This window comes from Pleurodeles waltl, chromosome 9, assembly GCF_031143425.1.
Source record: "Pleurodeles waltl isolate 20211129_DDA chromosome 9, aPleWal1.hap1.20221129, whole genome shotgun sequence".
NCBI lineage: Eukaryota > Metazoa > Chordata > Amphibia > Caudata > Salamandridae > Pleurodeles > Pleurodeles waltl.
Window position 1 is genome coordinate 755,295,946 of NC_090448.1, and position 72,089 is coordinate 755,368,034.

The 72,089-nt window shown below is 43.3% G+C and overlaps 1 protein-coding gene across 3 annotated transcripts; it reads left to right on the forward strand.

The window, feature by feature from the left end:
* The first annotated feature begins 5,903 nt into the window (after nt 1-5,903).
* Nucleotides 5,904-51,928, forward strand: LOC138259926 (glyoxal reductase-like). Of its 3 annotated transcripts, none has more exons than XM_069207910.1 (2): nt 5,904-6,016; nt 37,242-51,928. In XM_069207910.1, the coding sequence occupies exon 2, from the start codon at nt 37,252-37,254 to the stop codon at nt 38,104-38,106; it is 855 nt and encodes a 284-aa protein (XP_069064011.1). In that variant the 5' UTR covers nt 5,904-6,016; nt 37,242-37,251; the 3' UTR covers nt 38,107-51,928. The 3 variants fall into 3 exon arrangements, with proteins under 3 accessions (XP_069064011.1, XP_069064010.1, XP_069064012.1); XM_069207909.1 differs by lacking the exon at nt 5,904-6,016 and adding an exon at nt 19,949-20,033; XM_069207911.1 differs by lacking the exon at nt 5,904-6,016 and adding an exon at nt 20,247-20,310.
* The last annotated feature ends 20,161 nt before the right edge of the window (nt 51,929-72,089 follow it).

Sequence of the window (72,089 nt, forward strand, 5' to 3'; positions counted from 1 at the left end):
ATTAAGGACACGGAGGTGAGGATTATGCTTCTTTTCTTCACTTTTTATTTCTCAGCAGCCAAATAGAAGCAAGTTAAACAAACACTACATATCCCATTAATGAAGTGTATGATGTAACCAACCATAGAAACCCAACCCTATATATCATGCTAACGGTGTTATCATATCCTCTTTTTTCCACAAAGTGAAACAGTTAACAATCCCAATCAGACATGCAAGAATAACCACCAAACAGAAAAACTTGCAAGTCCATAAACATAGAATCCAGAACAGGACTCTTAAGAGTTCTGCACAACCTCATCAGCCGGAAGGCAAACAACTTGCCCGAACACAGGAGCATAACTCTCGGAGACATCACAGACCATGTGACAGAATCATTTGTTCTTGTTTCCTGAGGAGAAACCAAAGGCAGAGCCATAAAAATAGCTCCGAAATAAGAAAAACAATTCACATGCAATCAACAGGGAGGGAAGCACCATATACGTTAACATTAGTTGTTATAATCAGTAAACAACAGCATAATAAACTGACAACAGAAAATCATCTCAGTTATACATACAAACCAATGTGCGGGTGGGATAACCCTCGCCTCCTTGTCCTTAATAGAACTGAAAAATCATTGATGTGAATGCTAGAAAACTTTTTATTCTATGTCAGGGCCGGAGACTCAGATTATGCTTGTTTAAAGCTAATCCACCACAACTGAAACAATGTCTAAAATAGGTTTGCAGTAAAACAAATTAAACGTAGAATCACACCATCAGTCGGCTGCTCATAAAATGTCCTCCAATCAAGAACTTAAAGAAAAAGACTTAGACGTCATGGCTCCATTGCAGAATGGGCACCAAATTTAGAAGTATCAATATCTGCCTCATTCAAGAGCCATTGCATCCACCTAGCTAGAGTAGCTGATGTGACAGGATGGAATGGTTTCTGTAAGGCAATTAGCACTTGACCCCCTATATCAGAACGAACCTCTGCCATACTCACCTCGTACACCTTCAAACATTGCACCATTCAAAGTTTAGGGGTTGTCAGCAAAGCTAGGATAAGAAACTGACTGGAATTGCATTTCGTCCAGTGAGTGATGGAGAATGTCACCCCTTCAGGGGAAAAAACTCTACCCGTTAAGTCTAGCGCTCTTACGTCTGGTACCCACTTACATGAAATCAGGCACAAAAGCATGGTAAGCTTGACTGAGTGCTGCTTGCTGGACAAATATTTGTTTGCTGGCCAAACTTCCCAAAAAACGCAACACCACTCTCACATCCCAGCGGGAGGAGTATTTCAGACGAGGGGGACTGGACATCTGGATGCCTTTTAGGAGTTTGCAAACAATCGGAAGTTCACCCACAGGTGTACCTTCCACTGGTAAAAGACGAGCAGAGATGACGGCCCTCTAATTATTTACAGACTTGTAGGCCAAACCAGAGGAAGCCAAGGAAGACAAGAAAGTCAGGACCAAACTACAAACCGCTGAAGAGGAATTGGCAATCCGTGCACGGCACCAAATACATCATTGTTTCCAAGTGGAAGAATAGCGTTTGGAGGTACCAAAAGGCCAGGCGTTTGTGATGAAGTCACAAGATTCTTGCAAAAGGCCTGGGGGGCACCATCTCTCCCTGAAATTTTCCATACTAAAAGAAAGAGGCGTTCCATTAAGATCAGAGGATGCAGAAGGCCAGCTGGATCCAGAAGCAGGTTCCAGTGGTGAGGAATCAAGATTGGAGCAGTGCAGCTCATTTCCGGAACTACCAGGAACCAAGCTTGAGCTCTCCAAAGAGGAGTCACTAGAATCAGATCTGCTCCCTGATGAAGGATCTGTGCCAATACTCTGGGAATCATCATGAAGGGAGGGACAACATAATCCTGAAACAGAGACCCTTCCAGAAGAAATGCGTTGATCGCTAAGGCCACCGGGTCTGAAAGCCAGTTGAAGAACCTGTCCAGTTGATGGGTGAGATGGGAAGCAAGGAGGACTATGAAGAGGTGGACCCATTGAATTTGAAACGCCTAAAATACTTTCGGTGTAATCTCCAGTTGCTGTAATCCTGTAGATGACACGATTGCCAATCCAGCACTTAGTTGTTCCGAACCGGAAGATACTCTGCCACCACCGAGATCTGCTGCTGGAAGCAAAAGTGCCAAAAATCTTTGGCTATCTCCACCAAAATACAAGACTTCTGCCCAGTTTGTTAACATACCTCACTGCGGAGATGTTGTTCATCTGAAGGAGTATGCAACAATCTGTCTTGATAGGGGAGAGACTCCGGATCGTAAAACAGCCCTCCAGGAGCTCCAGACAACTGATGTGAAGGGCTTAGTTCTGATTTGGACCAGTGATCCCCTGTAGACACTGGGCCACATCAAGCTCCCCATCCCCAATGACTGAGATTGGACTCGATCACGATCTCCGGAGAGGACCCAAAAATATCCCTGCCATTCCAGACTTCCATATGTTCTAGCTACCATGGCATCTTCGTCTGTGCTTCTGCTGACAGGGGAACCTGTTCTGAGTACGAGAGACCTTTCTGGAGGTGAGACATTTTTAGACATTGGGGAGCTCTGTAATGAAGGGGATCTAGGAAAATGGCTTGAATTGATGAGGACAACAGGCCCACCACCCGAGAAATCACCCTCAAGAATATAGTCTGTTTGCACAACATCAATCTCAACTCTCTCTTGATGTTGCTTACCTTCAAAGGGGAAATAATCAATGGGGTCAGGAGAGAGTTTACTTGAAACCCTAGGAACTCCATTCGTTGTGAAGGAGTCAAAACCGATTTCTGGCTGTTGACAATCAAGCTCAGACCCTGGAGGAGAGAGATTGTCCATTCCAGGTGGGTGAGAACTAGTTGGGAATATTGGGCCATGATGATGAGGTCATCGCGATAAATGAATAGATAAACACCCTTGGCTCAAAGATATTCCACTACTGGGCAAATCACCTTTGTGAAGCACCAAGGAGCTGAAGACAGACCAAAAGGAATGACTATGTATTCAAAACATTGTCCTTTCCAAAGAAACTGGAGGCAACGTCAATGATGAGGAAAAATAAGAATGGTCAAATACGCATCTTTCAAGTCTATACAAACCATCCAGTCCCCTTTCTGAAGGATGTCCCTGATCAGAAGGATGCCCTCCATCTTGAAGTGACGATAAACGATCCATTGAATTCCTTTAGGTTCAGAACCAGGCAGAATCTGCCACCCGTCTTGTCCACCAGAAAAATTGGACTGAGGAAACGCAGAGGGTAGGGAAAATACCCCACTATGGCTCCTTTGAGCAAAAGATATGAAACTTCTGCAGATCCCTGATCTCAAAGGAAAAAATACATTGCAGGAGGAGGGGCAATTTGTGATGGGAAATTGTAAAACTCAAGCTTGTAGCCTTGGACTGTCTCCAAAACCCAGGCATCTTGAATTATCCTGTGCCATTTATGATGGAACAGTCCCGCCCCGCCCCCTCAAAGTTACTTTTGAGAAAGGATCCTGGTAAGATGAATGGCTCCTCCTAGACCCTCCTTTTCAGAATCTGCTCCAGCCCACTTGTGGATGGGAGAGGTAGAAGGTAGAGGTGGAGGAGGTGGGGTCCTGCCTTGAAGACAAAAGCCTCGTTGAGGACCTTGGTTAAAGTTGCGGCCGAAGAATCCAGCCCCTTGAAAAAAGTGGACAGAGGACTTTCTTTATCGAACCTGGGCTTTGTCAAGATTTGCGTATGTGGCCGCAAATTTGGAGAGTTCTTTCAGGAATGGGGAACCAAAAAGTAACCCTTGAGCTAAGGGTCCTGATTCTGAGGAGGCAAGGTCAGCTAGTTTAGGATCCATTTAAATGAGGATGAAGTGATGTCACTCACTTGAGATTGCACGATTGGCATTCCCTAAAAAGCAGAGGGTATGCTTAGCCCACCAGACTAAGACCGCGGGGTCAACAGGAATCCCCGATTCCTTGGCATGAAACCCTAACTTGAGGATTTTTGTTATGGGACTAGCAATATCAAGAAGCTTATCCTGACACCCATGCCAAGTCCGATTGATGCCATTCTTGGGGTTTTTAGAAAACGCCTACCGATATGTGACCAACATAGGGTCGATTTTGGGCGTCTCCGTGATCCAGCCAGGGGCATTCAGATCTCAGCCGAGATCTAACCTCCTTTTCAAAACCATGGCAAATATGGGATTCCACGTAATCTGCCACTTCAGCTGGGGAAGTCTAGGGCGAATGATGTTTCAGGTAAATTAGATAAAAGGGGGGGGGAATTGGCTATAGGGTTGGCGCTCACGGAAATCCCCCACAAAGTATTGTGAAACACTTTCTCATATCACGGTGCTCCTGAAAGGGAGGGTCCTCCCAACTCCTCCAGAAGGAACAAATTTTTTGGTGATGGTGAAGGATTAAAACCATCTATCCTGTCAATTGACAGTTTGTTTTTAAATTCATGTTTGTAAATACGGATAATTATATCCCTTACAGCCCTGAGGACGTCGGTGCGATTATCCTCTTGCATGACGAAACACGTGTTGGCTGTTGCTTGTCGATTATTGAAATTGGGAACAATTCCACAATAAACAGAAGTTTGGATTCAAGTTGCTGGCTGTTGATTACACATATGATGTTACAATCCAATGACAAGAAGAAGATGATTTCAGATACAAGACATGGACACTAATGATTTGTTATTTACACGAGTGCCTTGGATCTTTCTTTCAAATTATGTTTCAGGCTTAAAGGTAAGGACCTTTGGGTTTGCAGAGACTCCTGGGAATGATGCATCTTCTTTTCATACTTACGGGGGCGAAATTGCCACCTGGGTCTGAGGCCTGAGCAGAGGATGATGAGTCTGTCATCCTGGGATTTGGATTTAAAGATAGAGGAGGAGGAGGCCCTATAGTCATGGTCTTTCGCCAGCGACCCCTGAGTATCCTGGGGGAATGGGGATTCCTCACTGTTGTGGGGCGCATAGGAGGGGATCCATTCTGGCAAAACCCAGTAAATGTTGTTGAATAGGCCGGATAGCCTTGGCCAAGGCTTCGTTCACCGTATGGCGATCCCACGCATCAAGTGTGTAGACTAAGTCCTGCTCAAAGGACCACCACAGGGTCATCACAGTAATAGGCTTCAGCAGCCTCATTTACATAATCGGCCATATTGACAGATTTAGCAGCCAAAATCTAACTAAAGAGCAAGGATCCAGTAACAATAATAGGTAAGAGTCTCAAGGCAGGAGACAACAACCCTTAATTTACCAGGGTTATAATAAAAACATGTTAAAGCGTGGAGGGAGACCTGCCAAAGTATATATATACATATATATATTTTATATATATATATATATATATCAATTATACATAGGGATCAGACCTATGCAGTAGCGAAACACCTACAAACACATGAGACAAATGATTGGAGATCACTGAGGTATTATATAATTGAACATGTGGTGGATCAGATGGATCATGAAAGGGGAGGAGACAGAACAAAAAGATTAAGTCAACTTGAATCGAAATACATTATTCGGACTCAGATTCCTTCTGGGTTGAATTGAGAGATTATGTGTATCATGAGAGCTAGTCTTCTGAATGACAACTAATCGAATGATGCAAGTACTATACAATTTGAGTTAGAAAAACAAGGGATCGAGAGTGTTAGTATGATTTAAATTAGCAACTATTGCATATATCAATGAAGGTTTGCCAATCACAAGAACATACGTTATATAAGATTGTTTTTGATATCGATCTTATCATATCGATTGTGTGGAATAGACAAAGCTGACTTTTCACTTGTGGTCGAATTTGACTGTGATTTTAGTTTTACAATACAGTTCCCAGAATTCCTCATACTGGGCCATTGGGCCAATCATTATAAAAGGAGAACATAGTGAAAGGACTCACTAACCGTGAAAAAGACTGGTGTGGTTGAAGCACATCAATGCAGTTGCTAAGTTTGCAATAAAGGATATTGAAGTTCACGGAGTGCTGTGCCAATTTCTTTGGAACACTGATCATGATTGAGGGGTAAGTCTCCCCTCCTAGCACGAGCACCAGCCGTTGAGTGCTTCGTCGTGAAGACCGCTTTGTGGATATATATATATATATATATATATATATATATATATATACACACAAAGTCTAAATGCTGGTAATTATTTCAACCCTAAAGCTATAAGGGCATAAAACGGGGGAGTAATGAGGCTCGGAAGGGCAAGAAACTGAAAACACACGTCTCCCCATGTTCGTTGCACTTTGAAAGAGGCCAGGAGATCAGCCGGCACTCGCACAATCTCGATTGGCCTCCGAGTAGATAGAGAGGCAGGCAGAGCTGCGCATCCTCACTCCCCTGCTCCCACTCCACTTTACTGAACAATGTGGTGGAGGGCACCATGCGTGAAGAGAGAACACTCCCAGAAGGAAAGAACAGTAAAAATCAAATGGAGGAAGACCCTAAGGCTTGCACCCTTAGCACAACGGTGAGAGAGGTTAGGAACTTAATCAACTAAACCAACTACCACTATGTCTGAAAGTGAAGCAGGACAGCGAGCACTGGCAGGAAAAGGACCCCAAGGCGTATGCTGGCGCGAGCAAGCAAAAGTTAAGTCAAAGAGCGCTATATAATATAATCAAGATTTGACACACACTAACAACAGCAGTAAATGCTCAAAGAATGATGAGGGTACTTAACTGGCTGCAGAACAGCAACGAAAGAGAATATGATAATGTGGTTAGCATGGTATATGGGGCTGGGGCTCTATGGTTGTCAGATGATAGACTTGATTCATGGGATATGTAGTGTTTGTTTAATTTGCTTCTAATTGGCTGCTGAGAAATAAAAAGTGAAGAAAGAGAAGCATAATCTGGGCCTCCAGTCCTGACATAGAATTATCACCTTTATGGCAAAAACGAAGTGCACTTATTGATGAAATATGAGTTAGTGCTCTAGTTAGATGTACAAATGCAAATGACGCATCATTTTAAAAAAGATGTATTGCAAGTCGGCATTCAATGTTTCTCAACCTTGCTGTTTCCACAAACAACTTCCTGCATCCACTAATTAAGTTACTGGACGTGACAAATTCATCTAAAATTGTTTAATTCCTTTGTTTGGTATCTTTTGTAGCATAATAACTGTGTACCTTCTTAAAACTACACACTATTGTATGGGTATATACATTGAGCTCTCTAGGTGAGTTAGAACTTTGCACAGATAGATCAGATTTTGTTTTACATTTTTTTATATGGACATAATATGTGACATTAATTTATTTTATCAGATTACTCTAAAGGACATCCTACAGGAGTTGTCCAGATGTAAGTAGTTAGTTCTATTCGGCTCTTTGTTGATATCTCATAAAGCTAACAGCTAATAGCGCTCCGCACTATCATGACACCTTGTTGTTGACAAGGTCACTTTGTATGCTTGCTGTTCAGAGTCACCTTTTTAACATCACTGTGTTTGATGCAAGAACACATGCTGTGCAGTAAAACATGTGTTTGCACCAATCACAGGCCCTATCTCAAGGTCTTCCTTCTCCTTGGAGGCTAAGAGGTCAGGCAGAGGTTCACTCTCCTCCTCATCAGCCCCAACAGTCACCAGCAACATGATAACCTCAGACCTCTCAATGTGGAGTTTAAGGTGATTGATAAGAAGCACCCTGTGGGATTGCATAGGGGTCTTAAGGTCTACCACATAGGTGGCCCTCCCCTTCTTTTCGATTACCTTACAGGGCCATTTCCAGTGATCCTGGAGGGCCCTAGGTTCCACAGGTTCTGTCACCCACATTTTCTACCCAGGCTGGAATTCCACAGTAGTAGAATTTTGATCATACCACTCCTTCATTACAGCCTAACTGGCTTCTAAGTTGTCAGAAGCTTGCTTCCACAACTGAGCCATTTGGCTACGGAAGGACAGCATGTAGCTCACTACATCCTGGGGGACTTCCTTGGGAGCTTGCTTCCCACCCTCCTTTACCAAGCTAAGAGGTCCTCTGACAGGGTGTCTGTACAGAACCTCAAAGGGGCTGAAGCCCCCTCCCTTCTGTGGTACCTCCCTGAAGGCAAACAACAAACAGGGCATGGGTATAGCCCACTTTTTACTCAGGCAGGGTTCTGATCAACAAGGCTGCTGATTTGGGGGTGGTAAAGGGCGGAGAAGTTGTAAGTTACTCCACACTCTTTCCACATGGACTGCATCTAAGCAGATGTGAAGTTGGTGCTCCTGTCAGGCACCACTTCCTTCAGGAAACCCACCTGGGTAAAAATCCCCATAAGGGCTCTTGCCACTACAGGTGCAGTGGTGGTCCTCAGAGGTAAGGCCTCTGGGTACCATGTGGCATGATCCACCAGAACCAGGATACACCTGTGACCAGAAGTAATCTGGGAATCCAAAGGCCCAACAATGTTGATGCCCACCCTTTCAAAGGGGGTGCTAATGACTGGAAGTGGCTCCAGGGGAGCTTTCTGCTATTTCCCTGTTTTTTCACTGGCCTGGCATGTCACACAGGTACTGCAGAACGAGTCTAAGGAAGTCCTGATTTTAGGCCCATAAAAGTGGGGCACAAGTCTTGCAAAGGTCTTGTCTTGACCCGAGTATCTTGCCAGTGGTATCTCAGGCGTCAGCCCCAGTAGGACATTCCTGTAGCATTGGGTGACCATCTGGGCCCTTGTTGTCCCATGCACAGGAGCCTTAGGCACACTGTAAAGGAGGTTGTCCTCCCATTAAATGTGATAGCTCCCAGAGACGTCACCTGCTTGGACTCCTTTGTGCCCTACAGAACTCCTGCTTGGTGGGTCCTTCTTTCACATGTCAGTCAGCAGGAGGAGACAGGTCACTAAGGGAAGCAGAGCTCTCCTCAGTGGACTCTGGGGCAGCCACTGCAGGTGCCCCATCTGTCTCCCTAGGGGTACACTCAGGGGCTGGTTTACCATGCTCTCTGCTTCTTTTCTTTGTAGCAGCTGGCTGGGCCATTGTTCCAAGCTCCAGCCCTTCTTGACTCCCCTCCCAGGCAGCCATGGATCTTGTGGTAGCACAGATCCAATTAGGTAACCCCCATAATCTACACATGAGCCTTGAGTTCCACCTCTTTCGAGGCAGAGGACTCTAGGTCATTACCTTACAAACAGTCCACATGCATGGCAGGGCTTACAACAGCCTTCAGAAGACCTGAAACCCCTACCCACTCAAATGGAACCAGGGATACAGCATAGTGATCCTCACCACAACTTGGTGAAATGCACTAGGGATCACCTGCTCTGGTAACACCAGCTGACTCCTTACCATGTCCACACTGGCACACATGACTCTCAGAGCCTCAACACTTTGTCCATGGATTGTGACCCATTGCCTATACTTGGTAGTATTTAATGGCGTATGGATCTTAGAAAACATCTCATTGTCACCCAGGGATACCAGGGTAACTCCACTAAATTCATTCCCATTTGACAGGGACAAACTCCTCCTCCAGCACTATGCAAGCCATCCATGGGTTCTTACATCCAGTGGGTGGCTGTGCTCTTTTTGGACACTTGGGGTCTCCCTTCTAGTGTCCATACTCACGTCACTCATAGCAAATGGGCATTTTGGGCTGCTGACTTTTGTCAGGGTAGTTTAGTTTCTGGTGGTCAGATTGGGATTGTGAACCCAATCCTTTCCCTTGTGAGTTGTTTTGGTGACCTGTAGAGTACTCCTTCTTTTTATCTCCCTCCTCTTTCTTCTGGTGGGGGGGAGGGGACCCTGAGCACCCTTTTGGGAGTCCCCACCAAATACCCTTATGGACACTCTGGTGCAGACCCAGGTACCCACCTCCTCAGAAAGACTCCTAAGATCAGTCTGTTTGCTATCTACCAGGTGTTGGTGCAGCTCTGTAAAACAACTATCAAGCATGTGCCTCTTCAAAAACAAGGTATACAGCCCATCAAAATCATTAACATTGCTGCCCTTCACACAGCCCTTCAGTCCCTTACCAGCATAATCTAGGAAATCTACTGCAATGTTCAATATTGTTCTCACTAGTTGTAATGTAATGCTTATACTCATTAGTTTGTCTATTCTGTAAGTTCTCGTGGTTGTATTGTTAAAGTTCTTTTATTGAAAGGGCAAGATGAAACAAAGGGCAACCGGGACGGAGACGGTTGAGTAGTCCGAGTGCACTGGGGTGACTATTTTAATACGACTTTAATCTTAAATAAAGTCCACACACCTGAACTTGTGTTTGAGTTCAGCTCACTTTATGTGGTGACGAGCTGAATAATCCCAGGAGTGAACCCAATCGGAAGGAACGATCGTCTCGCAGCAGTGAAGTCAAGTTGGAGGGAACGATTGTGTCGCAGGAAACCAGTGAAGCATGAAAGGGGATTGCAGTCACGTATTAAAAAAGTAGGTGCTGCGTTATCCTGCTGTGCATTCAAGGGGCGTACGACGTGTTGATTAAAAAACATTTTTGAAAAAACTTTCGGATTATAACGACAACGCAGCCTCCACAAGACAGAAAAGTACATTTTGCGTCCATTTTAAAGTTTGTGGCGGCCATCTTAAAGCATCGAAGATGCCTGGTGTTTTTCCATGCTGTTGTTAATAGAAGAAAGCGGATGCATGCAGCGGCGCTGGTGTCAGCAGAGGTTTCTCCTCTTGAAAAGCACAAAACACACAGTTCCCAGTGCTGCAGGTTGAGGAAACTGAAGTCTATGGTGTCCCTGAGACTACCAACAGGAGGCAAGCTCCACTCCAAGCCCTTTGAGAACTCTCTCAAGCAGGATACACAGCAAAGTTTACCCTTTGCACTCTTTTCAGGCAGAAGCAGCAACTGCAGGCCAGTCCAGCAAAGCAACACAGCAAAGGGACAGTACTCCTCCTCCAGCTCTTCAGCTCTTTTCCTTGCATAGGTTCATCTTGATTCCAGAAAAGATTCTAAAAGTTTGGGGTTTTGGGTCTTCTTCTTATACCCCTTCTGCCTTTGAAGTTGGCAAACTTCAAAGCAAAGGCTCAAGTGTTTGCAAGATCCTTCCTTGTCTGGGCCAGGCCCCAGATACATACCAGGGGGTCGGAGACTGCATTGTGTGAGGGCAGGCACAGTCCTTTAAGGTGTGAGTGACCACTCCTCCCCTGCCTTCCAGCACAGATGGCTCATCAGGATATGCAGGCTACACCCCAGCCCCCTTTGTGTCTCTGTCTAGAAGAGAGGTGTGAACAGCCCAACTGTCAAACTGAATCAGATGGGGAAACCACAAACAGGCAGAGTCACAGAATGGATTAAGCAAGAAAATGCCTACTTTTTAAAAGTGTAATTTTCAAACTAACAATCTAAAAACCAACTTCACTAAAAGGTGTATTTTTAAATTGTGAGTTCAGAGACCCTAAACTCCACATTTCTATCTGCTCCAAAGGGAATCTGCGCTTTAAAGTTATTTAAAGGCAGCCTCTATGTTAACCTATGAGAGAGAAAGGCATTGCAACAGTGAAAACCGGATTTGGAAGTATTTCAGTGTTAGGACATGTAAAACACACCAGGACATGTCCTCCCTTAAACATACACTGCACCCTGTCCATGGGGCTACCTAGGGCCCACCTTAGGGGTGCCTTACCTGTATGAAAAGGGAAGGTTTAGGCTTGGCAAGTGGGTACACTTGCCAAGTCGAATTGGCAGTTTAAAACTGCACACAGGGACACTGCAGTGGCATGTATGAGCCATGGTTACAGGGATACTAATGTGGGTGGCACAATCAGTGCTGCAGACCCACTAGTAGCATTTGATTTACAGGCCCGGGGCACCTCTAGTGCACTTTACTAGGGACTTACTAGTAAATCAAATATGCCAATCATGGATAAACCAATCAACAGTGCAGCATATATAGGGAGCACTTGCACTTTAACACTGATTAGCAGTGGTGAAGTGCGCAGAGACAATAAACTAGCAAAAACAGACCTGAAAAAATAGGAGGAAGAAGGCAAAAAGTTTGGGGATAACCCTGCAAAAGGGGCCATTGCTAACAGTACCTATCTTTGCTTTCCTCGTATTTTATTTTTTTGTTTTAGAATTGTTTAAAAAAAAAAAAAGAGGAAAACTAAATGTTTTGTTCACTATTGTTCTCACTAGTTGTAATGCAATGCTTATACTTATTGGTGTGTCTACTCTGTAAGTTCTTGTGGTTGTATTGTTAAAGTTCTTTTATGGAACGGGCAAGATGAAACGAGCGGCATCCGGGACGGAGACGGTTGAGTGGTCCAGGTGCGCTGGGGTGATTATTTTAATACGACTTTAATCTTAAATAAAGTCCACATACCTGAACTTGTGTTTGTGTTCAGCTCACTTTATCTACCCATGTTTGTGTGTTGAGTTTGTGACTGGCCCTGAACTTTTGCCCATACTTTTCAGGAGTCAGACTAAACTTCTTGGCTAAGATGGCTTTCATAACAGGGTAGTTGATCTGGTCCTCCACCTCTAAAGTAAGAAGGGTGTTCCTCCCCACCGGAGGCATGTACCAACAAAGACAGCTTCTCAAGAAGTCCTCTGGGACCATGTGGACTCTTAAAGCCAATTTGTAGGCTGCCAACCACTTATCAATGGCATCCCCCCCACTATAAATGGGCACCACATCTTTTGAGATGTGGCGTTTAGACTCACTTGAAGACACTGCAGGTATGCTGCCACCATTTTCAATGCTGGACCCTACTTCCAGGGCTCTTATGTCTAGCCCTCTCAAACTGAGCTCATGGGCCAACTTGTTCTCCTCAAGAGCCAGTTTCTTTTCCTCACAGGCCTACTCCAATCTAGCAAGCTCCATTCTGAGTTTTCTTTCCTCCTTCCTGTCTGCCAGCTCCTCTGGTGACAGGTTCCTGGAAAAGCCACTGCTCCCTGCTCCCTGGTATGGAGACCACTCTTGCTCCTTGCAAACTGTTGAACCTGTGCACAGGTGGTTCCACTCCCTCATGGAAATCCAGAATCAGGCCATCCTCCTCCTCCTCAAGAATTTCCTGCTCCTCTACTGGGTTGCCTTTTCCAGCAACCTGGACCTCCACCCAGGTCCTCAAAGCCTTCTGCAGTTCCACCATCTTGGTCTGACCCCTTGTAGACACTTGAAAGTCCTTGCAAAAATTCTTCAGCTGTTGCACAGTGTAAGACTCCAGCCTGGTCAGCTCAGATTTGACAACTGCAGGTGCAGGTCTGACTTCTCAAGAGCAAGACATAATTTACCAGAAAAATTTATAAAAAGCCAAATAGGGAAAGTTGAAAAATCAAAAATTCCAATAGGTACAGGTGAGGCAAAAAAATTCCCAGTCAGGAGGAAAAGGTTCGAATTGGTTGAAGTATAGAACTGCACAACCTAAATTAACCTGTGCTAACCCTCTTGTAGCTTGGCACAGAGTAGGCAGGCTTAACTTAGAAGAAAATATGTAAAGTATTTATGCAATACGCATACAGAAATCACAATGGAACACCACAAAAGGACTCCACACTGGATTAGAAAAATAGACCATTTTTATCTTTAATAATACTACAAAAATGACAACAATCCAATCAAGATATTTCAGTTTTGAAAGTAATCAAAAAGGAGTACTTTTCAATCTCAAAGATTGGTAGAATAGTATCAGTCGTATGGTGTAAGGAGCCAGTGCGCTTCTCTTACAGTAATTAGGGATCCCCCCGGGGGGAGTAAGAGCAGCACACTCGAGGTGTAAGAATTATGGGGAATCTTGTGGTAAGTTCCTCACGAGGAGCGCCATACCATATGTGAGGATCACTCCGGCCCTTACCCGTGTAAACCTGATGTCGAAGGAAGCGCATGCAGCTGGAGTCGAGCTAAGCCGCTCACACACTCCTGCCCTGGGTTGGTGTTTCTGCATCCCTATGCACAGCTGCATGCCATACTAGAGGTTTCCTGTGGGGTGGCTGTGGGCAGACACTGTTTCTCGCTTGCAGACTGGCAAGGGGGAACACGCTGGAGAACGATTCCCTCCGATGTGCTGGGGCCAGAAGAAAGGATGAGTGCTCTGTAAATGCGTTTTTCATCCTTCCCAGGTATCAAACGCTTCACTGAGGTCAATGGACCTTTTGACCCAGAAAAAGTGTGGTGAACCATACACAAATTTACATTAACACCACGCAAACAATTTAAACACCATGACAATGTGGCCACGGAAGGAGACTCCAATCAATTAAAAGTTTCAAAGCTTTATTTTATAACCACAAAGCTAATGTCATGAAAACTGTGCACAAAATCACATTATAAAGATTTATCAAGGCCATTGGCTGCCCAAAGCAGCGAATGAAATTTAATCAAATTAGCATTAACAAAATTAAGCATTCAAGAAGAACAATACATATGATTAATGAAATAATTTGAAGCATCAAAATATATCTCAGGTCAGAGTATATCAATATTAGTCACGTTCAATTAAGCAGAGTATACAAATTTAGGTTGGATACAGGTTGACACTACAGCTAACCAAATTAGGAAATGCATATGAGGGGACAAACAAATGCGGGCAAAATACAAAAGAAGACAAAAATAATTTTGAAAAATATATCTAAGGCCAAAGATTACTATCTAGAAAGATAAAAAGAGTGAGTGTCAGCATGCTAGCTTATATTCAGGAAAAAGAAAGAAATTTGTTATTGCGAAAGCCACAGGGACAGCATTCAAAGATTCTTCATCAGCAAAGGATTAGATCAGCAGCAAAGTCCAGTCAGGCATAATCAGGAAAGTGCAGAGCGAGAACTGCACAGAGTCAAGAGTTCTCAAGAGCCAAACAAAGACTGACTGAAACGTATGAAGTCCATCTCCATAGAAAAGCACACAAATGGCTCTGATTTGTCAGTTCAGTGGCCTCACATCACGCAAAAGAGACATCATCCAATTAAAAAGTAAATAAAATGTCAGGTTGCAACAGTCCGGTATTTTCGCAGGTTTGGTCTGGGATCATCTCCTCTTTCCGTGTGAATCCAAACAGTTCAGTTACCATTTAGTTTCACTTGCAACAATCCAGGTTATTTCCAGGGTGCACAATGGACTTGTCTCAGTCTCATGTGAATCCACATGTCGATTGAAACAAATTATTTCACATTATGGCCACAAGCCTGGATGTTCTCTTTTCAAGGTTACTAAGCTAACAGTTTCTATGCCATCAATCAAATAACCTACTGCTACTGCAAACAGTCTCATGGGAATAGAACCTAAAGAAAAACTAATGTTTGAAAAAACAATGAGTCATCACTTAATATAATTGCAAATATGAACAGTGCAGGCCTAGTTATGCTACCACAAGAAATATAAATGCATTAATATATTTGTTAATAAAACACAAATAATATGCAGACTTGTAAATTCTGCATTAATAATATATCATCAGAATAAGCAAAACATTTCATTATAAACTAGAAAACTTTGTTAATGCATCACATTAGATAGAACAGAAAAGTCCATTTATTTCTATGCGCCCATCTATTTGGACTCATAAATCACATATTAAACATTAGAAAACCAAATTTGTTTTGATATTCACAGTTAGTCTAGAGTCTAAAATATACTTCAGCATCATTTAATTCTTATTAGCACATTATTAAATCCGGTAGGCGCAAATGTGACCACCAAAAATGAAAACATGAGCACTTTTAAAATATGTGTTAGTGTATCTTTATACGTTAAGTAAGTGGTTCCCAAACATTTTCGACCCACGGCTCCCTTGATCTATTGGCCACTGGCTGCGGCTCCCCATTATGTTACTTTTTGTTGGCGGGTGGGGGATGTAAGCCTGGCCTAGGGAGTACATCCATTTTTCTCCCTGAAAAGAATTGGGATGACGCCAATGAAGGTATTGTAATTCTATATATAACTGTAAAAAATAAAAATGTAACAGTTGTTTAATTACAGCATGCATAGGGTTTTTTAGTAAGGGGAAAATATTGGTTGACGTAACCCTAGTAAAATGGGCAGGTCTCATTTTTATGTAGTTATAACATAACTGTTTAAATATTGTGAAATGTAGAATCCCTTTAGTTGTGTTTAACCACCAGAGGGCGCTCAAGGACAAAATTAAAAAAGAGCTGCTACAACGGAGTAGTTTTATTTTGTACGAACTGGCCCAAGGGCTATAAATAGCTCAGTGGTTCCCAAACTGTGTGCGGCGCCCCTGGCTAGTTTTGATGGCGCACCAGCGAGCCGCGGCGCACAGATTGGGAACCACTGCGTTAAGCTGTCAAACATAAGACAGAATTCGTCACCTTCTGATGACATCTGGGTCACTAAAAGCATTACTAAAGTTTACGCTACAACAGCTCCGACCAGCACGAAGTACAGGAGTGCTGGGAGCTTCGCCTCCTCAGAATAAGTTGGTGAAGACTGATAAAATCGGCAACTCCATGACACGCACACTGTGTTCACTGTCCAGCTGTCAATCTGACACGCTAGCGACAAGCAGAGAGATCGGATACAAGTTGATGTGATGCAGAGAGAGGCAATCAGCCTAATCTTGAGATCTTTGGTGTACCTGACATCTCAGGTAGAACAGGAAGCAAGCCAGCAAGCCCTTGGAGACACTCTGGAGGTAGTTGTTGGTTCTTAGTTTGCGAGGCAAAGATCAGCAGGCAGTAGGGCAGGACAACAAGACAGAGCAGCAGCCCTGAGATCAGTCAGTCCTGGCACACAGCAGTCTTTTCGCCAGGAGAGTTTTCTTGCACCCGGAAGTGTAGTGGATTTAGTGGGCCAGAGACCCAGTACTTTTACTAAAAAGTGCCATTGATGTGGGGGATGACTTCAAAAGGTTTCTGTGAAGTGCACAGGTCCCCTTTTCAGCACAGCCCGAGCTCCAGTCTATCAGTGGGATATAATCAGCCCCTTTGTGTGGACTCTGTTCACTATCTTTTGAAGTGTGTGAGCTCTTCCCACCCTCCTCCCCAGGAAGACCGATCAGTATGCAGATGAATGCAGGTGCAGTTGAGTATCCTGTGCTGTGGGTGTCTAGAGAGAATGCACTAGTGTAGCTGTCACCTAGACCAGGTCAGACGTGCATTAGAGGCAGGCTGTAGGCACGCAAGGCAGTGAAAGCAGAGAAATGCCCACCTTCTAAAAGTGGCATTTCTAAAATAGTAATAATAAATCCGACTTTACCAGTAAACGGGATTTATTGTTACCATTCCAATTATACTAAACATGATCCAGCTACTCCTCTTAGGAATTACAGCATAAAAGTATTTTAAGGAATTCCCAATGCTGGCATATGAGATGGGCAGGCCTCGCAGTAGTGAAAAACGACTTTGGAAGTTTTTTTAATATCGGGACATGAAAAACTTAAAAGTATATGTCCTGCCTTTTACTTTCATGGCACCCTGCCCTATGGGCTACCCAGGGCCTAACTTTAGGGTGACTTATTTGTAAGAAAGGGGGAGTTTAAGGCTTGGAAATAGGTGTTAAATGCCAAGTCAAGGGGAAAGTGAGACTGCACACATAGGCTCTGCAGTGGCAGGCCTGAGACATTTTTACAGGGCTACTTGGGTGGGTGGCACAATCAGTGCTGCAGGCCCACTAGTAGCATTTAATTTTCAGGCCCTGGATATATAGTAAACCACTTTACAAGTGATTTACATGTAAATTAAATGTACCAATTGTGGATACACCAATGATACCAGGTTTAGGGGAAGGGCAAATGCACTTTAGCATTAGTTAGCAGTGGTAAGCAATGCAGCCTCCTCTGTCTCCCGATCTCGAAGATATCCAAGATCAAGCAGGAGCTGAGGAATGTCTTGAGACGCGAAAGAATCTCCCTCAAGCGATTGGCCAGAGTGATGGGACTTCTCTCATCCTCGATCCAGGCCATTTTTCTGGGAACGCTGTATTACAGGGCTCTTCAACGCATAAAATCTGACCATCTCTGGCGCGGACTAACCTATTCCGAATTGTTAACTCTTCCCCAGGAGGCGAGGACGGAGCTCCAGTGGTGGCTGGACCACATGGAAGCGTGGAACGGCACAGCGATCTTCGGATCCTCACCGGACCTCGTGATAGAATCGGATGCCAGCAGTCTCGGCTGGGGAGCCCAGTGTGGAGATATCTCGTTTGGGGGATGTTGGACCCCACGGGAACTCCACCTACACATCAACTTCCTGGAACTCCTGGCGGGATCCTTTGCGATCAGGTCTCTGACTCAGGACAAAGTCTTGTGCTGTATTCTCCTGAGAATGGACAACGTATTTGCGGTGCAGTACATAAATCGCCTAGGAGGCACTCGCTCACGAGTTCTAGCGGAACTGGCAAAGGATTTCTGGCACTTCTGCCTCCAACGCCAAATATCGGTGACGGCAGAGTACCTCCCGGGCTCCCAGAACACACATGTGGACTGGAACTCCAGATTTCTGGAGGATCCCAGCGACTGGCAACTGGACAAAGGTTTATCTGCTGGGGTCCCTGTTCAGTGGATCTTTTTGCATCCAGATGGAACGCCCATCTCCCAAACTATTTCAGCTGGCGTCCAGATCCCGGAGCGACAGCAGTGGATGCGTTCCTGCAGGATTGGGGGTGGGACCAGAGTTACACGTTCCCCCCCCTTTCCTTCTTACTCCAAGAGTGGCAGCCCAAGAGCATCGCCAAGTAGCTACGATGGTCCTGATTGCCCCCTTTGGAGGTCACAAGTGTGGTTCCCATCCCTGTTGGAACTCTCTTGCGACTGTTCGATTCAACTCCCGGTTTTCCCGACGGCTCTCTTGAACCCGGCGGGTCATCTTCATCTGCTGGTCCTCCAAGGCCATCTAATTCTGGCGGCCTGGAAGATTTCCGGATTCGCTGGGAAGACAACCGACTTTCACAACATGCTGAAAAATTCATCAGACAAGCCTGGGCTCCGAGCACATGTAAGAGATATAGATCAGCCTGGAACCGCTGGGTTCGTTGGTGTATGGAAAGGCACAGCGATCTCATGGAGGCCCAGATTACAGATGTAATACAGGGTCCTTAATTGAATTGAAACTTTCCTTCTCGATAGCTAGGAGAAATTTCTCATTAAATGCAACAAATGCCATACCGAGGTCCTTATTAAGTTCCTGGGTTCAAGCCTCTTCAAATGATGAGAATGAACCTAGGGCATTATTTCTAGTTTTGGTGGATGGAGTCCAGACATTCCATCCTCCGTAGGTACCATAGGTTATGCTGGATTTGTAATATGGTTGACAAGTCATCCATATTAACGTTTGAAACGCAGTATTCCATCCACCAAACTCTAAATAGGGACCCTCGACTGTATGCCCAGGTTCACTGAAGTTTTGAACAGTTATTTTTTCCATTGTTTAAATATATTTTAAATGCAAAAGTGCACACACCGAGGCATGGTTAATATGGCACTGGGTAGATCTGGAGTCGTTATATATGGAATATCTTGCACTTTTTCCTTTTCTGTTTTTCCTCTATTTAGTAACACGCCTCTTATTGATTGACTTGGAAACAGACGACGTTTTTTCATTTTATGTAATCTGTTTCTTTGTTTAATAAAGACTCACTTGAATGTTGAAAACAAGTGCTCCATGTACTGTGATTCTTTGACAAGCTAGTTGTTTTTACATTTAGACACAAATTGTTTTTCTGAACATTCTCCTCCCAATACGTCCGCTATGTCGGAATGACACTCTAGCTTTGTAATATTAAGTGGTCCAAGGATTTATATCAATGGCTAGCGTTTCCTACGTAACATGGCGGCCGCCGGTACACAACAGCAGGCAGCTTCAATACTGGGGAGGAGGCTTCAAATGCCGCAGCAGATGCAAGTGATACTGACAAACCCCAGTAACACTTGCATGAAAAAGGGAATCGAGTGCATTCTTGATTCTTAAGCTGCCAATTACCACAAATAGCATATTTCTGCGCAATAAGCAAACCGAATATATCAATTTATACGCGGTCGCCAGTTTAACGCACCGGGACGCTGTGATTAGAAGGGTAGTCCTACGTCAGTTGTGGTGGCTGTGCTGTAGTCCATTTTCAATTTTGGGTGTTAAACTGAACTAAGTTCACTAAACAGACGCGTAGATCCTGGCGCAGATCTGAGAGTACTGCATAGGTGAGAAAATGCTACGGATGTGATAATTAATATACAGATTACTGTAACGGAGACGACACACCAGTAACTATATATCCGAGCGGTCAGACAGCTTATTAGGTCACATGATTAGCAAGTTACTGGTCAGGGATAGGTAGGACAGTCGCTCCGTAAGTTAAAAGTCATAAGGCATTCAACGCCAACCACTTCGTGCACCGCTACGACTGTCAGTCACATGTAAGATAGCAGAGAACAACCACGCTATTGGTGTGAGGAGCTACTGCAGTACAGAGGAAGGGTGAGAGAGTAATGTCCCGTTTCAGTGTCTGTTTTTAACTCAAGTCAGATGAAGGTAGTTTTTTATGTATAAACCTTTATTTGATAGTTGATTAAAATCATTCAAATTAGTAAATACAATTAGTACGATGATCTGTCCATTGATAAAACAGTATAAAAGCATATCTGTGTTAAATTGTGACTTGGGCCAACTGGCCGCAGTACTCGCACCCAAGAGACTTCAACAGCGGCAAAGAGGTCCTGAGTCTAATACAACAAACATCAGTTAACTTAAAAAAAAAGGTTATAAAAAGCCCACTTGACGAGTTAGTGATCAATAAAAGTTAATAAGTAGGCTGCTCAGTCCATATTGTTTGTACTTCAAGGAATGATTGTCTGCTTTCATCCGGTTGGGCTGACTTCTTGCTGTGTAGATGTTAGCCCTGCGACCTTGTCCATGAAGTTGGAAAATCTCACTGTAAGTCTACAGTCTGATCCCTGGAAGCAGTGTATAATGTAGATTTTTCCAAATAATTATGATGGAAAGTCTTAATTTTATTAAAGACACAGAGGCGAGTGTTATGCTTACTTTTCCTGCTTTAATTTCAATAGCAGCTGCAGTCAAGAACAATAACCAATCCCATAAGGATAGCAGAACAAGCTACCAATGGGAAACAAAGAGATACAAGGACCAATCAGAACGCAATACGCATAAAGATATACCAGGCTAGACTGCAAGCAGCCCTCTTTTCTTCTGCAAGAAAGTCATTAAAAGGATTTAAATATTGGAAATATGCAAGCAATTATACAGGCAGCTAAAATTAGAGCAAACAAGTCTTGAAACCAATCCAGAGAAGACACAGTCTTGATGGAATAAAGATGGTGACAATCCAAATGGAACGTTGGCTCAGAGAACGTGTGCTTCGTAATGTTAGATGAATGCAGTGATTTATCCAGAGATAGTTGCTGGAGCGTTGGTAGAGACTAAAGGGAGGGATATAAAAAACGAAGTTAGAATAAATGTGGTGGGATAATACTCGCCTCCGTATCTTTAATAAAATTAAGACTTTCCATCATAATTATTTAGAAAATCTACATTTTATGACAAGGCTGGAAGCTCCTATTATGCTTGTTTAAAGCATATCATTTAACATGTTTAGAATAAAAAGTATGAAATGTAACATAATTTGACCAATCTGCTGATCTCAGATTGTCTTCTAAACGGGAACCAGCCCAGAAGGCTTTGGACGCCATAGCACCCTGAGTAGAATGGGCTCCAAATCTAGAGGTGTCAATACCTGCAAGTGACATAATCCATTTGACCCAACGAGCCAAGGTGGGGGAAGAAACTGGTTTATAGGGTTTCCTGAAGGAAATTAAGAGTTTGGTTGCTGAAGACGTTCTGAGATCAATAGTCTTTTGTTCATACACTTTGAAACAGTTAACCACACATAGCTTTGGATATTTGGGGGAAACAGGATAAAACACAGAGGAGATATTGGTTTTAGTACGTCTAGAAACATTGAAAAGAACACCTGTAGGGGTAAAGTGGCGAGCAGAAACATCAAGAGCCCTGACATCTGAAAGACGTTTGATAGACTAGACACAACAACATTGTTAACTTAGTAGAAAACATTTTTAGAGACAAGAAGTCATTATCTTGTCAAGATAGAAACATTTGTAAAACAAGGTTAACATCCCACAAAACAGTATACTTAGGAAGAGGAGGAATGGAAAATTTACTCCCTTTAATATCCGGCAAATAATAGGATGTTAGCCCACAGGTTTACCATTTGTGAAGGGATGGTGAAGGGAAATAGCTGACCGATACACATTGATAGTCCTATTGGATTTACCAGAGCTAGCTTGGGAAGCAAGAAAGTTAGCTATTAAGCTTAAATGTGCTGAAAAGGGATTACTAGATTTTCCCAGATACCAGCTGGACCAGATTAACCAAGCTGACTTGTAAGCTTTGGATGTACCTGGGGCCCAGGAGTTGTCAATATAGGTTGAAGCTTCAAGTGAAATTCCTGGATAGGAGGAAGAAGACCTGACACTTTCCAGGCTGAGAGAAGAAGGGATTTGTTGAGTATCATCGTGTGGAAGCCCTTGGGGGTTGAGAAGAAGAGATGGGAAGGAGGGAAGAAGGACTGGGAAGTCTATTGATAATTAGAGAAGTGGAGGGAATCAAACTTGGGACTGCCAAAACGGGACTATTAGAACTACAGTGGCTTTCTGATGCCGTACTTTTGCAAGAACCCCGTTGATCATAATGAAAGGAGGAAATGAATAATTTGTTGAGTGTGACCAATCGTGAAGAAAAGCCATCGGTAGCTAGGGCTTGGGGATCCGGCCTCCAACGGAAGAATTGAGGGAGTTGTGAGTTAAGGCGAGACGCAAAGAGATCTGTCTGAAAGGGACCCCATTTGTGATGGATCAAATTGAAGACAGAAGAATGAAGCCTCCAATCGCTGTAATCGGAGAGATTACGCGAGTACCAGTCTGCCACTGGGTTGAGAGAACCTGGCAGATATTCTGCTTGAACAGAGATTTTTTGTTGACGACAAAATTCCCAGAAGCTTTTGGCTAATTCGACCAGAGGTTTGGATCTGGTACCGCCAAGATGATTTATGTATTTGACAGCTGAGAGGTTGTCCATACGGAGAAGGACCGAGCATTGAACTTTGTCTTTGGTAAAACTTCTGATGGCAAAGGAGCCTGCAAGCATCTCTAAACAATTGATGTGCAATAAAGACTCCTGAGAAGACCATGTGCCTCCAGTCGATATTTGACCACACCTTGCGCCCCAACCTGCTAGGCTTGCATCGGATTCTAAGACAAGATCTGGGGCTGATGCAAAGATACTCCTGCCGTTCCAGGTGATCTAGCCACCATTGAAGTTCTGTACAGGATTAGTGATCGAGGAGGATAGAATCTGAATAAGCAAGATCTTTGCGCAGATGCCAAATCTTCAATCTTTGGAGCACTCGATAATGAAGGGGCCCCGGGAAGATCGCTTGAATCGAGGGGGATAGACCAACAATTCTTGCAAGAGACCTTAGGGAGAGAGAAGTCTGCTGTAAAGAGTGGATTATCTCTGATTTGATGGATTTTATTTTTGTATCTGGGAGTTGAAGAGCGCATTCACTAGAAATCCTAGGAATTCCGTGGTTTGGGACAGATTGAGAACAGATTTTTCGTTGTTGATTATGAAACCAAATTCAGGCAGGAGCAAAATGGTGTAAGAGAGTTGAAAGCGAAGAGTGGACATGTTTTGATGCATAAGAAGGATGTCGTCTAGATAAATGATTATTCTGAACCCCTGAGCTCTGAGGTGAGCTACCACTGGTTTCATTAACTTGGTGAAGCGCCAAGGAGCTGAAGAAAGACCGAAAGGTAGGAAAGTGAATTGATAGGTTTGGTGGTACCATTGAAACTGAAGGAATTTCCTGTGAGAGTGATGAATGGGTACTGTTAAATAAGCGTCTTGAAGGTCTAGACGAACCATCCAATTGTTCAAGAGAAGAGAATCCCTGAGATGCAAAATTGTTTCCATTTTGAAATGGTGATAGACAACAAATTGATTGAACTGTATGAGATTTATAATTGGTCTGATCTTCTGTTTCTCCTGACCACAAGAAAAATGGAAGTTAGGAAACCTAAATGATGAGGTTGAACAGGTTGAATGGCTCGTTTGAGAAGAAGGGCCTGGATTTCCGAAGAAACAAGGGCTGCCATGTCTGTTGAGAATTTTAGAGGAGGAGGATGTGACAATTGAAAAAGGGGGCCGTAGAACTCTATTGAGTAACCGTTTACAGTGTCGAGAACCCAGGGATCTGAAGTGATCTCTTTCCACCTGTGGAGAAAACATTTTAGATGACCCCCTATAGAAGGATGGCTAGAAAGTTGGCTTACCTGTGGGAGTATAGGATTTGGAATTACGCTTGTTCCTGCCCCTGAAGCCTCTGGATCGTTGGGGATAGAATTGAGGACGGAAATCTTGTTGTTGCGAATTAAAGGAGCCTCTGTAGCCTTGATATCTGGCATACTGGCCGGTAAACCAACCCCTTCCTCTACTTGCCCTGGCAAAAAACCACGCATTAAAAAAAATTATGAGTGATTGTTGTGCTTTCGCCAAAGAAGCGAAGGTTGTAACAAATCTGCTTAGTTCCTTAATAAAGGAATCTCCAAACAGCAGTCCATCCGCTTTGGGACCTGGATCCATAGCGGTAAGGTTAGTCCGTTTAGGGTCCAATTTAGGAGGAAATCCCTTTTGCCGTTCGTGAGTCATAGCAGAGTTTGCATTGCCAAGAAGACAGAAGGCTCGCTGAATCCAGAGGGAGAGTTCTTCAGGATTGATTGAATCGTTATTCAGTCTAGCGGATTCCTCCATGTAAAAAATACGAGCCAAAGGACCCACTTTATCTAGGACTTTGTCCTAACAGACTGATCAAGCTCTGTCCACTCCTTTACGCGGGTCTTTCCCGAACTTGGAGAAAAAGGTTATCATGGAAGAATCAGTGGAGGGTGTGGAAGTAATGTGGAGAGGAAGAGAAGGTCTAGGACATTCAAAACAAAGTTTGGTGCGCACTTGTTTGTCAATTGGGCGGCATAACGTGGCTGTAATATAGTCTGCGACGTGATCTGAAGGCAGCCACTCAGTGGAGTTAGGAAGATGGATTAATTTGGGATCAAACATAGGGTTCCCTTTAGCATCTAGGAGTGGAGGAGTAGAAAGTTGATCACTTGTCGCTGTTTTAACTTTTTTGGAAGGTGGTCCAATCCAAAAATCAGGATTACTGATATTATCCATGTTTTTATCAGACTAAATATCGTCCATGTCATCATCAGTGTCTTTTATGTTGTCAATCACAATCTTGTGGGTTGCGAGTCAATGTTTTGTTTTTGCCTTACTCTTAGAACACGTTTCTCCTCTGAGATAGGAGGCCTGTGAGGAACGCCATCCTCCATCCTATGTGAGTTAGACTCACTGCTCAACAGCGCAGAAGAGACATTGGACTGATTAATATTAGAAGCCTCCATGGCTTTGGGCTTTCTGCTTTCCCCCGCAGACTGGGTCAATTGAGATTGTGAAAGACAGGATGATACAGTATTTTCAATTTGTTTAGAAAATTTAGATATAGAGGCAGAAACTGCCTTTGCCACTGAAGATTGAATAAACTTATTCAAATTACCTGAAAAAGCCTCTTCAGAATCACTATTCTCATAAAATGAGGAAACATTCATTTTAATGGTCAAACAAGAATAAACTGGTAGAAAAAGGGTTACATTTGAAGAGGGAGGGACCAGGAGGAGGGGAGTGTGACTACAAAGCCCCTGCCAACCAGAAGCTTGCAATTGAGGAAGGCCGTGCCTATAGATGGTTTTCAAAGAAAGGCAGAGAGCTGGCACAATATCTGGAAGTCGAGAGCTGAAAAGCCATAAAGAGAAAAAAGGCTAAAAATAGCTTATCTGAGGAGCACTTTCGATGAGCAGAAGACGCCTGCAGCTGAAGCGTGGCAAACGAGAGGCTGACAGAGCGTCTGGGATAGAACACGGTGAGAAGAGTAGCAGCGCGGTAAGCGCGAGGAGAACGGTTGTGATGACCGATAAAAAGCGAACGAATGGGGGAAAAAGAGCAGCGCTAACAGAATGCAATGAAACAGGACGTGCGCATGAAAGCGCGAAAAGTTACAAATACAACCAGCAAACATAAACACTGTAAATACTAAACATTTTGTAAACAGGTTGAACGCAAAAAGATATACTTATCTTGACTGCGAGCAGCAAGAAAAGATGGGTGCTTGCAGTCAAGCCTGGTATATCTTTAGGTGTATTGAGTTCTGATTGGTCCTTGTATCTCTTTGTTTCCCATTGGTAGCTTGTTCTGCTATCCTTAAGGGATTGGTTATTGTGCTTGACTGCAGCTGCTATTGAAATTAAAGCAGGAAAAGTAAGCATAATAGGAGCCTCCGGTCTTGTCATAAAATTTGGCTCCACGGAGCAAACCCTGCCCCAAAGAGCAGGTCTCCAAAGGTTTTGGTTTAAAAAAAGAAGCAGAAGCTAGGACTTACAATTTCACCTTGGCTTAGACTTGACAAATTCACTTCCCACCCTGTGGAAAATTGCCATTGGGGAGACCCTTACAGAACTTCAAATGACCCCATCATGGTCCCTGAACATCACCTGTGCATGTTTCAAACACATCCTGTGGAGAATTGTCACAAGCCAATCAGTGGAAGTTGATCTGCAAACCCTACAGACAAAAGCTCATAATCAATGTGTAGGGTCATCTTATGTGTAGCTGATACTGCAACTATATCTATCACTGCCTTTTTAAGACTTTCAAATTAAAACATTTTTGGGACTTCGCATTAACTATTTGATGTAAATGATGTCACCCAAGGGTGGAAATATATGAGCATCGGCAAATCGGGTCAGGATAGTCCGTATTAGTGAGATGACAATCACTGTAGAGAGATGTTAGGAGGCCCCTAAATACAGGGCATCCACTGCCCTGTTGGAAGAGACGAGAGATCAAAAGATACAGTGAAGTTAAAAGATCATAGGAGAGTCTCAGTAGGTATGTATAGCTAAGTGTTTATATAGCGTGAATCTAGCTGGAGACTAACAGAGTGCTGAAGAGAGCGCGAGCACAGGATTACTATTGAGGATCGTTTCAATAAAGCATGCCGTTCATTGGTGGTGAATCCTATTGTGTGGAGCGTTGTCCGAAGAGGTGGGTCCTCTGCTCTGTTCTGAAATATAGAAAGGTAGGGGGTATTTTGATTTTTCTAGTGGGATGTTATTCCAGATATTGTCAGCGTAGATAGAGAAGACTTGTCTTTTTTGTGTCTTTGTGTGGGGGGGGAGGTTGAGGGGGTGTTGCATAATGGTGCAGGATTGGAAAGGGAGCCAGTGTATCATGGTGCTATGCAAGCTTCCCAATCTCTAAGTCCTGTAATGGTTACTGCTAGAATTTGCAGAGATGTTGCAGCAGGCCAATCATATTGCAAGGCACTGTGGTATCATCCAGTGTACTGCGGTACCCCATTGGCTGATAGGAGAAAAGGCCTCCTCAGCCAGTGGGGTTCGAGTACTTATGCGGACAATCCTACTGTGCACAGCTGTTGGCCGGCTGAGGTTGTCCACATATAAGGGTTTATTTTAATTTTGTCATATGAGTGAGGTAATATATGCAGTTATAAGCAGTGCATAATTGGGGTGCATGTTATGATTAGTTAACTAAATTAATTGGTGAGGTTCTGTGTTTTCTTTAACTGTTGGTTAATGTCTCTTTCCAGCACCTTACTATGACATCACTTTAACCTTTCAATTTTTTTCTGTAAATTTCAGTGGTTTTTTTTCAACTCAAATTAAGGTCTTAGAACATAACTATATAGCATCAGTTTAGCCTTTGTTTTTTCAGTGATATATTTATTTTGTATGTGGTTAGACCTTATTGAATGTTTGCAATTGGTTTCAAAGTTCGTAATTAACAGAAAAGATTCATAATTGCAAATTATTTCTTATTTTCCACAGTGCTGAATTTATTTGCATGATATTTAGCTTCTCTCAACAAATAAGAAAATGTAAAAATGTATTTGGTCTTTGCTTCATTGTTTCTAAATAATATGATTTCACAATGGCAGTGTTCCCCTTAAATAAAATCAGCACACCTATCTAGCTCACAATTTGCAAGCCCATTCTTGATGCATTGTATAACAGAACCCTGTCAGCAAAAAGTTGCTTTGTCCTGTTGCACAATATTTTCTTTCTTCATATATGTCTTGTTAACCCCTTCGCTGCCAGGCCTTTTCCCCCTCCTGTGCCAGGCCTTTTTTTGGCTATTTGGGGCAGTTCGCGCTTAGGCCCTCATAACTTTTTGTCCACATAAGCTAGCCAAGCCAAATTTGTGTCCTTTTTTTCCAACATCCTAGGGATTCTAGAGGTACCCAGACTTTGTGGGTTCCACTGAAGGAGGCCAAGAAATTAGCCAAAATACAGTGAAAATTTCGTTGTAAAAAAAAAATGGAAAAAGTGGCTGCAGAAGAAGGCTTGTTGTTTTTTCCCTGAAAATGGCATCAACAAAGGGTTTGTGGTGCTAAAATCACCAGCTTCCCAGCTTTCAAGAACAGGCAGACTTGAATCAGAAAACCCAATTTTTCAACACAAATCTGGCATTTTACTGGGCTATACCCCATTTTTATGATTTTTTGTGCTTTTAGCGTCCTTCCAGTCAGTGACAGAAATGGGTGTGAAACCAATGCTGGAACCCAGAAACCTAAACATTTCTGAAAAGTAGACAAAATTCTGAATTCAGCAAGGGGTCATTTGTGTAGATCCTACAAGGGTTTCCTACAGAAAATAACAACTGAAAAAGAAAAATATTGAAATTGAGGTGAAAAAACAGCCACTTTTCTCTACGTTTTACTCTGTAACTTTTTCCTGCAATGTCAGATTTTTTAAAGCAATATACCGTTACGTCTGCTGGACTCTTCTGGTTGCGGGGATATATAGGGCTTGTAGGTTCATCAAGAACCCTAGGTACCCAAAGCCAATAAATGAGCTGCACCCTGCAGTGCGTTTTCATTCTACTGTATACCGGGTGTACAGCAATTCATTTGCTGAAATAATAAAGAGTGAAAAATCGCTATCAAGAAAACCTTTGTATTTCCAAAATGGGCACAAGATAAGGTGTTGTGAAGCAGTGGTTATTTGCACATCTCTGAATTCCGCGGTGACTATACTAGCATGTGAATTACAGGGCATTTCTCAAATAGACGTCTTTTTTACACACTCTCTTATATTTGGAAGGAAAAAAATGTAGAGAAAGACAAGGGGCAATAACACTTGTTTTGCTATTCTATGTTCCCCCAAGTCTCCCGATAAAAATGATACCTCACTTGTGTGGGTAGGCCTAGCGCCCGCGACAGGAAATGCCCCAAAACACAACGTGGACACATCACATTTTTTGACAGAAAACAGAGGTGTTTTTTGCAAAGTGCCTACCTGTAGATTTTGGCCTCTAGCTCAGCCGGCACCAAGGGAAACCTACAAAACCTGTGCATTTTTGAAAACTAGAGACCTAGGGGAATCCAAGTTGGGGTGACGTCTGGGGCTCTGACCAGGTTCTGTTACCCAGAATCCTTTGCAAACCTCAAAATGTGGCTAAAAAAACACATTTTCCTCAAATTTTGGTGACAGAAAGTTCTGGAATCTGAGAGGAGCCACAAATTTCCTTCCACCCAGCGTTCCGCCAAGTCTCCCGATAAAAATGATACCTCACTTGTGTGGGTAGGCCTAGCGCCCGTGACAGGAAATGCCCCAAAACACAACGTGGACACATCAAATTTTTTCACAGAAAACAGAGGTGTTTTTTGCAAAGTGCCTACCTGTGGATTTTGGCCTCTAGCTCAGCCTACCCAAGGGGGCAGAAATGGCCTAAAATAAATTTCCCACCCCACCCCCTCCATGGGAGCGACCCTTGTGTGACATTGGCACAAAAAAAAAATCCCCGGTGCCTAATAATAGGCCGATCTGCCCCCAAGGGGGGGCAGAAATGGCCTAAAATAAATTTACCCCCCCAACCCTCCCCCGGGAGTGACCCTTGCCTACGGAGTCGCTCCCCCTGCGTGACATTGGCACCAAAAAAAAATCTGCGGTGCCTTGTGGTTTCTGCCCCCTTGGGGGCAGATTGACCTAAAATCGGCCGATCTGCCCCCAAGGGGGGGCAGAAATGGTCTAAATACAATTTGCCCCTCAGGGGAGCGACCCTTGTCTAATGGGTCTCTCCCCATCTCTAAAAAAAAAAAACACAAAAAAAAAAAAATGCCCTGGCGCCTAGAGGTTTCTGCCCCCCCTGTGGGCAGATCGGCCTAATAACATTGAATTAGAAGTTTGGAAACTAGTGATGTTGCATATGCAAAGATCAATAGTCTCAACAGGTGCTGGAGAAGCTTGATAAATGGAGATAATTAACTGGGTATCATCTGAATAATTCAGGAAATATGATTGTGATTCAGCTGAGCAAGTGTTCTGAGGTAAATGTTGAATAAAGTAGTCTTAATGGAGAACCCTGTAGTGCCCTTGTTCGATGGTCCTTAAAGTCTGAGCTTGACTTGTAATTTCTAAATAAGACCTACACCAGCTGTGTAGAGTGCCATCATACTGATTTCAGCCAGTCTGTAAATGAAGGTTTTATGAGTGACCATATCGAAGGCAGCCGAGAGAGATCTAATAAAATACCAGGGCCACAAAATGACAGGCCTTGTCTACCATCATTCGGAGCTCTAAAATGAGGGCCGTTTCAGTGCTGTGTAAGCTAAAAATTCAGATTAAGCTGGTTCAAGCAGATGCTGAAGCTCTAAGTAATTTGACAAAATCCTATTATTATAGGATTGTTACAGGAAATAGTAGAAGTGGGGTCGAGAGAAGGTGTTTTATGATTTTTTTTTTTTTGCAGGGAAACTACCATTGCCGTTTTCCAATCTAACGAAACAGTACTAGAGGAGAGTAATAGGATACAGGAGCAGTGTTGGAGCCTTGTGGCAGAGGTTGCCATCTGTTGCCAGATCCTAGGAGGAAGAGGATGAATTTGATTTCCATACAATGCGCTTTGCATTTTAAATATCTCTTACAATAACATACACTGTCGCATAAAACACATTTAACCCCTTCGCTACTAGGTCTTTCTCCCATCCACCTCCCAATACATGCCCCCCCCCAAACATCTAAAGGATTCTTACGGTACCCAGGGTTTGTGGATTCCCTTGCCGGGGACTAAGAAATTATCTAAAATATAGCTAAAGATTGTTTTTTGGGAGGGGGGGAATGGGGAAAATGTGCTGCAAAAGAAAGTGACTGTTTTGGCAATGGCATCAACGAAAGGCTTGCAGTGCTAAAATCACCATTGTGCCGAGTTCTAAATCAGGCCTAAGTGTTGAAATAGAAAAAAATATTGAAAATTAGTAGGACAAAACTGGCATTTGTGACAACCTTTTGATTTGAGACTACTCATCATGGTGGCCGATTTACAATAGCAATATGCCATTACATCTGCTAAACACTTTTTGTGGGGTTATATAAGGTTTGTGGGTTTTCCAAGAACTCAAAGTACCCAGAGCCAGTAACTGAGCTGCACTTTGCAGAGGTTTTTTATTGAGTACCGGGTCTACAGCAATTCATATGGTAAAATTTAAATAGTGAAAAATAGGTATCAAGGAAACCTATGTATTTCCGAAATTGGCACAGGACATGGAGTTTAGAAGCAGTGGCTATTTGCACATCTCTGAATTTGAGGTTACCCATACTAACAAGTGAATTAACGGGCAATGATTTCTTTCTTACACACTGTCATCTTACATTTGGAAGGTACAAATGCAGAGAAATACAATTGGTAATAACACTTATTCTACTATGCTGTGTTCCCCTAAGTCTCCCATAAAAATGTTACCTCAATTGTGTGGGTAGGCCTACTGCCCGCGACAGGAAACTGCCCAAAATGCAACATGTACACATCACATATTTCCACTGAAACAGACCTTTTTTTGCAATGTTCCTTGCTGTGGATTTTGGACCCTACTTCCGGCGGCACCTAGGGAAACCTAGAAATCTGTACATTTTTTAAAACTAGACACCTGGAAGAATCCAGAATGATGTGACTTGTTTGGCTCTCATCAGGTTGTGTTCCCCGGAATCCCTTGCAAACCTCAAAATTGGACTAAAAAAACACATTTTCCTCACATTTCTGTGATGGAAAGTTCTGGAAAATGCAGGGAGCCACATATCTCCTTGCAGCCAGCATTCCCCCCCAAGTCTTCTGATTAAGATGGTACCTCACTTGTGTGGCTCTGCCTAGTGCCTGCAACAGAACAAATAAACCCAGGTCAATGAGGGTTCCTTTGCGGGGACTCCCATTGACGCTAGTTTGATCCGTTCCTGTCGCGGGCACTAGGCCCAGCCACACAAGTGGGGCAGCATTCTTATTGGGACAAGTGGGAAAACACTGAGTGATAGGAATTTTGTGGTTTCCTTCTGATTCTGGAAGAATATGGTACAGACATGCAAGGAAAATGTGTGATTTTGATTTACATTTTGAGGTTTGCTGGGCATTGTGGTTATGAAAACGTGATGGGATCCACTAAACACCACCCTGTACTCCCTTGGGTGTCTAGTTTATGAAAATATGTAGTGTTGGTAGATTTTCTCTAGAGACAAAGTACACCCTGGAAGAGAAAGACAGAAAATGCAGATATTACTGCACAACCATCTATTCCTCAAGTACAAATACATTCTGGTTAGATTTGGCATGAGGGTGAGTCAAAGGTTCAAAATGTAAATTTTAGCAACAAAAGATTCACAAAAATGAAATACTCTCTTAATAATGGAAAGTTAAAAAACGGAACCAATGACTCACAGCTCTTGAGCTGTAAAGCACCAGCCCCTTTACAGGCCATTCACGAACCTTTCATGCGTGAGGCACACAAAATCATTCAATCTCACATCAACAGTCCAGCACATTACTATACTCACATCAATAGACGGCACCATTCATGGGCCCATCATTTTCATATGCCCACATGACTGGCACAACAATCACTCTAGCTGGCGGATGACGGAGTGTGGGGACTGATGTTTGGCTGGCAGTGTGTGTGTAGTGACCAGCAGCAAGTCCTTACACGCACACCGCCAGCCAAATGCTAGTTCTCACACACCGCCAACCAATTGCCAGTATATGCAGACCGCCAGCCAAGTGCTAGTCTACGTACACCGTTAGCCAAGTGCCAGTCCACACACCTCCGGCCAAGCGCCAGTCAAACAACCAGCCAGCCTGTACCGCCAGCCAAGCCAGTCCATGCACGCCGTCAGCCAAGTGCTTGTCCACGCACACGACCAGCCAAGCACAGTCCACACACACACTGCCATCACATTTATTTTAACAAAAATACATACAAGCTCTTTAGGGTAACCTTTACGTTAGGGCGGATTGTGCCACAAGCAACCGCGTCCACTTTGTACAGTACCTTGAACAATTGCACACCAGAGTAGAAGTTATCTACATATAAATGTGGACCTTTGTTAAAATGTCCTTTACCAAGTTCCTACACAATTGACTCAAAATGTGGATGGATTACCAGGGGGGTCAATAAAACAATCCCTACCAGTTTACATCCTGAAATTATATAAACACATCCAGTAGTACTCTCAGACAGCAGTTACATCTTAATTCCATTGTGTGCCCTCTAGCTAGGAATGTACTGCCTAAAAATAAAGAAACTGCCCCTTAACAAGACTAAAGACTCATCCACAGCTGTTTCTTTCCCTGAAACGAACTACAAAATGATCAAGGACAGGCTGAGATGTGACAAAGACAAAAAATAGAAACCACCGGATGGAAGCAAACCTTAGCCCAGAAGCAGATTCCCCACCGCATAATAGCCTTATTACCCGGTGGCTCAAGTGTTACCACCCACCCGGAGGCCCAGTCCACTGAAAAAATAAAAAATAAAAAAAATGTGGGGGGCGCAGAATTGAAAAAAAAAACGCGGGCTCCAGGGGTCACTCCCCTTCAACACAATCCCTTGTGTCTAGTTCCGCTCCCTTCCTTCACCAAGGAGGTCTCTCCCCACAATTAGTTAAATAATCCCTGACGTCTAATGGGTTTTGACCCTCGGATGCAGATTGGCCAAAAAAATGACTGAACTAACCCCCAGGAAGGGCCGAAACATGGATAAATGATTGATCCTGACCGCCCCCAGGGGCGGGGGCAACCGTTGCTGAAGGGGCCTCTCCCCCAGTTAAGAAGAAAGAACTGGTGGTCTAGTGTAATGTATTTCCTGCTCCATGATCACAGTCCCACCTGCAACAGTGGAGCAGGAATCCACTACAGACAGACACAGGTGAAAGGAAAAACTCTTTTCTTTCCCCCTTTTGTCTGTTCTTCTTTAAAAAAAAAAAGAACCCAGAGAAGGACTGACCACATCAGGCAACAAAACATTATTGGCCCCCTATGCAAAATTACCAACAGCGATCATCTCTGTGCATCAGGCAGGGAGGCCAACAGTAACGTAAAAACCCTTTATCAATTTTGAACACCTGTACATGAGTAATACAAAAAGGTTACGGCTGAGGTACGCCATGGCACCAAGATTATAATAGTAATATGTCTCCCGAGCGCCGCCTGATTTATCCTTCTGCTTTAAATATTTTTTGAAACATAACCATTTTTCTCAAATTATCGGCTTATGACTTCTGCAATTTTTGTGTTGAACACACGCTTTTAAATTTTGGTATGCATACATTAATTCAGCCAAAGGTAACACTTCTAAGGCACTTGAGCACTCCAAACGTCGTGTTATTCAGATTCAGCGAAATAGTCCATATGTTTTCTGGTTTATTTACACCACTTTGGATATTGTAGAAAATCTTGATTGGAAAGTGTACTTCACAATTACAAATCAAACAGAATACAGCCGACACGTTTCGTCTCCAAAACGGCTTTTTCAAGTAATTAAAGATGGAGAATAAGTCTATATCTCTCTCATTCATCAAAAATAGAATGACACATCAAGCACAAAGGATTTGTCCTTCTTGTTTAATGGGGTATTGAAGGAGCAGAAGTATTGTCCTAAATTTCCCAACTGTCATTCTTGTCAAAACCAACAGAAATTCTCAATAAGCCAAGTTAAGCTTCAAACTCCAAAGTCAGGTTAGCACGCCTGCCGTACAGCGTACTTCTGCATTCTGTTTTTGGAGATGAAGCGTGTGCTGGCTGTGTGCTGCTTGATTTGCACTTGTCAACCAATCTTAATACCGGGAAGTTAAGGGTGCTACAGTATCTCGTAAGTGTTAAATTGTTTTTGATTGTTTGTTGCAATAACTTTGACACCTTATGGTAGGAAATTGTATGGATACTGTTGTAAGGACCTGGTAGCACATAAAATTGAGTTCTAATTTGTACTGTCTTCGGATTCATTCAACAACACAAAATCATCTAATTTAGTAGGATGTGCTGCACACAGGAGAGCTACATACAGGGAGCTGAAGAATTACTAGTAGCTCACAAGCTCCTCATTGGAGTTAGTGTAAAGGTGAGGTCTCAAAGGGTTGTGAATATTGGTGAGAAATCTCATGCTAGCCATCAGTAAGTGAACTGTCATATGGCAGTTAGCGTACTGGTGACAGTAGTGGTCACATGTTTTATTTTCCTGGGATAGTGAAACGTTCAGAAATGTAAGGTTGGTGGCTTAATCATTAACAGCCTGTAATACTGCTATCACTGTTTTGTTCCCTTTCAAGCGATCAGTGCTTGAAACATGCTCCAGCACATGGTGAGAAGCATCAGTGCTGTCTTCCAGGAAAACAGTGAAGACATTACTGTTTTAAAGAAGTCGGTCGTCTTTTGAGCTCTTAGTTTCCATATTTTTATTTCGTAGTGGCATACAAGTAATCTTGTTTGATTGCTGTTCTCCATTTTACCAACTCTATAAAGGTGGTAACGATAAATTTCAAATCTTCACTCCTAGTGAAATTGTCCTTCTCTGGTGCTGCAAATATCGTCTGAAACGTCCTGCTTCCCTTACTAAGGATCCAGCCGAATTGCCTTTATTTTTGGGAAACGGCTGAAAATTCACCTAATCAGCCTTCACGTGATCTAATTCCAATCTCCTTTTGTTTTGTCTATTTTATGTCTCTACATTTCTTTCTCCATCATTTTCAGTGCTCGTGATTTCGGAATTTTTATATTGTAATGTTAGATTGTTTTCCTATGTTAAAAAAAGTTTTACTCATGACCTAACTTCTGTTTGATGTAAATCGACATACTAATGCCTGATAGTCTTAACAATGTATGCATCAATTGCTCTATGTTCCTGTTTATTGTTTGTTATTTATTACATTTTTGCAGAAATGTGCACTAGACATTAAAAGTGTTAAATAAATAAAATGTAACAATATGCCACCAGGTAAAGGTGGAGTACATATGTTTTGCAAAAAAAGTAGGTAAAAAGAACCTAGTGCAGAAATAAATGTTAAAAACATGATATTAAAGCAGAGATCGGCAGTTGTGCACATGATCAAAAGGCTTTGGGGCCCCCTGGGCAACAGGAACACTGGGCAGCTGTTTGCTCAACTCCGCACTAACAATACAAATATTAAATAGACAAGCAATCATTTATTTCAAACTTAATTGGTGTTAAAGAAAGGGAGTAACAAGGGACTCCTGCGCTTAACTTTTGATACGCCTTCACTTTCAAAGACATCTTGCAGCATAAGTGTAAAACTATGACAGTCTTTTTAAAATTAAAAAAAAAGTGTATTTAGTTAACATGCAGAACCTTTTCACTTTAGTACAATTTATTATATCAGTGCATCGAGATGTATTAATTTAAAAATTATAGTTTTCAAACATAAATTTGGAAACGTTCATTCTTCCCCTTACCCTCACAATAACAGCAATAGTAAATTAAAGAGGCAAGGCACTGGTTAAATGCACTTTATGGGTGGCCTGCGTTCCCATCATACATGAACAACATTATAGTTTATTAAATCAAACACAGAAGCAGGATTTGTGCAGCGCACACCGTGAAATCATGTATTTCGAGGTCCTAGTTTATGTGATAATGGAGAAAAAGGAGGGAAAGTGAAAGTAAACAATTGCCTAGGATCACACAATTTGATAAAGAGGGGAAGCTGGGGTTAATTCCAGGTTTTCTGGTTTCTCATTGTTCATTGCAGCCCCTAGATGTATATCCTTCGCTTCTCCTACACCTACCTTGCAGCCAATTCCCCCAGCCACCTCACCCGACCTCCACTGCCCTGGCTTCAGTGCGGCACATCACAAACCAAACTTTTTGGCCCCTGGGAAAATGTTTGCGTGTACCCATGTGTTAAATAAATATCCTGTTTCTCAATGCTTTTCTCACTTGTCTAAAATGTTTCTTTTCTTTATAGCTGACCTGACATGGACAGTGTCACTCTTAACAATGGCATCCGGATGCCCCTTGTTGGATTGGGCACTTTCCGCATCCAGGGTTACAGCACCATCTACAGCACATTGGATGCGGCCCTACGATGTGGTTACCGCTCCATTGATACAGCAGCCGTCTACGGTAATGAGGCAGACATTGGGAAAGCTTTAAAGGAGCTCCTTCCCCTGCACGGCTTAACCCGCCAGGACATCTTCCTGACCAGTAAACTGGCACCACGAGACCATGGTGAAGAGGCAGAAGGTGCAGCCCGGCGTAGCTTGCAGGCCCTGGACCTAGACTACCTAGACCTTTACTTGATTCACTGGCCAGGTAAACAGGGATGGAAAAGTGATGACCTGCGTAACCCAGAATGCCGGCGCAGATCCTGGGAGGCCCTTGAGAAGATGAACTCAGCTGGTATCCTCCGTAGCATTGGTGTGTCTAACTACACTGAGGAGCACCTCAAGGAGTTACTCGCTGTGTGCCGGGTGCGACCAGCAGTGCTTCAAGTAGAGTACCACCCAGAGCTTGCCCAGCGGGACCTATTGCGCTTCTGCCAGTCAGCCGGCATACACCTACAGGCCTACACTTCTCTGGGAAGTGGGCATCTGATACAGCGGCAAGAGGTACAAGCAGTGGCAGCAAGGTATAACCGGACAGCCTCACAGGTCCTTTTGCGCTGGGCATTGCAGCGGGAGGTTGGGGTGATCCCTAAGTCCACCAACCCTGAACGCATTGTTGAGAACTTCCAACTTTTTGACTTTGAGCTGTCCCCACAAGACCTTGAGAAACTGGATGCCATGCACTGCGACAAGCATTACTGTTGGGATCCCAAGGGCGTGGTCTGATAGAATGATGTTCTAGGCCCTTCCAGACATCATCCAAGGCTTAGCTAAGGTCTCAGTGGTACAGCAGGAAGCATTTACACTTCACGCTGCAAGCATTTACAGCTCCACAGTGGAATAGTACAATGATCTTTTCTTCTTTTATTCAACGTGAAAGACACATTTCTAAAGGTGCCAATTAAATGGGGGGGGGGCTATTTTTTCCATAGGGTCATGGCTCAGTCCATGTTATCAATATTTGTGCTATGTGGGAAATCCTGTATGAACGCTCATCTTGTTTGGAAAAGCCCCCTCACAACCTAAGTATCAGAAATCTCTGAAAATGTGTTTTGAATCCGTGCTTTTGATTGCTGGAATGCTCTCCTTTAAGGCTTCATTTTCGGTGTCTGGTTATCTTCAGTTGGGCTTAACTAGGAGTTTGCCTCTAACTCACACGGTACAGGTACTGTGAACATACTAGATTTGGTCCTTTAAAAGGATACCTGACCAGTCTATGTTTTGTAAGTCAGAACGGAGGAAATCACTCCGTGTAGCTAAATCATCCCCTACTCTGAGGGACAGAAAGAAACAGCACTTGGGAAATACCAAACCCTGAAATGTCAGTATTTATTGAGTGTGTTAGTAGTAACCCAAACGGCAGGCCCTTTGTAGTAAGCCCCTTAAGGAATAGTTGTAGAGAACTGTGCTCATACCTTTTCAACTGAATAGTATTTGCAGTGTACTTGCACCGTTTCCACAGAATATTTCATCCTTAGACAATCTTTACCCACGTTCTAAAAATCCTTTAAATGCAATTGCAGTTCATTTAACCTTCACATCTGCTTGTCTTCCATGTAATTGTTGCTGTCACCCCAAGTGTATTAAATGTACAAGGTTGCAGTTAGTGCTACTCAAAAACTTTAAAAGGTGAAACTCCAAATGGGTATTCCTTGGAATCCAGCAGGATCTCTGCAGTGTCCTTCAGCATCAATAAAATGGTGTCCTAGTGGACGTGTGGAGCGTGGATTATCTTGCTTCATTGTGGTGCAAGATTGAATTTACTTAATGAAATGTCTACAGCACCTCACTGCAGACGTGGATTCTTTGCCATCTGCTCTAAAGAACATTTTGAGTAAAAAGACATGTTTCCATACCCTGCGTTGCGTCCCTTCTGGTGCATTGACGTCCCTTGCATTTCTAGTGACTGTATCCCTGTTATCCACCAGTGTGGAAGTGTTTCAGCACGTGCTTTCTGCTGTTATGGAATTTGCTTCTTATGGTTCTCCAGACATTTGATACATTTTGTTTTCATGTAGGTGACATTTGCAACTTTTATAGGTTCACTTTATTTTTAATTTAAAAACACATGAGTGAATATATACGTATATATTTAATGAATGTCGCTGTGCTCAAAAATATTGCACACAAAAAGCAGCAACACGTTTCTGTTGATGCTTTATTGTGACAGCATTGGGTATGCAGGGTTCTTCCTAGTGGCCCCTTCTCCTGACAGCTTAGCATTCCAATCGACTGACCCATCCAGGGCATACTTTTTTTTTTTTTAAAGTCTCGAATGCTGTATGCTAGCATAAAATTAAATCATCGTTTTCTTTATTACAGTTTTAGTTACTGTTTAATTTAGTGGAGTGAAGCCCATTACTATTTCTAAAATTCTCTGACACAGTTTACAGTACTTGACTTTTGTTTCTGAGACTTTTTGGAGAATCAAAAATGTGTTCAACTAAGTACAATTTTTTTGCCCTTCGGATTGATTCAGTTTTAGAAGTTTATTAGGCCATACAGTACAATAGTAGTTAAAATGATTAGTCGTAAACACTTTATAATAATTTTACAAAATACAGAGCATGTGGGTACCTTGAATGATCCTTTTTTTGTCTTGGCATTTAGGTATTTGGTAAGCTACACCTGGGGTGTATAAGGGGTGGTGGGTAGTGAGGGAGGGCGAGAATGTGTTGTACGTCTCTCTACAGGTTAACCCAAAGAGAGGTCGTTGGTAGCTGATGGTGCATGTCCACTCACTGTGAAACGTAGTGCATCGTATAGGAGATTCTATATGTGGCAATCTAACACCTCCGAAGTCAGTATCATTTTGTAGATTATAAGATCTTTGTTTTTTAATCTCCCCATACAAATAGCAGAATGCCTCAATCTCCTTAGAGAAGCAGTTTCTTTGGGATAAGTAGTTGCAACTTTTTGAGGAGGTAGTTAAGTGGTTGACCCACTGCTATTTTCACCTCCTTTATAATACTCCATAGCAACAGTTGTAGCCATGTCCATCGGGCATATTCTCGTTTTGCTTAACATGCATTCGAGGCTCCTGCTTATTAGTATGCCGAGCTATTTGAGTCCACTTTGCCTCTGTTAGAAATTGAAGCCTCCAGTTCATATTGTGCCAGTGGCGTTGGAAATGGGTTGGGCCTCACTTTTTCTCCAGTTCACATTACCTTCAGTGAAAAGGGAGAATCTGGTGAGTAGGGACATCAGGAAGGCTGGGGAGTTTCCAGATTTCTGAGTGTACGTAGTATTATGCTTGCATGTAATAGTTTGGATTCCCTGACCTAAGTTTGACTGCATCTAATTTAATGTGTTTGCTTTATGGTGACTGCTAGGGTCCAGAGCCAGCATGCACACATTTAGAAGAGGGGACATTCCTGTTGTGCAACTCTGTGGATGGTAAACGTGGGGGAGAGGCATCACCTCTCACTTACCCTGTTTGTCAACCTTCACTTAGAAATATTTTTTTTCGCCCAGTTCTCCTCTCTCAAGTTCGTGAGAAGGTGTCTCCACTCAACCCTAACAAAGGGCTTTTTGTGTACTGGGAGAGGACTATGGTTTTTTGTGGAGATCTTTGGTGAGGCACAGCAAATATAGTAATATCCAAAGATGGTTTCCCAGTGATCTTCCATGGACAAACTCCACCTGGGATAGATGGATGGGATTATCTGAGGATTTTCACTAGTATTTTCATGTCTACATTGCTGAGATCGAGTGGTAGCTTGCTGAATAGACAAAATCTTTTCCCTCTTTGGGAAGTACTGATCTCCATACCTCGTTGGAGGTAAAGGCGAGAGAGCCAGAGATCTTAGCCTTCCTGCTTCAGTGGTTATTAGCTCTTCATTAATAAATATCTTTTTTTTCTAAATGCAGGGGATGTTTCTGGCTATGTGCTGAGGAGGTGTTAATAGAGTACATTTTCATGGCAAACGGCTGGGATCACGGACTGGGTTTCTCTATGATCTGCACTGCAAGCAGTCTTCCTGTGTTCTCACTATGTTCATAGTGATGCCACCATAATCATGCCAAGGCGTATTTGGCCCCGGAGGTTTATGCATAATTGTCCTTGTTTTAGTATGCTGCTGTACTATTTAATGTATGTGTCTGCTAGATCTTTATGACAGCTTTTAGTCTGGTTTGCTCCTTTTGCAGGTCTTTTTGGATATGGCTGTATCTTATCATAATCATCATCGTCATCATGCACCTCATATGTGCTTTGCCAGCTGCACTTAGTATTTGTGGCGAAGCGGCTATCCACTTTTCTCTATAAGGTGTGTCTAAATGTAATCTCGCAGTCTTTATCTTGTAGTATTTTGAATTTGGAAACATTCATCATCATCAAATAAATCTTTATTCGGTATACAAACAGTATGTCCATAAAGATGCAACAACGTTAAAGCAAGATAAAAACAAAGTATAAAAACTTTAAACTAAAACAAGACTGAGCAGAAATGAGTCTATAATACAAACACATCCCATAACCAACTTATTTCCCCACTACTTGTCTTAGACATAATGCTGCAGAAATATACTTATAGATCATCAGAAAAAATGTGCTGTGTTTGTAAAAGCTGTAGGTAAAACAAGGCTGGCCTGTATTGCCGAATTTTAAATACTTCAACAAAGGCAGCAAAAACCGTTTCCTCTGGGATACAAGGTTTACAAAAAAACTAACAATTTAACAAAGTCTGAGTAGTTATCGAGTCACGTGGGCAGGGCTCTAAACAGGAATCATGAAAAGTATGGCTGGGATATGCTACCAAAAAAGTGCAATACCAAATCTTTACCTAATCAGATAAAAACACTGGGTATGAGACTGTGGAAACAAAAGATATGGCTTCATAGTATTAGTAGTAACCATAGGGAGATAGCCCACCACTTTTTGTTTCCCTGTGTGTTTAGCTCGCCTAGTCTGTTCTGTCCTAGCAAACCAATCTTCCCTTAATTGTTTTTTTAGAAATGTTAAAGGGTAGAGAAGGGTTGTGATAGCAATCCTCTCGCCCCAGAAGGGTAAACTGCCTCCTAAGATAGATCAGCCATTTAAGTTTGAAAGCTGCATCTGAAAACTTAGAATCATTAATTATAGATTGGTTGAGCAAAGTTTCCTGCATGACCCAAATTGCTCTCCACAACAACAAACTCGCTAATTTAGCATGATCCTCTAACGAGATAACCCCAATTCAGTATGACATAAGGTAATAGGGATGCTATTAGGAACTGACAGAAGCTTCCTTAAAAAGATGTTTTCAGCCACTTACAGATTGGAAGTATCAGAGTAGACCCCTACTCCACCACCAAATATTGCGATTGAAAGACATTGAGCATGACAGATGTTCACCATTGCATCCAGTAGTTTTCCACCCAATCCCCCAGCAAATCTAAAGAGGGCAGCAGTAACTTGCTCAATTCTTGGCTTTCTACACCTAATCAGATGAGTCCAAGAAATATTTTGATTGTAGGGGATGTCTTGATACGTGAAAGTAGTGACATTTCATAGCTTTTTCCTATTAAGATGTCGGGATTTAGGCATTTTGGATGAGGGCCCAATGACCAAGACTAAACCAACAATGAACAGAAAAAAAACATTTAATATTTTTTGTAAACTATACCTGTTCTGGCTATTAAGACACAATCATCAGCGTACAAAAGAGCGGGTAGTTTCCAATAGCCAACTCCTGGTGGGTCCGCCTCCACTATGTTAAGATGTTTTTCTAGGTCACTTATATAGAAACGGGGCCCTTATGCAGCCTTGTCTAATGCTGCGTTTTATGTCAAAAGCGTCAGTGAGCTCATGTTTTTCCCATACCTTACCCTTGCTGTAACCCCATTGTGCATGTGAGCTAAAAAATGGATCAAGACCAAGTCAAAACCCATATGAAGCATGATGGTCCACAACCTCTCTCTATCCACCCAATTAAAAGCCGCTGATAAATTAATAAAGCCCATATGGATACTCCCACTACTACCCACAGTATACTTTGAAATGAAGAGGTGACGATTAAGGCACTGTTCAACAGTGCCAAGACTTTGCCTGAACCAAAATTGAACGTCTGAGAAACCGCCCTTATCTGCTTCCCACGTCTCTAGTCTATCAAGAAGGATTCTCCCCATAAGTTTACATGCAGCATCTATCAGTGAAATCGCAAAGTAGCTGCAACGGTTTGATCTATTGTCCTTTTTAAAAATGTGTATTATATTTGCACTGTACCACGATTTCAGGGGACCTACTCTAGCCACACATCTCAAAACATTAGCAATCAGTGGGGCCCAAAGATCATAATTATCTAGAAAAAGATCATCTGGGACCCCATCTGGGCCAGGGGCCTTGTTTCTCCTAAACAGACTCAGAGCAGAGGTCACCTCCTTGTAGGTAGGTGGGTCTAACAGCAGTTTTTCTGTGTTACCCCTAAAAATATCCTTAGGCAAAGACTATCCACTTTCTCATTACTACAGTAGCAGTTCGAAAAAAACTCAACCCAATCTTGAGTTAGAATATTAACATCAGTAAGGGTGTTATGGTTGTCTTTGAAAAAAAGGATCATTTACTGTTTTCCAAAACAAATGAGTCTTTGCTCATGCTTGCTCGATGGAGTTTATCCCAGGCTTCTCTCACAGTATCTGTTTCCCTCTTTGATTTAGCCTTTTTGTATTGACGTCTAAGAAGCACCACCATCCCTCTATCCGGCGGAACCTGCTTCAGTGCACCCACAAGGTTTCTGTGGGATCTGGAGCAGATTTTATCAAACCATCACAGGACTTTGGCTCAAGCTGCTTTTCCTTTCGGAGTCAAAAAACTAGTAAGCGATTGACAAACTATTTGAAAAGTGCTTAGAACCACTTGGGGGGGGGGGGTAGAGCATCATTTAAACATACTAGGAGTTGATCCCCGTATTCCTTCAGTAATTCCCTGAGGTCAAGGGAGTAATCAACCACTTCCCAAATTTGAGTGATACCCTGATTTTTAGCATATACTACAGTAGCACAACTGGAGGAGATGAAATGGCCTTACCGGAATCAATAAGCAGAAACAAGGCATAGCCCATTTGAAAGTATTCCAAAACTTATAGCCTTATAAGACTGGGGAAGCACAATAAAATCTATCAAACTCCCTTGCCCTCTACCCAGAAAAGATATATGATCTACAGTAGGTTGTTCAGTAAGGTCGATTGTTAAGAAAAGAAACAACCTACTCAATATTGAATTAAAAAGAGTATGTAGTATGTTCAAAATGGGCAGGGTCATCACAATCCCAAACAGGCACACCACAAACATAGGTATCTCATATGGTGCACAACTTATAATTAAAATTACCCCACACACAAAATAATAAACGAATCAGTTGTAAGTTTGTCCAAAACGGCGCTCAAAGTATTATCAAGAGAAACAGCAAAGTCCACATTTGTCAGAGAAAAGTTATGATAATTAACTATGACAAGAACTAGCTTATCATCAAATAAAATGGTAAAAACTTGAAAGTGGTAGACTCTAAGTAGGTTTTAGGAACCCTTTAGTGTAAGGTGGTAGAAATTAGGGTAAGAAGACCTCCTTTATTATGACCACGTCTTGACATTTCAGCAGGAGTATGAACAGGGTGAAACCCATTAATATAAATAGCCTCTCTGGACCAGGTCTCCTGCAGACATAGCACCCATGCCCTGAGGGCCAAATGAAGCCAGACCTCATTCTTAACCTTATTTGAAACACCAGCCACATTTCAAAATGAACACTTAATATCATAATGTTTTGATGCAACAGACTTTCGAGGGGCCGTAATAGCTACTGATGACTTAACTGAAGCTGCTGCTCTGCTGATATGAGGGCAAGAACCTTTGCTGCAGCTGCTAGAGTTAATGACCAACAGGGTAGAAGGGCGGGGGTCTCGAGCAGCCTCATTAGAGACCTCACGATCACCCAAAGAAGCTGAAAAGCGGCAGGATATGGGGCCAACATGAGCCCCAGAGAACTCCCCCCAAAGATACAGTAGGAGACCCCGGACCATATAATAGAGAAAGATCCTGATTAATGGGCATCAATCAATCAACCTGTTCCAAAGTAGCAAAACGATTGGATGTGTGAACGTTATACATATGGTGACCAAGCATGGTATCACATGAAATTATTGACACCCAAACAGCAGCAGCAGGCCTCAAGAAATCATCAAAATGTTACTAGACCTGCAGGTCGAGTAGCTTGAATAACCTACTCGACCTAACTGTAATGTACTTGACCCGGAAACAAGTTTCAAATTGTGTGATCCTAGGCAAATACTGTATTTTACAGTTGCCTTTTTCTTCATTCTCATATATGAGTGCAACTTCAAATATGTGAGTTCAGCATTTTTGCTGTAAAAAAATCCTCTCATGTTTGATTAAATACACTCAACGTTTGCTCCATGTATAATACATCTTTCCCACATATAGTGTACACATGATCCATGTATGACTTGCCTCTTAGTTTACTAATAGCTTTGCCATCAGGGCAGGAATGTTTCTCAGTTTACGTTTAAACACGCACTTTTAATAAATATATCACTAAAGCATGATGTGGTAGCGCACTGTCATTTACAGACAGTAAATTTCCAAGAAATGTCCAAAAACCTTCCCACTAACTTGCAGCTTTACTTCTAAAACTATATAATGTATTAACACTAATCTGTGAAAATTGGGTTTCAGAAACATTTATTATTTGCACATCACCAAGTAAAGTGTTCTGACTTTTTTTTCATCCTATTAGAATATTTTCTTCATCTCACAGAAGTACAAAAAATGGTCTTTCACAGCTACGGAAATATATTTTGAAATGTTTGTAAAGTTGACTTAGTTATATTAATGTTGTGTGTTAAGAAAAAGCTCATACCAAAAGCCTTTCACTTCACATAGGTCATACAGTTCACCTTACAAAATCCTGGAACTCTACAGTCACAAGGAAATGTATTTGCATTGCAAGAAGACAAACTGACTTTTGACCTCTGACTGTGAACACAGAGGAATGTGACAAGAATAAAATGTAAAGGCTTCTTAATTGCTAATTCAGTTTCTGACTGAACAGAACACCTGTTCTTTGTCCAGCCAGAAGCGTCAGTGGAATCTAAAGATAGCTCAACCTCGTAAAATAAAACTTGTAAATGTGGGTAGAGTAGATTTTTTGAGCCCTGAGGACGTTTTTAAAGTATCCTGTGGGACTGACTGTGCACTTCCCGCTGCAAAGTTGACCCAAACAAAATGCTCCAACAGCGAACCCGCAATCAATTTCTGTGCAACATTTACAACTATACCGCCCTCCCCCTTGTTATTTGGCTGAGGGCCAACCCAGTGCACCCGCACCACATTGATGATGGTATCAAAAAGAAAGTCATAACTATAAAGATCTGAGTTTCTGGTAAGCCAATGTACCACCTTATTTTTCAATTGGTCACGGGTCTCCTGACCTTGTGTGAGCACAGGGACATTTTTCAAAGCCTCTACCAGTGGAGTAGCCCCCGGAGGAAGATGAAGTGCCCTATTAGTGCAGTGTCCTCGAGATGTTCTTATGCTAGGACTGGTTCCCCCCATTAACCGGGGTAGGAGAAGGAATGGATGGACACAAACCCTCAACGACAGGTTGGGCAACTGTCAGCAGAGACAAATTAGGCCCGGATGACTTGGTGATTATGGCAACTTCTGTAGGCGGTAGTGAAAGCTCCATTATAACATACTTCTGCTTGGCCTGGCAAAGGCCAAGGATTTTTCTCACTTCAGCCTCCAGTTTATCCAGCTTTTCTGAGATAGGCGTAAGAAAATCTTCAACTGTAGGTGTCACTTTGTGCAGAGCAGTAGCCCCTAAGGAATCACCAAGAGGAGAGTCTTTAATGCTTAAAGGGCACTGGCTGGAAGAAGCTTTATTTACCCTCCGACTCTTCCTCTTGCGCTTCGCGACAGGGGAGTTTACAAATTAAAGGGGGAGCTGGGAGTAGTAAAGTTTCATTCGACCGGGAGGAGAAGCCCCTGGAGGAGACATATACAAAGCTGTAATGAAACTAATTCTTTCCACATCTACTTGGTCCACAGCCTGACCCACAACCACATTAGCAACCGCGGTTTCTTCTATTCAAGGAACCCCAGCTGCGCCAGCAAGATCCAAGGACAAACGTTGTTCCGCCAAATCAGTTTCTTTTTAAATGACTCCAACCGCAATAGGAAGAAAAGTCAATTGTGGTATGATTAGTGCCCATCACTGGTTTAGCACTCACTCACTATCTGTTTTTGTTTTTGCCCATTCTGCTTAGTAGTGTGCAAACCCTGGAGAGACTGTAGTACTGGTACATTGATGACAACAGGACACAAAGGTAGATACAAAGGTGGGGACGACCAAGATAGTTTAAACAAAAAACAAATTTTCCAGGAGAGGACAAGCCACTTACTTAGGGAGGCAATACAAATCAAAGTGCTATGTGCAGTGAAGGGTCAAACGAGCCCAAAAACCCACCAGGACCAAGAGAACAGGCCTGTCTTGTCTGTCCACGGATCGGCGCAGACGGCCTCGCCTTTGGCCCAGTCATTGCCCGGGTGCATCCCAAGTGCTTTATAGCATCACTGCTTGTGGTGGGAGTGAGGTTTCCCTCCTTGTTGGACCCTACTGTCTTGTTCCCCGATTTTGGGACGAGTCCCTCTAACCTCCGTATGGTGCAGATGCAGGCATCCCACTCCACGGGAAAACAGGCACTTTTTAGCATTGCGGTGGGAAAGAGGCCTTCCCTCCTTGCTGCCCCTCCTCCTTTGCTCCTGGATTATGGGACAACAAGTCCCTCAGATCTCTGTGATGGGCAGATGCAGGTGCCCATCACTGTGGGGAAACAGCAGGCGCTTTATAGTGTCATGGCTCACACTGGAAGAGAGGCTTCCCTCCTTGCCCCTCCTCCCTTGCTCCTGGATTATGGTGAAAGTTCCTCAGACCTCCGTGAGGGGCAGATGCAGATTAATTTACCACAGTTTTTTGCTGGGAGATTAATGCCACACTTGATAGTCATTGTGGTTGTGGAGTGGTCTGAGAGAGCATTTTCCAGGATATAACATCTGTAAGTAGCAAGAATTTAGTCTTCTCAAGAGGGTACCACAGTTACGGGAAAAAAAGAAGTTGTTCTTCTCAATCAAGTCTGTTAACCTCCAAACATATATTCCACGATCTTCAATTAAATTTCACAGAAAACCCTTGTCATTTGCTTTATTGGAGGCAACTGGGTATTTTCTATCCAGCGTAGGGTCAATGGCTAGACCACTTATCTACATAAGGGTGCATCTACATTCCATGATGACTTTGAATAGGCAGGAGAGGAATCATGCCCTATCCATATTTGGACCACCTATTTACCAGCCTGCTCCATGAGCTGCATACTTGGGCCACCTATTTACTGGCCTGCTTCGTGAGCTGCATTGGCTTCCAGTTGAGTGATGAGTTCGATTCAAAGTGCTATGTTATGTACATAAATGTCTTTCAAACTCTGGCCCTCTTTTAAGATCATTGGTGTCACCTACACACACAACTGATCCCTGTGTACAAGTAACCTTGATCTAGCTGTAGTTCCCAGAGTTAGGCAATCCAGGCAAGGAGGCCAAGCCTTTTATTTTTTAGGCCCAAAGCTGTGGAACTCTCTCCCACCTGATCTGAGAGCATGTAGTTTGCTCTCAATTTTCGGTAAGAGGCTTAAAAGCTGGCTGTTTTAACTGTGGACTTCAGGATCAGCTATCAGGATGTCTCTGGGCATCTATGCCATGTCGTAGGGCTGGGAAACCCCTAGTTGGGTAGCCATTTGCTATATAAATCTGGTTAATAATAACAATTTAGTATCCAGTATGGCAGTGATTTTTTTTGTTGTAAACTTATAAATCCATCCTTCTGGGAAACAGTGGGGGCTGTCTCCAGATATCCTCGATCAGATGCCAGTTGGCTGTTGTATAAAACAGTGCCTACCCAGTCTTTCTTCAGTTTGTCTGCTTCTGTTGGGGATAGGTGCATCTCTTGCAATAGTAGTATGTGAGTGTGCTTTGATTCTAGATATCTTGTTTCTTTTGACATAATGAGACACCCCGGTTGACACTGCAAGAAGACTTTGAAAAAATGCTGGAGGGCACCCCTTGATGACTTTAAAGCACACCGACGCAATTCGACCACTGTTAAAAATGATATATTGCAAATATTGTCAGTACTGAAAGTGTATGCGTGTTTGGGAGAGTGGCCTCCATCAGCAGAGCAATTTCGATATCTAATGAAGTGTCTGGGTTGAGAGTTTCTTTGGGGCGGGGTGCTGGAAAATAGATGGTTGACGGGCTGATTTATTGGTCCTGAGTGTGTGTGTAAATACGTTCCCTTCATAGTGGGACCAGTCACAAGGTTATTCCGGATCAGGATTTAGGTGCTCGGTAGTGATACCTAGTCTACAGATAGCAGACGCTCAGTAAATTGGGAAATGGGATTATACACAGAAGAATGTCACTCTGCTTACTTGGGACTGGATCCTGGTCCCTCCGTATCTAGAAGTCTGCCCTGTGCCATGCAGTACTGCTGGATAATGAGAATTAAGATCCACTGGTGCTGTTTTTCTGCACTGGTTCTGGTGATGATTTGTGGAGACTTCTGTATCTGTGGTTTCCAGTCTGTTCAAAAAAACCTTTTAGTTCTTTCGGGTCAGAGTATTCAGAGAAACTGCCGTCTCTAGTGATCCACATTATTTCCCGTTCAAGCAGTCCATATTTGATGTCCAATTTTTGGCGGTTTGGATGAAATGGTATGAAGTAATTTCTCCTTGGGGATAGTCAAAGTGTGGCTTTCTGTTGTGAATAGGCCATTCTTGTTTATTGTCTATATTACTTGTCAGGCTTGTTCATGTCTTATAAGCAGCGATGGGTTTTGAGCATGCTTCTTATGCAGTGAATCTTGCCTAATTCTGTTCTTTGCAAGAGCATGAGGACTGACAGTTCGGGTAGGAGAACTTATAGGAATCCTTTTACATCATCCTCTCTGGACCCTCAGAAAGCATATTTTGTCCCATTATGACCAATCTTCTAAATGCATGGTCTTTTTTTTCCGACCTGCCAGAGCTTCTGACTCCAGTCCAGCACAGTTTTTAGGCAATCTTCAAAATGGTTGCTGTGAAATGAGAATGTGTATGCCCTAACTGCTCTGATCTCTGATGTCAGTTCTGAGATGTTATTATCCAGAGACCACATCTTTGAGCCAGAAGTGGTAAATGTTTGCATGCCTGCTTCTACGGTAAAGACTAGAGTTTTAGATGTTAAAACATTTGCATCACCTGCCGCTCCTACCCCCTCCTAGAATAGCAGTTGCCTTAAAGGATTTGTGGAGGACATGGCTGTTTCATGAATGACTGTCAAGGTGGTGACAGAAGAAGGGTCTGCTGTGTGGTAATGGCCTTTTAACTCAGGGTAGAAGGGGAGACCACAGTAGGAGGTCTCACCTCCTTTACATCTTACCCTGGAGTTATGCACTCCAGATTGTGTAGCTATTTCCGGGAGTGACTTCCTAGAATTAAAAAAGAGACTAGAGAGTTTAATCTCATTGTAGCCTCCAATTCCCTATAAGGGAGAAGGAGCTTGGCGGTCTTGGCAGGTGAGCTGTTGCACTGATCCAGCAGTTGCTGTTGAGTATTCAAGAACTCTCTGGGTTAAGATGATATACAGTAGGACTAATCTTCTCTTAGGTCAGGGTCTGCCTGGTTGTTTCCCTGTGTATCTTCTTATTGCAGCTAAGGGGATGTATCTTTGTATGAACGTGTTAAGGACAATCAAGCTATAGTCTTATGGGAGAGTTAACAACAGTAATGAAGATTACCAGTAAGTAGTTAGGCCAGTACTTCTATGTTTCTGTGTCTCTTGTCCTCATTCCAGCCAAAAAGTCAGGATATTATAATATATATATAGATATTCAGGGATGTGGAATTCCTATCGCCCGACGGCCGGGACATATTGTTTGGGGTCAAGGGCAACAAGTTTTTATGTTTATTTTGTCCTTGGGACAAGTAGGCCCATCCCCCTGCAGCACAAACCTTTTTGCTGTCATTTTACAGAGAAGGGAACTGTCTGCAGTTGAGGTAATATGTGTGTCCATAAGTTAATGCTGTTCAAACTCGTATTTACGGTCCATTAATGAAAAGCCTTCATTTTTAGGATGAGCGGTGTAAATAAAGGTTTTAAGGTCGCACTGCACTACTGGCAGTGGTTCCAGTAAAAAAAAGGAAAATGTGTACACACATGTTTGAAAGGGTAAACAATATGAGGCTACGTATAATGCTTCCAGAATGCTCTCTTATTAGATGCAGATGTTTGCAGAAGCTTGTAAGCAAAAGTGATGATGCTTTGCTTTCAAAATAAAATGTTTAAAAAAATGCAAGTAAGAAAAACAACTTGCTACTATGAAATTTTAAGTGCTATTTCTTTGAAGCATCATTTTGTAAAATGTGTTGATGCATGCTAGTATTTCCAAAAAATATTCCTAATGGAAAACCAAGAATATGGGATACATGAAAATAAACAAGCACTGGCAAAGCCAACTGATCCAACATTTTTTGTAAGTCTCTTTGTTTCGTCAATGCATGTCTGATTTTGACATAGCATTTCTAACACTTTTTTGTTGTGGAAAATGCTTTGTAGTGGATAACAGTCCCTCAATATGTGTCTCTGTCACTTTCTCTGAAATTTTACCGAAGTTGGCACAGGAGATTAACATCTATTGTCAGGGCCTCACCATTGTAACAAACACTGGCAAAAGGAAAAATAATAGTTTTTGGTCTCAAAAAGCACACATTGCTACAGTGGCGTCACAAAGGCCAAGCAGCCCCTCTCCAGGGCCCCCCTAAGCACTGCACCTGCCCTGAGTGAGTCTGGAAGGGGGACCTCTATGTCTTTTGCAGGGGAATGCCCTCCAGTTTCATTATGCCACTGATCGCCACAATAGTCCCTAGCACAGAACAAAAACTACTTTGTGTGCCAATATGCTCCTTGTGGAAGAGCAGAATGCCACCACTCACAGTAAAGCCACACAATAGATAGAGAGAGAAATAGAAGTTTAATAAAAACAAAATCTCTCTGTTAACGCCAGACCTAATTAGGGACCCAGTTACTAAAGAAAGTCACAAACATACACCCACAGTATATGCCTTTGAATTAGTGCCTTTCATTAATTCACAAGAACATACAGAAGTAGACCAGGAAATTGTACTCCTACAAAATATTTGTGAACTGCATTTTAGCACGAGCAAATCTGCACGTGTAGATTTGCTCATGTAAAAATCTGTTGAGCATTTACAACTTCACTTTACCTCCAACCACTTTTTTCTCAACCCTGGAAGAAATTCTACTTCTGTCATTGTCAAGAGTAAATTTCCAACCTTTCTTATTATGGGAAAAGATCAGAGAAGAGCTGGTGAAAATCCTTAAAACATGCCAGTAAGTAGGTTTGTAGACTCAAAGGCATTCCTGCCCTGGAACTATTGTTTACTGCTTCCTCCAACCCCAGTACATAGATCTGCAGGAAGTTAGCAAGATAAGGAAATTGCTATAGTAGGGATTGAAATTGCAAGTATTCAACCCGTACTATAGTAAGTAGCCCTAGCATAATCAGAGATGCTAATATCAGAGCTCTTATATAATTAGATTACTGCCATAATTTGTCAACGCACTACATGGCACCAAAGGAGCAAGTAGATTTATTTTGCAGGACAAGTAGATTTAAGAAGCAACCTGTCCCATGGACTAGTAGATATTTTATTAAATTGCACACACCCCTTTGTATGTGTGTGTGTGTGTGTGTGTATATATATATCTCCTGGAATTTACTTTAGGGTGAAAAAGGGATTTCAGGATTACTGCATCATCCATGAATCTTAAGAAGTGAGGGCAACGGAGCCGACCTGAAGGTTCTCCAAATCTACATGCATGTGATAGCAAGTAGAAACAAAACACTTTAAGGGGTAGAAATGTCAAATTAGCCAAATCAAGTTGTTCAAAAGGATCAGCCTGCAGACAATTCAATACTAAAGGAAGATCACATGGAGGAGGCCATAGAATGTGAAAGAGCCCTTGAAATAGAGAAGCTCTGAAAAAGCCAGGACACCTGAAACTCCACTCCTTGTTTTATTGTGGTCATCCTTCCAAAAAGCCTTAATTGCAAACCATTGTAACTTCAGAGTAGACAAGGATAGATTTATTTTATGAAAGCTACACAAAATATCTGAAGTATGAAAGGTACAGCACATGGTCTAGCAGACACAATATTCGATGACAACCAAGAATCAGAGATGACAACCAAGAATAAAAATGTTCCCAGTGTCTAGAATATGTTTTCAGTTTTGATGATCTCCTTGGACTGCCTCAACCATACGGGGAAGTAAGACCGTTTTTCAACAAAGTCAACCTTTCAACCTCCAAACAGAAAGAGTAATTCTTAAGATAAGAAGTAAGTTTGATGATTTCAGAGAGGGTGGCAATTCAGGAAGAACCCACGGAGGTTGAAACCTTGGCTTTCTCCTTCTTGATTTTCAGAAACAGTCTTTGGCAGCTTCAGCAGGAGAGTATACACTCTGCCTGCTTCTTGTTCTGAATAACTGGAGCAAAGCCTTGGAAGAAAGAAATTGCTGTTGGAAGCAAACAGATCCATAAAAGTAATGCTGAATGTTCTGCAAATCCTCTGAACGTTAATCTGGACAATGTCAGATTCTGTGACAATGTAAAAAACCTACTGAGGAGATCCACCCCTATGTTGTACAGACTTTTGATATGAATCACAGAAATTGATACTGTAAGCTTCTATGCTCAAAGATCCATAGAGCATGCTATCTAGTTACTGACCTGGTGATTTAAAAAGCCAGCTGTCACCGTGTTGTCTGAATTTTACCAACACACTAGACAGCTGAAGGGTAAGCTGGAATTGAGGAAGAAGTTGAAATACTGCTGCAGTCATCCTCCAGCTTGAAGACTTGACAGCTTTTGTTGGAAACTATTTTGTTCAAATCACATGACCATCCAGGTTTGCATACTAACCCACTGTGCTGCCATCTGCATTTAGTATCTTTGGTTCTGAATGCACTGAAACTTCCTTGAGTAAGTTTGCCATGGACATCCACCACTGTAATTGCCTTTTGATCTCTGGGATCATATTTTCCATATTTTGACAGATTGTCGACCAGTGCTTGTTTAAATGCAGTAAAAGTGGACAAAGATAAAGCCTTTTCCACAGAATTGTGAACCAGCATGAGGCAATGTGACCCTTGGTCTTCGTTCGACATAGAACTTGGGCTTCCTGAAGATTGAGCGGAGAACCGAATAATTTATGGAGATGGACGGCTCTTTCTGGTGGTTGAAAAACATTGTTTGGGTCCATTTTCAATGTTGATCCAATGAAGGTAATGCCTTTTGTTGTAAGCGTTAGTTGGTACTTTGGGAGGTTCAGCAGGACACAATGGTGATTTAGAGTAGTTTTTGTTAGCTAAAATATTAGAATAACATCTGTTTTGAAGGACCATTACACAACCTATGGTCCAGAAAGGATTCCTTATAAGTTGAGTTGAGTGACTAGCAGGTGCAGCTCCTTGGCAATGGCGAAGGAGCGTCTCCTCCCTGGGATAAGCCAGGAGCTGAAAGATAAAACAATACTTCTTTATTGTTTCATCTTTCAGCTGCTAGTTCAGCCAGCAGTGTGTTTAGGGAGGGGTGGACTGCCCACGGGAGGTAGGAGAGAGTGCACCTAAGTGCGCGTGTGTGTTTGTCAGGCCGTCTCAGGCCGGGCAAACAGACATGGTCATTTAGGTTTCTCCAACCCGGCTGTGTTGAACAGCCGGGCTGGAGAAGCTGCACAGACCCCAGGGTTGTGTCTGAGCGGCAGCCAAGCGGCTCAGACACATCCTGACTCTGCTTTCATGCTAGCTTTAGCATGAATGTAGCGCCAGTATTGCTGGTGAGCCTGTGCTGGTGTCCCAAGGAATGCTGGGACACCAGAAGAGGATCGAGATGGCAGGCGGCGACGGGAGAATTAGTTTGTTTTTTATTTATTTATTGTTATTTTATTATTTTGTATTCCCATACCCCTCCCGTTTAAATTTGCGTAGTCCACCGCTGATGACTAGGATAGCTACCACCTTTGTGAATACTATCAGGGCTGACAACAACTGAAGGGGAATGACCCTGAATTAACAATGATTCACCTGAGAATCAAAATCTCAGATACTTTTTATGGTCCTCCATTATCGGAATGCAAAAGTTTAAGTCCAGAGTCACCATTAAGTAATCTTTTTGAAACAAAGAAATTATCCTTTGAATTGTCTCCATTTTGAACTTGATGATCCAGGTATATTTGTTTGAAGACTTCAGTTCTATAGCAATCCTGTAACCACCCTTCAGTTTGTGAAAGAGGAACATTAGAATAGAGTCCTTACTGCTTCTGATCCTCTGAAACAGGGACAATTGCTTTGTTTTACAGTAAAGAGTGCAACAAACCTTTCATCAAGGCCAGCCTTTTATCCTGAACCCTTGGTTAGGACATTGAAACGATGTTAGTGTCCACTGGAGGGGTAGAAAACCTTGTCTCTATTTAATGGTTCTGACAACCCCCAAATCTGTGGTAGACTTCTCCGAAAGCCTTCAGGAAGAGTCCCCCACTTGTAGCATCTAACCATCTGATTCCTGGTATTTGGCATAGTCCAGGTTGCTGCTCCTCTTGACTCTGCTTCCTCTTGAATTTGGGAGCAGGGCTGGCTTTAGCTCTGGTTGCGCCTGCTGCAGCAATCTTTTTTGGTGCCCCACCCCATGACCACCTCCCCGGATTCCCTCACTACCATCCGGCATAAGTGCCCCACATCTCCATAGCCACTCTGACATACATTTCATTTGTTTTAAAGCGCTAGTAAAGGCTGGCTTTACTAATCCACTCAGCTATCCACATAAAACATAGTTCTGTTCCTTACAGCAGGCATATAAACCCTCTGCGCTATTTTATATCGAGTCAAAACTGCCCCTGGACAAAACTCCAATCCCTCTGACTCTAGCAAGAACATTAATCACAAGAGTTATCTCGGCATTTTAATTTATCCCTGATGGCTGGATGCATAAGGAACTTTTTAGCAGGTGCTTTTAAATCTCAACTTTTGTAAGTTATTGCTAAACATAGCGCCCCCCTGAGGTCAGCACGCCCGATCCAGGTCAGCACCCGGTGCGTCCACACCGGTCTGTCTGCCCTAAAGACAACCGTGTTTGGTAGTAAACTATTTCAACTGAAACTCTGAGAAACCTTCTGGATTTTGTTTTCTGGATAGATGCCTGAAAGAGCGCTTGTGTCTGAAGGAAGATCTAGAAGATTTTGATTGTTGCTTTCTAAAAGAGAATGAATGTTTCTTTTCTTAAGATACCATATGCAACATATCCTCCAAGTCAGAGCCAAAAAATATTTTTCCTTCAAACGCACCCTCAGACCAGTAGAAATCTTTGCTGCATCTGTACTCCGGTCCTAGATGAACAAATTGTGTCAAGCAGCCATTGAAGCTCCACAAGCTAGAGCAGATGATGGTGCTGTATCAAAGGAGATATTGGAGAGACTTGTTGCTTGATACTTTACATCAACTCTACTCTCAGGAAGTAGAGATTGCATTGTGTAGATTCCTTACACCCCAGTTTGGAAAAAGCCAAATGAGACCCAGTGTTCACCTTCTTCAGGGTTGTGTCAATTTTCTTATCAGCTGGATCCTTTAAAATGTCCACTCCCGCTGTCACCATGGAGGATCTACCCGTAGGCCTGCCAGCCACTGAATATACATGAATGGAGTCAAGCAATTTTTCTTACAGTTCATCTAGTGGATTCAACATAGGGGTGGAGTTAGATTTCGCCGGGCGGCCTGCTTCTCTGAAAGGGTGATGGAGTAACTTACTCTGTTGCCCTGATGGAGATGCCACCAGTTAGGCAGGCATTTATAAAGGAGTGACAGGAACCCCAGTCATGGCGATTCCTGTCAATGCCTTTTGCAGTTTGGTGCTGGGCTCTGTTAACAGGATGGAGCACTTCACCAAACTCTTTTCTTTTATTTTCAGAAAGAAAATCCTGAAGCAACAACTTTTTTAAAAATAAAAAATAAAATGCTCCTCTTGCCACTGGGGTTCTTTTGCATGGCATAGGGAGCATTTAGCAGTTTTCTCTGCCCCTTACCACCTGGGTTTTCCAGGCGGTGATGGGCAGTGAAAACTTACCTCTAATTTCACCCGTCCACATTAGTTGGGTAGAAGTAGAGGTCTACCTTTGATGGCCCTTACTCCATAGGGCCGTCATAGGGGTTTAATCACGATGGAGTAGTCTTCAACGCAATGAAACCTATCATCAGCCCTCATCTATAGCAAGCATGCGGGCCATTATCTTGGTGGTGTAGATACTCCGTTACTATTGCGACGGAGTATCTACACTGCCAAGTTATAAATCTGCCCCTTAAGCATGAACATAGGTAGGGTAAATTTATCTAGATCCCTCCATTCATTAAGCGTCACCTCCATGACATAATCCTATATCAGAAGCCCAAAGTTAGGAGATTTTGTAAAATGCCTTATGTTACGATCTTTAGAAGTGCCAGGAGCCTCAACTTGAAATTTCACATTCTTTGTAATATGGTTCAGCAGTTCTGGCAAGTTTCTTGGAAATATACTTACCTTTTTGTTCAGGAGGAGAGGAACCATCCAATCATTCTGGTGCAGGTAAATCAGAATATAAACTGCCTCCAGTCAAGCACTTTCCATTGTCTTTCTTGTGATTTAAGGAAGCCAGGTTGTCCATCATAATTCTTGGTATTCTCCCTTCATCCTTGCTGCTTCTTTATGTAAAAGGGGAAGGAGATCTGGCAGAGAAAGATGAAATAGAGGAAGAATGCCTCCTTTCCACTGTATGCTTGCCCATAATAAGATTAAGCCAAATAACACCAAAGTATAGCTAAATATTCCAGAGCAGGCCAATACAATAGCAGAATAAAAATATAAAAAATCGTCCACCATATAAACATCCAAAAGAAATGGTGCCATCCCAGAAAGACGTGGAGCTGATGCGTGACCTCAAAATGAAGGTAAGCTCATGCACATTGGACAGGTGAGGCTCAAGTTGAACACAAATGTATGCAGGCACAACAATACACATGTGCGAAAGCCACAGACTGCTGCAATGAAAACCAAACGCCCCCAATTAGCACGACCGACATAGGCAGGCCATATTACAATCCAAAATTAATAAGGTAAATAAAGTGAAACCATGTAGATATCACTTATTTTTGCCAAATAAGTGCTGAGAACTCATTCAGAATGCGTCATGTGCTCGTAGCACCCGTGGCAGTCCCAGAGTTCCTCCCAAGCCAGAAAGGGAAGGAAACTCTGAAGCATACAATGTGATGGAAGACCATAACCCAAGCATAGCCTCAGCTCGCTCCTGTTCTCGCACCCTGAAAACCGGAAACAAAATAGGAAATGCTGGGGAATGTCAGGCTATTTACAGCTTCCAGCTGAGGGTGGGTAATGGGAAATAAGACTTTCCTGTTTGTTTCCAGCCTCTGAGAGTAGATACACATCCCCATGACGTAATGACCCCACTCGCCCTGCAGGCTTTGCTGTGCATGTCGCTGTGATGAGCAAGAGATTGTTAATGATGTAGGAGGTGTAGGATACCCCCAGAGTAGGCAGGGCAGCCTGATAGGAGGAGAGCAGGCCCTGTTGCCATAGGAGAAGGGAAGGAGTGACATGCAGGTAAGGTCGGCTGGGATGATGTAGCACAGTGATGAAGAGGATTGGTGGGTTAATAAAGGAAGCAGAAGGCAAAGGCCTCCACCTTATGTAGGCAATGAAGAAAAAAGGTGAAAGGCAAAGTTGCAAGAAAGAATGAGGCAAGAAGAGATATAAGTTAAATATGTAGTTGAACAAGTGTCCCAGAGAGACAGAACAATTTAAGGATTGGAACAGGGGAGCTAGTTGGGAATATCAAGGGAAATCCCTATTGAACCCTCTGGCATCCCTACATTTTGACAGCCATTAAAACATGGAAGGAGAAATATACTAGACAGGTCTGTCCTCTCTCGCACCTTGCGCTAGCACTCCGGCTCTTCAAAGGTATATTAACCACTGAAGGCCATTATAAAGGGATCCCGTTGCATGACAGAGGGCACATGTTCTCACTGTACGCAGACGACAAGCTCCTTTATCTGAGAGTGGCCCATACAGGCATCCTTTGGTGCTTCGGACTGCTGGAGGACTTTGGCCGAATGTCTGGAATCTGGATTATGCATTAACTGGCAGATAACCTACACATTTCCAGTTTCACCAGATCTCACAGAGCCTCAAACTATGGTGAGAGAGCTGGGAATACAGTGGGTGCCTATGGGCATTAAATACCTCAGGATCAGTGTGTATCATGCAGATAAGGATATGTCAGAGGACAACTTGGGTGGTGCAATGCATGATCTGTGGGGAAATATTGCCTTTTGGCAGATGCTTCAGCTCCCCATTATGGCCAGGATAGCTTTAACAAAAATAATCATGTTGCCTAGAGTTGTGTACTTTTTTGCAAACTTATCAGTCTTGTTGGACCTAGCCCTTCTGGCAGGTTCATCCCCTGACTTTTGGACTCCTTCCTCCTATTTTTCCAAACTTTTGCGGTTGGTTCTAGGACTCTAAGCACGTTATCACTGCTAATCAGTGCTAAAGTGCAGGTGCTCTCCCTTCTAAAGTTGGTATGATTGGCTTATACCTAACTGGTTTATTTAATTTACCTGTAAGTCCCTTGTACAGTGGTAACCCTATACCCAGGGCCTTTAAATTAAATGCTACTGGTGGGCCTGCAGCTCTGCTTGCGCCACCCACTGAAGTAGCCTTTCAAACCTGTCTCAGGCCTGCTAGCGCAGGGTCTGCATTCAGTTTTCTGCCACAGGGACCTGACATCTAAATTTACTTGCCAGGCCCCGAACCCCCCTTTTACTACATGTAAGTCACCCCTAAGGTAGGCCCCATCTAGCCCTATGGACAGGGTGCTATGTATGTAGAAGGTGGAACATGTGCCTAGTAGTGTGGCCTGTCCTGGTAGTGACAAACAGCCTATTTGGTTTCTCACTGCTGCGAGTGCTGCCTTCTCATAGGATTGTATTGGAAATGCCATGCCTTATGTTAGGGGGTATTGTCTGATTTATGAGGGGTAGCGTAGGCATGTTGGTTGTAATGGTAGTGAGAAATGCTGCTTACTGGTGTCAGTGGATTTTTTATTACTATTACAGAAATGCCACTTCTAGAAAGTGAGCATTTCTCTGTGCTTATGACTCTGGTGTTTTGCAGCTTGACTCCAATCCACGTCTGGGCAGAGTGACAGTTGAGCTTTGTGCATACTTTTCAGACAGCCTGTATACAGGGAGGATGGAGGTGTCACAGAGGTGCATCTGCATATTGAATGGTCTTCCTAGGCTGAGAGAATGGGGAGGTGGCGTGCACATGCATCTGTAAAGGCCGTGCCCTGGTCTCACACAAAAGGGTTGTTTACTCCCAACTGATGTTTGGAGCCTGTGTTGGAGGAGAGAGAGGGCATTCCCAGAACCAGCTGTAACTGGTTGGTATCTTCTCTCCCCTTCTTTGTGAAACCCTTGCAAAACTGAGTGTAAGTACAGGGGATTTTTCCCCACAATTTGGAGACACTTTGGAACTGAAACTTACCTGTAACTGGACACAGAATGCTGCTGGAGAGACTCCTCAGGAACCGCCTTGGACTGCTGCTGCAGTGCTGGTTTGTGACTTGCTGGGTCACTAGGAGGAACTGCCACTGACTGCATCCTTTATGCTGGCTTGCTACTGGGCCCTGCCGCCCTGTGTTCCATCTGCTGTGTCCGCCAGGGGCTGGGTACTGTGGCCCTGGACCCCTGCCATGACCTGCCTGAAGTGCACAAGGAGCGCTTCCCTTTTCATGGCATAGCGCCTTAAGAAGGGCTGTACCTACTGTCTGAGTGCCTGGTGAGTGCCCCGCTATATTCGTTAAAAGTGCCTGGAGAGTGCTTTTGTTTTGGATCCTTTTGCGCTTTGAAAGTGCTTTGCCGATGCCAGGAAAACTCACTGCTGTGCCCCGGGCGTGGCGTGCTTTATAGCACTTTGCCGATTTCCTCAAATCACCGCTGCAGCCCAGGCGGGCTGCTTTCATCGGGCGCGAGTGATCCGTGCTGTCTTGTGCCCTTGGGGCATGAAGAAAGTGAAATTAAAGCGAGCGTGCTCCTATTGGTGCTCCTGGGGTGAGGTTCGCTCCAAGGAGCACCACGGGGCACCAGAAGGCCCTAGCTTAGGGCCGATTACTGCTGCGGCCTGGGCGAGCCCTTTTTCTTAGTAAGAAAGATCGGGCGGGAAGGAGGCCTCATCGGAGGCTCCCTGCCCCACCAGGCCCCTTATGTGTGTGTTTGAGATCAGGTGGGGAAGGAAGACTCATCAGAGGCTCCTGCCCCACCGAAGCCCTATTGTTGTTGTGGCTTTGCCCCCCTTCTGGAGGGCCAGTTGTGGTCGGGGCCCAGAGATCGTGGGCCCCAGGAGGAGCCCGATATAAAAACCAGAGGGGTGCATTCCACCCCCCCACCTCACCAAAGGGGCCCCCGTTGTGTGCAGAGAAGCGCTGGGGGCCCCCTTGTTGTGCTTCATGGCACTAGAGGTGCCTTTTCCTCAAAAACAGGTACTTTTCCTAGACATATTCTTTTCTAATGTTCCTGGTATGGGCATTATGGACTGGTATGCTAGCCTGTTTTTGGTATGATGTGACATATATGTGCTGATGCTCCTTTTATGGGCAGGACCTGCTGATATGTTTTGATGACTTTCCTAATGTTCCTGGTATGGGCATTTATGATATCTTTATGACACGTGCATTTCTTTAGTAATTTGATTCCTGACTACTGCGTATGTTGCAGAATAATAAGTAACCTATGTGTTATGTGTGACTACTGCTGGTTTCTGCAGAGTAACTATTGTGTAATGTTCTGACAACTGCTTGGATAGCAGGGTATTACTGACATGTTGTGTTTGGTCTAATAATGTTGTGTACAATACAGTTTATTTTAATATAACTTGGTGTTGTGTTTCCTTTGCGATGGGGATAGTGCATCACGCATGTAATGTGTTGTGCAAACTCTTTACACATTGCCTCTGGGATAGGCCCGACTGCTCGTGCCAAGCTACCAAGGGTGTGAGCAGGGGTTATCTTGGACGTGGAACTCCCTTGCCCTGATTAGAGTGGGTGGATTCTGCCTGGCTAGGTGCATATCCCAGCCAACCAGAAACCCCATTTTTGACTAGTCTGGATCCCGAAGATCTGGTTGTGAACCCTGAATACTGTGTTCTGGGAATTGACCTCAGATGGGAGGTGAAACCTGGTGTTGCTACACCCACCTCATATGCCCACTGAAAAAGCGGTGTTGGGAGTCCTTGATTTTGAAATCTATTATTAGCAGCACCACTTCAATGGTTGGCTGGATGGCTGGGGGGGGAGTAAGTCGAGAGGCGGTGTAGGAACTTGACTTATTTGTATGGGTCTAGTGCCCCCTGTATGCCCCTGCGATCCTGCTTGCTGTATTACTGACGACGAGGGGTGGCTTCATTACAGCACAATATTACAGCACAATGAATGGTGGCCTGGATGCCCTGGATGGAGGCGGACAAGATAACATTGGTGACTGCTATTCCGAGGGTTCTTTTTGCACACTAGAGGAGATGAGCCTGGGAGGTGGCCTCCGGCAACAGTCAGTTTCTGGTGTACACCACAGTGGTACGGGCACTGCATGGATGCTATGGTGCATTGGACCAAGAACCACCCACTCACAAATTGCTGCAGATATTGCTAATATTCGGACTTGGTAGCCAGTTAATATATTTTTCCCATATAAAATGACACAGGCCATGAAGATGGACTCTATGCCAACGTTACAAGACAAGTGGGAGACCCACATTGGCAGGCAATTTGTGGGGAATGAATGGGAACAAACATACATATCTACCTGCAGCACACAGTTTAAGTGTATGCAGTTCAATTTCTTACACAGCACCTACCTTACCCTCCCTCCCAAGACTAAATCTGATGCTCAACACCATGGACCTAGGATGTCCCGATGCTCTCTCATGGATGTGGACTTTCTGCACATGGTTTGAAACTGCCCAGTAATGGTGACATTTTAGGCACAAGTTGTAGCGCACCTAGAGCACTTTTTAAAAAGACCTCAGCTACTTAGGGCAGAGTCATGCCTTTTTTGCTTATACCACAGACAACCTGAGAAATAAGCAGGCAATAGAATCATAGACCTCTCTGTGGGAGTGGCCTGCAGGGACACTTTGCAAAACACTGGAAATGCCCAGCTGGCCTACCACAGAGCTGGTGGGAGGTAGAGGTTGAGAGCTTGGGCAAGACCTCACGTGGAGGCCCTGTGGTGAGAGAGGCATGGTGGGCTCTGTAACCCCCCACTAGCAGAGTAGCGGAGGGAGGTGGTGTCTAGCTTCCTAGCTACTGAGGGCCTGTAGAGGGGCACTGACTTGACAACCCTGCCGGAGGCGACATTAGGGCCACACTGATAAGAATGGCCCACTAGCATGTAATGCCCTGGCACCCACTTGCCCCCCACCCTGACACTACTGGGAAATTAAGCCTGTGGACCCATGGGCACACTGTGCCTCAGTACTCCACAACACACACATCCGAGACCGAAACTGTCACATTTATAGGCTTACAAGTTGTACTTCAGTAATGTAATTCTTTCACACAACAGACACTGGTATGGTACTGATGAGGTTTCCTGACGTAGGATCATTGACCTGGTCCAGGAGAAACCTGCAGGAACAGGGAAGATGTTTGCATTGCAAAGAACTACAATTAAGGTGTGAGTTGTAATGACTAATATGGTAGATAAGCTGTTTCCTCTCTCATGCACTTATTGTACCTGTGTGATAAACATATTGTCAAAAAATATTAAGATTAAGAAAGTTTAAATAAAAACTCATGTTTGGGGGATGGACCATTTGGATTTGGCTCCTTGGCTGGAGGAATGGAAAGAGACAAGAATGAATGAATGGAAAGAATTAAAATGCATTTGTAAAGCACAATGGAAACCTCAAAGGTATACCGGTGCTGGCCTAATAGTAAACCAGTCAAAGAGAGGTTAACCATGGCATAAATGATGAGAAAGAGCCAGGTTTTAATTCCTTTCCTCAATGATAGCGAGTCCTGTTATGCTCCTATTGAGGGCAGTAAACTGTTCCAAAGTTGTGCAGGCCTTAACCAAGTCCTTACTTTGTGGGAATGCATAGAGGGTTAGCCTTAGAAGAACACAGCACTCTAAATGGAGAATAGCACTTGAACTTTCTTTGCATGAGGATAGGACCCTTCTTCTGTACCTCCCTAAAAGGTTCAGTCACAGGGAATCAATGAAGATGACGAGATGGCACATTCGAAGCCAATTTTTGGATTTGCTGCAGTACCTTAAGTAGATAGTAGGGAGTGCCCAAGAATAATGCATTTCAGTAATCAAGTCTGCTCAGAATGGTGCTTTGAACCACAAGTGCTCTAACAGGCGAAATAAGATCTGGCAAAATTTTCTAGAGCGCACAGAGCAAGGCAAAACATATAGCAGAGATCTTGCTGACGTGAACCTCAAAGGAGAGATCTCTGTCAAGATGGACACCTAAATTGTGCACAGCTGACAACACTTCCGGCCTAGCATCATCGATCCAAGGCCAGGAGTTAGAAGGTAACCTGGACATTGGCTTCCGGCTAGTACAAAAGAGGATTTTAGTTTTATCTCTATTGAATAGGGAGGTGTTACTCAACTAGACCAAGATATCGCTCAGACAGTAGTGAAACAGGTCTAGTGTATCTGGCTGAGAGTTATCCAATATTAAGATTAGCTATGTATCATCAGCATAAGTAATAAAATTACATTGATGCCATGTGATCTAATAAGTGCAGCTGGGGCGTGCAGATAGACATTAAACAGGGTTGGGCTTAAAGCTGAACCCTGAGGCACCCTATGTTCCACAGTTTTGAAAGCAGAGTGCAAAGGATGCATTTGTATAGCTTGTGTTCTAGATAAGATTGGACCCAACCAAGTTCTCATCCACTCACCATGATCTCTGGTAATCTGGAAACCAAGATCTTGTGATTTACTGTGTCAAGAACTGCAGATAGATCGCTGAATGCTAGAGCCGCCATTTGAACAAAGTCTTCTGCCATCTTCGGATCATCCAAAGATGACACTGGGGCATCTCTTGGGTAATGTCAACTGTGCTGTCCGTTCTGATGCACATCGACCCAAAGTTGGCAGAATTGGCCTATAATGAGGCTGGAATCCTGGCGAATGGGAAGCTATTTGGAGACAAATTTGTTAGACTTAGGAAAGTACGTGGCCACCTTTTCAGTGTTGGATAAGGCCCAGACATAGATGAAAAAGATGTCCAGTGGTGGCCTTTTTGTCAGGACTGGGTGCTACAGGGGACGAGCGCCAGGCTTTGAATTGTACCAGGCCTCATGAGGGTATTCCCAGCAGGGTCGAAGTAAAACCTATACCACATCCCGGTTCTGTCCTACCCGATACCAGAGAGGTCGGACCCATGGCTTCAGAGGCACTTACCGGGTAGTTTCAACGCACCAGATGGCGCAATAACAGGTTAGATTAATTACCTTTTCAGAGGTGGTTCTGGTTAGAAGGCTAAAGTGGCAAATTTCAGCCTGGGAGCATATTTCTCAAGATCCATGGATCTTGCAGACAGTTCGGGGATACAGGCTAGAATTTTATTCCTCTCTTTAGCAGGAAATCCCCCAAAGCCCCATTCATTTTTCCCAATTAGAGAGCAATTTCAAGGACATTGAAATCAGTACACTTCTTCGTAAGCAAGCAATAGTCAAAGCAAGCCCGCCTCCCTCCGGGTTTGTCAATACGTTCGTCCTAGTGCAGAAAAAAGGCTGGGGCTCCCATCTAGTTCTCAACCCGAGACAGTTCAACTCTTGGATGGTTTACCGGCCATTTCAAGATGAAAGGTATCCATCTGTTAAGAGATCTTTTGCAAGAGGGAGACTATCTGGTACAACTGGACCTCAAAGACGCTTATCTAACCATTCCATTTTATGGTCTGCACCGTCGGTATCTTCATTTCTGTTGACAAGACCAGTGGTTCGAATTCACCGTTCTCCCCTTTTGTCTCCCTTCGGCCCCTTGGTGCGTCCCCAGGCTATTACATCCGGCAGTGCAGTTCCTCAGCGAAAGAAGCATACACCTTATTATTTATCTCGACGATACTTTGATCATGGCTCAAAGCAAAGAGTCAGTCTTGAATCATCTGTCATGGACAATGCAGATTCTTCAGGAGCTTGCTTCCTCATATACTCAGACAAGTCATTCTTGATCCCTTCTCGAACCATAGAATTTTTAGGCTTCCAGGTAGATTCTACCAGAGCCCAACTATTGTTATCCCTGGTGAAATGGAACTCTATCAAGAAAGAGTTGAGGAGAGCCCTTGCCTCTCCGACTATATCACTGAAGACTCTTGCTTGTCTGGTGGGTCTTTTGGCCTCCTCTATCCAGGCAGTTTTCCAAGGCCCTCTTCATTACCGGGCTGTTCAGCGCTAGGAAGATCTTGCATCTTTGCAAAGGGCTATCCTATTCGGAACAAATTCTGTTGTCTGGCGAGGCCAGAGTGGAGATCACCTGGTGGTTTGACCACATGGAGGCGTGGAACGGCAGAGACATGTATTCCTCCATTCCGGAAGTGGTGATAGAATCGTATGCCAGGCGTTGGGGCTGGGGAACTCGTGGCGGATCAGTGGAAACAGTGGGCTAGTGGTCCACGGAGGAACTGAAGCTTCATATCAGTTGCCTGGAACTTTTAGCCCTCACTCCACGCAAAGTGAGTTGTTGCATTCTGTTTCGCAAGGACATCATTTTGGCGGTGCTGATATATATAAATCACCTAGGAGGTACCAGATCACGTGTTCTGGTGGAGATAGCCAAGGAGTTCTGGTAATTTTGTCTCCAGCGCCAGACTTCTGTGACGGAAAAGTATATTCCGGGACGTGCCAATCTGGTGGTGGACTGGAACTCTTGCTTCCTGAGAGATGGCAGCAAATAGAAGCTGAATCCGAATATATTTCACAATCTGAATCATTTGTGGGGTCCGTGCTCAATAGTTTTTTGTGTTGAGACTGAATTTTCAACTTCCATGTTTTTTCATTTGGAGACAGGATTCACTTGCAGCTGGATCGGATGCCTTCCTCCATTCGTGGGAAATGGGGCTTCTATATGCATTTCCCCCATTCTCCATGATTCAGAGAACGCTCTCAGGTGAGGTGACAGGCAGCAGAGATCATATTGGTGACGCCTCTTTGGAAGGCTTAGCCGTGGTTTCCTGTGGCAATGTCACTGTTGTGTGCACGACCGATTCACATCCCGCTCAAACCATCTCTGCTCCTGGATCCAGAGGCCTCATCCTTTAATAATAGCAGGGTAGTTGTCACTCATGGCGTGGAGACTTTCCGGAGACGTTGGCAAATGCCTAGAGTTTCAGACAAGGCAATGTTTTTCATGTCCCAATGCTGGGCCACTTCCGCACATAAGCGATACAAATCTTCTTGGAAGAGGTGGGTTTGATGTGGTGGTGAGCAACGTATTGATCCCATGGGAGCGAACATTAATATGTTTGTTCATTTGCTGTCTGATTTAGTGTCTCAAGGTTTAGCCTACAGGACAATTAATAATTTCAGGACCACGGTTTCTGTGGGACATTCCCATCTAGAGGGTAAACCTGTAGGAGAACATCCATTAATCTGCAAACTGCTTCAGGGTATCAGGATGGTAAGGCCCCCTCAGCCTAGATTTTGTTCTTTATGGGATGTAGATTTTGTCTTATGTTTTTTGAGGGCCTGGCCTTGTAATGAGCTTACTCTGCTGCTTTGTCTGAATTATTGTCGTGTTTCAGATGTGCATGCGCTGAACTAAGAAGGTAGAGTATTTACTCCTTCAGAAGTCTTTTTCACTGTCTCAAGACGTACGGAGACTGCATCTAAATGTATTTCCTATCCAGCTTTTCCCCATAATCATAAATTGTGCGTGGTCAAGTGCTTGAAGGCTTATGGAGATTGTACTGGTGAGATTTGTAGAGATGTCCAGGGGCAATTGCTCATTTCATTACAGAGTCCCTTTGGCCCAGTTTCTGCGGCTACATTGGCCAGATGGGTCAGTTGGCTGTTGGGAGAAGCTGGGATAGACATTTTGAAGTTCGGAACACACTCTGTTCATGGAGACATGGCCTCTTAGGCATTTTATACAGGTTCTTGTTTACAGGACATAATGACAGTGTCAGACTGGTCTCTGGATTCTACATTTAAGGTATTTTATCATAAACCTAATGTTGATGTGGTGTCTACAGTTGTGGGTAAGCTTTGAACTACTATAATCTGAGGCCTCCGGTCCTGACATAGAATTGAAAATTCTTGACGCATTACCTAGAAAATCTTTTATTCTATTAAGGACACAGAGGCGAGGATTATCCCACCCATAAAATGAAAGAGCTTGTATATTGTTGATAACTTATTATAATATGTATGCATAAACTATAATGAGTGGTTATATTCCCTCCCGTTAATCCTTTGGGTCAGAATGTATATTATTTGTATGTCTTTTTCGTTTGTCCTAGGTTCGGACAATAAGGGTACATGAACAAAAGATCAGGAGAAAATGGCTCGTCTTGTGGTGTTAAGCCCAGTTGACAGTAGACAGTTGGAGAAATCTGCGGTTCTACCTTCATTTGGATTCCAGTTTAGGGACGTAAGGTTGATATGTACTCAGTTGTTCGCAAAGAAAGAGGGACTGTGTTACAAAGGACATATGCATATGGGAGAGACATATGATTGGATATCAGTATGTACTACTGGGGATCTAGGGGAAAAGTAGTTTTTTGTGTTTAACATTTTGATTGGCTGTTTATTCTACAGTAAAGAAAGAGAAGCATGATTTACAGAGCTGCAGCAGTTGCGCGACCTCATAAAGGTACTATGGCTTATTTATTTATTATCTATTATTTTAGTAATTTGAGGGTTTTCCTTGTGTTAGTGCAAAAGAAAAATTAGCATAATAATGATTGATTCATTATACAGCTTTAGCAAAATATAATTCACTGAACCTAGAACGGGTGGCCTGTTCAGTGACATAGACTCCATTTGATACTGTGTTAGGAATGGAACTAGAAGAAAGTAAAAGGACTTGTTTATGTCCAAACCCTGCGTTCAGTTTACTACTAGTATACTTGTGAAGCAGAGTGCCACTTAGCCACGCAGTCTTTGTTGCAAAAGGAGGTGAAAATGTGGGTCCACTGAATGAATTGTGCGAAAAGGAGGTATTTGGACGTTGGGAAGCTTTGTTCGAAGGCCCCTAGGAACGCCCCAGACTAGAGGTAAAGCATATCCATGAAGATATTGAGATGTATCACAAAGCCTTTTGGTAGTGGGCACAGACTTATATAAAGAATTAATGAAAAGATGCAATGTGGACGGTAGTCTGCAAACTAAGGACATAAACACTGCAAGCACACCATTACCATGACACAGAACCACCTGAAAGCTGTCACACAGGTTAGTCACAAAGACTGGGCCAGCCAATAGAGCCCCACTATTGTTGGAAGACACCCAGCTCTGCATACTATTTACAGTATCAATACTCTAAGAAAAGCCAAGACCCACCCAATATCATACCACCAATTAATGGAAGGTTGCAGACATGTCTTATCTTTGGAGTCCATATGTTTATGAAACCCCACAACCAGCGGATTACTAAACATACTTAGTGTAGAGAGGCACTGGCACATACACTCACATTAACAGAAAGGCATGGGTTTGTGGAAGGCCTCAAGATGTACCACCAACAGAGAATCGCCATAGAGAAGACCCTCAACAGGGAGACAACAAATGGCATATCATGGACAGGGAGACACTAACTCAGCCCACATAGCACAGGTTAAATACACGATCCACTGATCACACTTGCAGACGTTGCAATTGTGCGGAGGTTACTGGAGTGTACTCTCATTTCAGAAGCCATGGCGGTAGTCAGTAAGTAAAATGAAGGAATAAATGGTGACTAGCAATCTCAATAATGAAAGGCACAGAAACTGTTTCCTGTCAATGAGGGGTTGTGCAGGTTTCAAAAACAAATGTTCAGCCAATCATTTTCCCTGCATTTTGGTTTGTTTGTATTATGGGAAACAGACAGCAGTGACTGAGTCAACCTCTTCTATCTAGGAGTGGTCGACCTGCGTATTTGTGCATCAGTTACATTGGAGGTGGTTATGGTCTAAAAGTATCATTACTTGGTAGTTGGTGATGCTGTTGCCCGGTCTGGGGAAGTAGAATAGCTTTGGCAGTACCTACGGTGTCATCTGATTGCACCAACTTTGCTGGTATTTGGAAAGGTCCAGCTGTTGTCAACCAATGTTCCAAATTTAAGATTAAGCACCAAACTTTAACACAAATGGTTATCATTCTCTGAGATTTCAACCCCACCCTGCAGATATAAAGGCTATCTATACCTTGCTCCTGTCTCACACTTAGCATTATTTTAAAGCTGGGAGCTCATCATCAGTAAATTCACAATCAGACAATAAGATAAAAAGTAGAGGAGACCGCAGATGCAAGAAGACCTGACAATCCTAAAGAGCTTCTACTCTGCTTGCAGGTTGCTCATCACATAACTAACAAAGAATCTGAAAGAAGGAGGACCCTCTTTGAGGTATTCAAGTACTCTAAGCCATACACTAGATCTGTCACTTATATATTTCCAGTGCACAGCAATCAACAACACACCGTCAACAAAGTCATACCTGGCATTACCATAAGTGTTTCACAACAAATTCAATACACACTCCCCCAACAACCTGGCTAAACTCCAATCACAAGAAGTCAGTGCCATGTCATCAATTAATGTAGTGGATCTAAGATGAAGACCTGTCGCCTCCACTGGACATTGTCAGTTTTCCAACTTCTTCCTGGTAGTTAGCAGTACTGGACAGAGCTGTCCTTTCTGAGGCCACCTGACCTGGACCCTGATAACTTCCCAAAATTGCCAATCATTACTACTCCTGGGAAGATTGTTGAAAAACTGTCACTAACCATCTTTATAAGACGATCAAGAGCAATGCCCTCCTGCCAGACTACCACCCAGATTTAAACTGCAGTACGAATGTGTAGATGAGAACCATCAGGTGGGTATTGAAGTTCTTCAGATATCTGACAATAGTGACCCGTGCTTCCTTTTCATACTCAATCCCCCTGCAGCCTTCAGTTCTGGGGACAACTGTACCCTAACCTACACCAATGCACGCTGTATGTGTTTTGACTTAGTTTGTGTTTGCATATACATGAAGTCAGGCAAACAAATTCAAATGAGTTCCTCCAGCTTAAATATCATTCCTGTTACCTACAGCTTCCATCAAGGCTCCATTCGAACACCGGTAATCTCCAGTCTGCTTATATAGAGCGGCTTGGAGTCTCGCTCGGCAACAAGTACATCGATATTCACCAGAATGCGGATCACACCCAGTAGTTCTGACTGAAGGTCTCCAAATGGCACAGACATCTGAGGGACTGCTTTAATACCATGATAGTACGTCTGTCCATTTATTCACACAAGTAAAATACAACAATATTAAATGTTTATTTTTTCTCTAATG

Coding starts and splice junctions, on each gene's coding strand:
- LOC138259926 (XM_069207910.1), top strand. CDS start 37,252: ATGGACAGTGTCACTCTTAACAATGGCATCCGGATGCCCCTTGTTGGA.